The sequence below is a fragment of the Aricia agestis genome, chromosome 3 (genome assembly GCF_905147365.1).
Source record: "Aricia agestis chromosome 3, ilAriAges1.1, whole genome shotgun sequence".
In the NCBI taxonomy this organism is placed as follows: Eukaryota; Metazoa; Arthropoda; class Insecta; order Lepidoptera; family Lycaenidae; genus Aricia; species Aricia agestis.
The window spans coordinates 9,749,406-9,821,494 of record NC_056408.1 but is presented as its reverse complement, the minus strand read 5'-3'; the positions used below and the strand labels follow the sequence as shown (position 1 = coordinate 9,821,494).

The following is a 72,089-nucleotide window of genomic DNA, read 5'->3' as shown; positions in this document are numbered from 1 at the left end:
ACACAAAAATAATACTTTTATTCGAACAAGGACTTCCTGAGATAAGCACGTTCAAACAAACTAACTAACTAACAAACCAACTCTTCAGCTTATCAGCTTATATATAAAATTCTCGTGTCACAATGTTCGTTCCCGTACTCCTCCGAAACAGGTTGACCAATTCTCATGAAATTTTGTGAGCATTTGCTTGGATGGTATACCAAAGTTACTTAAACAATAATTTTTAATTAATTTAAATGTATTTTTATAGTAAACTAGCTGTTGCCCGCAACTTCGTCCGCGTGAATGTATGTTATTAAAATCAAGATTTACAAAATTGAACACCCATCTACGACTATTTTATTTGGATCTACATAACACGAAATTTTTAATGCACCACGAAAATAAACTATAATTATAAAAATTGTAACTGTACTAAGTATAGCTAAATTAATATTGGAATTTGTTGTGTTAGACTGTTGCCAATAATAATTATGACAAAAACGCATGAAGGCACGGATTAATTTCCTGCTGTCCACGATCACCGTAGTATGCGACATCAGATTTACACTGTAGGTTGTCTAGCATTGTAGTTCTTTCGTCTTGGCAGAAAAAACTCTCCCAGAGAACATGATTCAAACATACTGCCTTCGGTCGTACATATTCTACCATTTCTACATATTATGTGCTCGACCGATGCTAGTAACTTAGATCCGTAAAGTTTGACTTTAAAATTTCCATGGCTGGTACCGAATTGAGATACGCAGTGGTCAATATCCATCCAGTGTTTGGATAAGCGTTTACGAATATTAGGAAAAGTTTGGTTGTCGTTGTAAATTCCGAGGAGTTTCTTCAATTCCATTACTTATCAAGTCACCGTTTTTAGGGTTCTGTACCCAAAGGGTAAAAACGGGATCCTATTACTATAAGACTTCGTTGTCTGTCCTTCTGTCTATCTCCAGGCTGTATCGAACCGTTATAGCTAGAGTCCTGAAATTTTTACAGATTGTGTATATCTGTTGCCGCTATAATAAAAAATACTGAAAACAAAATAAAATCAATATTTAATTATTTTTTTGGCCTTTTTTGCTCGATACCAATAATTACAACAGGCAGGCAGTTGAAATTTTTACAGAATCCTTAAATATATGTGTTATTTAATAATTAATAATAAAATTGGAATATAATTAAAATTTAAGGGGGGCTCCCATACAAAAACACAACTTTTGGCCTATTTTTTCTCTATAACGGTACGGAACCCTTCGTGTTGCCACGAACTAATATGGAAGAAAATGTATGTAGATATAAGTTAAACAGCCTACTACTTAATGCTGTAAATAACAATTGTATAGTTATTAATGACCCACAACCACAAAAATGTCAGGTTGTGGATATAAATAACTTAAGTTTTAAATTAATTAACATGTACTTGGATAAGTATTTATTATCCAATTTCTGTAAGCGACATGTAGCTAGTATGCTATTTAATATTTTTACTTTTTCACAGGCCAAGAATTTGGCTTCTACGACTACTGCTTTTATTAAGCAGGATACTTACCATAGTATTAACGAATTGGAACATGTTCCAAATAACCATTTAAATTAGAGAATAAGACAATAGAGAATGCCTCTGGCAGTTTAAATAATTTAAGTTTGAATAAAAAATTTAGAAACTTCAAAGATTTAAGTAACAATAATTGTAATGTAATCAATCTGGTGCATCAAAACCTACAAGGAATGGTAGGTAAGGAACTTGAACCTGAATTATTTTGAAAGTAATTTGACGTTGATATTTTGTGTATTTCTGAACATTGGTTCAAAAAATATGAACTCATTTTCAATTTCAGTCACCACCAGATTGCCAGTTCGTTCAGTAGAGAAAAGGCCATAAGAGGTGCGGCTCTTTAATATTAATCAATAAAAAATAAATTCAAGGAACGTAAAGACATTATTAGTCTCTCCACTGAACGAATTATTGAGGTAGCCTGTATAGAGTTGAGTCATCTTATTATTGTAAGCGTATACAGGCCTCCATCAGGATTATATGATTCATTCGAACAAGTCATGGAACAAATTTTATACAAAATATGTGCATCTAATAAAAAAAATGTAGTCTGTGGTGACTTCATTATAAATTTATTAGACTCGACCCCCACCACTATTAGATTCACATCTTTGTTTAAATCATATAATCTTCTTAATCTATTTTATGAGCCAACTAGAGTATGTGATACAACGACCACTTGTATTGATAATATTTTTACTGACATTAATTAAAAAAAAAAATAAGCTTAGCTGTGATCACTGTGGACAGTTAGCTTCTTTTAATATAAATTGTGATAATAACTTAGAGGAAAAGCTTGTATTTATTCCTGTGAATACTAAACGCATTGAGAAGTTTAGAAATAACCTAAGTTCAAGTATTCAATTACTGAATGGGTCTAATAGCTCAGATGAAGCTTTTAATAAATTATTTAAGATAATAAGAACCCAATTTAACAGTGTGTTTACTTCAGTAACGGTTAGAAACAATAAAAAAATGAAAAATAATTTTACTAAATGGGCGACTGCAGGAATTAAAATAAGCAGGCAAAGATTGTATAATCTGTATGAAGAAAAATGTTTTAATAATAGTATAGCATTTAAAGAATACGTCAAAAACTATTCTAAAACTTTTAGAAAAGTTTGCAAATCTGCTAAGTGTCATCAGCAAAAAGTACTATTTCATTATCATTATCCTTAGCTAGATAAGGTAGATCTTTTTCTTTATTTACTTTATGTACATAAAGAAAAAGATTAAAAATTCCAAAAATAAAATTAAAAATACTTGCAAGGTAATAGCTGGTGAGACTGGAAACGTCACCTTTCGTAGCTCGGATTATCAACTGTATTTTGAAAATAAAATAATTACCAATGATCTAGAAGTTGCGACGGCCTTTGAAAAATTCTTTGCTGACATTCCGGTCTCAACTACGAAAAACTTAAACTCCTCACCTGCAGCTGCCGAAAAACTACTGAAAGATAATGTAAAGAAATATAATGTCAATTTTAAGTTTAGAGAGATTGACCCCAAAGACATTATTGATACTTTTAAATTATTAAACATTAGGAATACCACCGATCTTTGGGGCTTGTCTACAAAAATGATTAAATCAATAATTGACATCATAGCTCCTCATCTAGCAATGATTTTTAATAACTGTATAGAGAGTTTTTCCTGACTTAATGAAGCACAGCAAGGTTATACCTTTATTTAAAGCGGGAATTAAGTCTGATCCGACAAATTATAGACCTATATCGATTTTACCGACTCTTAGCAAAATATTTGAAAAATTAATTTTAAAACAGCTATTAGTACACTTTAATTCAAATAATTTATAACACGAAAATCAATACGGTTTTACTAAGGGTCGTTCCACAACGGATGCTGGTATAAGTCTTCTATGTAGTACATTTGAAGCTTGGGAGGGATCGCAGGATGCCTTAGGTATCTTCTGTGACCTCTCTAAGGCCTTCGACTGTGTCGAGCATGCTACATTGATTAGGAAATTACACCACTATGGCATAAGGGACTCAGCACTCAACCTTTTGACATCTTACCTCAAAAATAGGGCTCAAAGGGTTGAAATCAATAATAAGAGATCCAATGAAACCAAAATAGAATTAGGTGTCCCACTGGAATCTATTTTAGGCCCATTTCTTTTTCTCGTCTACATAAATGACCTACCTTATCTAGTTAAGGATAATGATAATGATATAGTACTTTTTGCTGATGACACTTCACTTATTTTTAAAGTGAAGAGACAACAGTCTAATTACGACGAGGTAAACAGTACTCTTTCAAAAATAGTACATTGGTTTAATGTTAATAATTTACTTTTGAATTCTACGAAAACTAAATGTTTAAAGGTTGCTTTGCCCAATGTACGGCAAGTTCAAACCAATGTACTATTGAATGATGAGAAAATGAATTTGATGGACACTACCGTATTTTTAGGTATTACACTAGATAGTAAATTACAGTGGGGTCCTCATATTGCTAAACTCGCAGATAGACTCAGTTCTGCAGCATATGCAGTCAGAAAGATTAGGGAAATTTTTGACGAAGACCCAGCACGATTAGTATACTTTAGCTATTTTCACAGCAGAATGTCATATGGTATCCTTTTATGGGGAAACGCTGTCGATATTAATACTATCTTGTGCTATCTTTGTGCCGCAGAAGCGAGCTATACGTTCGATTTACAAAATGTCTACATTTGAATCTTTGAGAGAAAAGTTTAAAGAAATTGGTATTCTAACAGTAGCTTCTCAATACATTTTGGATAATGTAATACATGTTAGAAAAAATATATATAAATTCAAAGCTAAAGGTGACATTCATTGTAGAAACACCAGAAATAAGTACAATCTAGATTGCCAGTGATCAGACTTAGTAAAGTCAGTAAATCTTTTAAAGGTCAATGACTACGCCTTTTCAATAAAATCCCAGAAAACGTTCAAAATCTTTCCATTAATAAATTTAAGAAAGTAGTCAAAGAGCGTTTGTGTGCCAAAGCCTATTATAAGGTCAATCTATACTATCTATACTAATATTATAAATGCGAAAGTATCTCTGTCTGTCTGTCTGTCTGTCTGTCTGTCTGTCTGTCTCGCTTTCACGCCAAAACTACTGAACCGATTGCAATGAAATTTTGTACACAGTTATTCTAGAGTCTGAGAAAGGACATAGGCTACATTTTGATGTAGGAAAATATCTTATTTCCATGAAAATATCGATGAAAATTTATTCGCATTGCGCAGGCCAGCGCTCATCCCGGGGGTCCTGGGTTCGAGTCCCGCAGGCGGAACAAGTTTTCAATGTTCCTGGGTCTTGGATGTGTATTAAAATAATATTTCAAAAATCTTAAATATAATTATTTTATGTATAATATTATAAAAAATCCAGAAATATATCGATGCAATTTAGTTCTAATACGATTTAACAGATGGCGTTTTATTTTATTTTAGTTCTAATACGATTCAACAGATGGCGTTTTATTTTTTACTTAAATATATTTTATGTATCTATACTTCTATACTAATCCATACTAATATTATAAATGCGAAAGTATCTCTGTCTGTCTGTCTGTCTGTCTGTCTCACTTTCACGCCAAAAACTAATATTATAAATGCGAAAGTATCTCTGTCTGTCTGTCTGTCTGTCTGTCTCGCTTTCGCGCCAAAACTACTGAACCGATTGCAATGAAATTTTGTACACAGTTATTCTAGAGTCTGAGAAAGGACATAGGCTACATTTTGATGTGGGAAAATACCTATCTTATTTCCATGAAAATATCGATGAAAATGAATTCGCATTGCGCGTGGCCAGCGCTCATCCCGGGGGTCCTGGGTTCGAGTCCCGCAGGCGGAACAAAAATTTTTCAATGTTCCTGGGTCTTGGATGTGTATTAAAATATTATTTCAAAAATCTTAAATATATTTTATGTATAATATTATAAAAAATCCAGAAATATATCGACGCGATGCAATGAACATTTTAGTTCTAATACGATTCAACAGATGGCGCTTTTTTTTACTTCGTTGGAACATAAAACTAATCATACTTATTAGTTATTATGTTTTTGTTTATAGTTTTTAATACGTTAGAATATTATGTTTAATAATATTATCACTTGCTATAATAATAATCAATCTATCTTATCTTATAGAACTCCTACTGCATTTCTAAGGAGTTCGAGTGTGTTGTGTTGGCCTATATTCCATCCAGAAAATATATCAATGCAATCAACATTTTAATTCTAATGTATGAAAACAGATGGCGCTTTATTTTTTACTTCATTATTATAACAGAACTAATCATACGGTACCTACTTTATTATATATTATTGTTTTTATTCATAACTAGCTGTTGCCCGCGACTTCGTCCGCGTGAACTTTAGTTTATAGCGCGCGGTGTCAACAAAATTTGTGTCAAATTTAAAAACTTTTTAAAACCCTGGTAAGTGGTACCCCTCTTAGGGCCGCGCTACACCGGAATGGCAGCGCTGAAAGTGCTCGCCTCGCCGCTGCCATTCCGGTGTAGCGCGGCCCTTAATTAATCAAAATACCCAAAAACAGCTGTGCAGTGTGCACATAATCTGTACTAATATTATGAATGCGAAAGTATCTCTGTCTGTCTGTCTGTCTGTCAGTCTCGCTTTCACGCCAAACGCCAAAACTACCGAACCGATTGTAATGAAATTTTGTATACTGATAGTCTAAAGCCTGAGAAAGGACATAGGCTACTTTTTTACTGGAAAAAAGGGTTGTAAGGGTCGTAAATTTGTTCAAAAAATTCATAATAGATGGCGCCGTGCGTCTTCTACATCGCGCTGACGCTTGCTCAAAAGTCTTTCTATAAGAGGTGGTATCATCCTACATTTAAGTCTCGATTTTTTTCGATTGTTATATCTATTCTACGGTATTAAATAACTCAGTACTTTATCTGTGCAGGCAGTGACGTAACCTTAAGACCAAATTTCACCAACGACTGTTAAAGTTAATGCTCGAATTAGTATCACGTTAGCTGTTTTGTTTTTCATATGAATGAAAGAGAAGACAGGATATTTTAACAAGCTGTTAACACTAACAGACGTTGGTGAAATTGGGGCTAAACCTATCAATGATAAATAGTTTATGGGTAAAGTTGTGTAATTGGGGGGCTAAATAAGCTTTAAAATTTAGCATAATACCTATATAAAGTTTAACATACAAAAATGAAGTACTTATTGTTTGCACACTGCACAGCTGTATTGATTTAAGGGGTACCAGGGTTTTTTTATAAAAGCTTTTGACACCAATTTTGTTGACATCGCGCGCTATAAACTGAAGTCCACGCGGACGAAGTCGCGGGCAACAGCTAGTGATTTCATAAACGATGGCACATCTTGGGAGTAGGATGGCTGCTTACAAGGCTACATACATACATAGTAAGTAAGTCATGTACAATAATGTAGAAACATTATTGTACATGACTTACTTACTATGTATGTATGTTGACATTGTATAATTTTAAGTTACAGCATTGTAAATTTTATTTTAAAAGATTAATTTTTTTTACCTCACTTTTTTTTGGTAAAAAAGTGGGCCCCGCGCGAGTTTCTTACGCCGATTCTTCTCGCCGGGATAGTTCCCGAACCGGTGGTAGGCACCGTAGCTAATATTAACATTCTGAAAGTATTTTCTTAAAATCTACTCAGAAATAAAACATTTTTTATTTTATTTATTTTTATTTTATTAGTGTTGTATTGTATTGTGTCTCTTCTTACATAAGATTGTAAAACATTAGGTATTCTTTCTAGCGCCCAAGTATTTTTAATTACTAAATTCCCATAAAGTCGTGGCATTTTATAGGACATATAAATAATTGAAGTACGGTAGCGGAAGGACACGTTCGTAGTAAAAATAAAATGCTATAACCTCAAGCGATAAAACACGACCGTAAAATGTTTTAGGAGCTTTCTCTTGCATTTTCCAAGTAAACGAGTAAATGAAATGACAATGTAACTTGTATTTCCCAAACTACAATAGCAACAGCCTGAGAAAGGACATAGGCTACTTTTTTACTGGAAAAAGGGGTTGTAATGTTTATGCGTAAATTTAGATGGCGCCAAGAGTCGCCTAGATCGCCTATCGCTTGCTCATACATATTTCTATAAGAGGTGGTACCATGTTGTGTTAAATTTTTCGATTCTTTCGATTGTTATACACGAACTCACCTACTAACATAGATATATAGATATCCCTTTTTTTTTTTTTTTTTTTTTTTTTTTTTTTTTTTTTTTTTTTCGCCGAGAAAATGCTTTTAAGCATCTTGCGGGAGATGGGGTCCTATCCGCAAGTATGTGGGTCTCTGCTGCGTCCGAAGATGGTGGTGGACGCAGCCCCTACCCACTAAAAACTCGGCGGTACTCCACTATGCGCCTTGGGCGGGCCGCGGGATCGCGTGAGCCTACACCACGACTCCGCCGGCGAGCGCCTGCTGCTGCGCAGGCTCTTCTCTGTTGGGGCTTTTTGCCCCGTCGAGGCCAAGAGAGGCCCCAACATAGATATCCCTACCAATAATAAATACTAAACAATTTATGGGTAAAACTAAAGTTGTGTAATGCAGCTAAGTTGTGTAAAGCTAAATAAGCTTTAAAATTAGGTATAAAATCACTTCTTTGCAGTGGTATGGTGGCCATTGGGAATTGTCGGAAAAGTATGGCTAGGTGATTTTTGTAAATGGCTACTCGACTATGATTAGCTACATTGCAAAAATTTGCCTGGTGTAAATGGTTGAATTGTTTTATTGTATTTAAATTAATGTGTTCGCGTTGGTATGGCGGGCTGTAAGCCACACCCGAGGAGTATGGCATTACGCTACCGCCTACTTCTTTATTTTTCGACTATCTGAAAATAAAAGCATTTTTGTGGAACAAATCGTTTGACACTCGTTATTTATCCGACACGCCTACGCGTTTGTACCAAAAACTTCTACATCAGTTTTAATAGAAGTCTTTGGTTTGTACCACCGGTGCGAGGGCTATGACCATCATTTGCCTTTTTGCCTTTACGTAATTAGACCCCTGAAGAACCGCCATACTGGTACAGATGTCCAAGAATTTTGTGGCACCATCTCCCAGTCTAGTAGGTCTAGATTCCATTATAAGCCTAATGTAATTTTTTCGCAAAAGTCGATATTCAAGAAGTAGGTAGGTTATTTACTTAGCACATAGGAACCACTTAGTTATAGGTAATAGGAGAATCACACATTCTCAAAAACCTTTATAAAAATATATTTTTTAAAATAAAAAAACAATCAAAATAAGTCTGGATTCCCCAGAATATTTTTTTATTATTACTATCAAGCTAATTTTCGTGAGAAGCTTCATTTTGTTAAGACGAACAACAATTTTCTCTGCGAAAATTCTCGAAAGTACCACATTCGAGAATTTTCGCGGAGATAACAGAGATCTTCTTCTTAGTCGTATCCTCATGGCTGAGGGACGTGACCAGTGACCACCAACATTTGCTTTCCGGGATAGGACTTTCGATTTGTCTCTGTTTTTGGCCTGATGCAGTGCCTCCTGGAACGTGTAGCCACTATGCCTCTGCCTCTTTTCCCCTCTAATTACCCAGCTAGTATGAGACGCTCAAGTATTCAAGTAAAGAATTTATTTAAGATAAAGACTTACTCTAACATTTTAAAATAAAAAAGAACCAGTTTAATGCGCTAGATTTTTCACAAAAAGCCATGAATTATAAATTTCACAATTCTTTTTCTTAAACTTTGGTTTTTCTTTGTTTAATTCCACGAAATTTATAACATATTGCCTATTGCTATCAAATGAGACCTTTTTTATCTTCATAGGATATTTACATGAGAAGTACTGGTCAGATTAATCAAATCAAATCAAATCAAAATCATTTTATTTGCTTAGGAATATGGTACAATAAGGTGTTAGCTTTTTCATTTTCCACATATTCTACTACAATGAGTGTGCAAATATTATTACCAGATACTAAGGTTAATGTATTACCAAGTCGTATGTATTACCAAGATTTATTATATAGAAATAGAAATGTCGATACTTAATTAATTATTGATTTATTACATTACAATAGATAGGTGCATTTTATAATTTGTCAAATAATTTTTCAGAGATATATATATCACACGTTAATTTTGTTTAAATTAACTCATTCATAATATTTTGTCATCGAAGAATTCATTTACTGAATAATACATTTTGTTTAGAAGCCAGATGTATAGTTTATTTTTATATTGTTTTATGGTCATCTCTTTAAAGCAGTTAGGTAATTTGTTATAGATCCGAACTGCCATACAATACGCGTTTTTACTACAAATGTTGAGTCTTTGGTCAGGTATAACAAGTTTATGTTTATCTCTACTACTTTTTGTTGCTAAGTTAATTTTTTTAGTAAAGAAGCGATCTAGATTGTTCTGCACAAAAACACCAACGTCAAAAATATACTGACAAGGCAGCGGCAGTATTTTAAATTTTTTGAACAACGGCTTACATGTTTCAAAATATTTAGCGCTCGATATACATCTGATACATTTCTTTTGTATTTTGAAGACTCTGTGCATGTCTACGGAGTTGCCCCATATAACGAGACCATAGCGAAGAACAGAGGCAACATGCCCATGATACGCTATGGTTGCTGCTTGAACAGACACTGTGTGTTTTAGATTGAATAGAACGAACATATACTTTTCCAATTTAATACAAATTTTATCGATATGTTCCTTCCATGTGCATAAATAATCCACAGTTAGGCCTAAAAATTCAGTCGATTCTGTCTCTTGTATTAGTGTGAAAACCCGAGAAAAACTAAAATGGCTGCCATTTTACAACCGTGAGAGAGAGAGAAAATTTGAGAGCTAATTTATCGATAAAATATGCCATAGATCATGACATTAAAGGATCGGATACCGGTGTCGGGACACATTGTATAAGATTCTCGCGTCACAATGTTAGTCACCTTACTCCTCCGAAACGGCTTTACTGATTTTAACCAAATTTTATATGCATATTCAGTGGGTTTGAGAATCGGCTACTGGGTACTTTTTATATTGATAAAGTGCATTTTGTTGAATAAATAATAGTAAATTATTACAACTCGAGACTGACGGCGACCATTGTTTGTGGGACGGGATAGCGATGGACGTTGTCATGGTAATCATATTTAGTCACTTCAATAAAATAATATGGGTGAAATTAATTTATATTATGGTAAAGCAACGTTTGCCGGGACAGCTAGTAATAACTAATATACAGTGTGTGACAAAAATAAGTGATAATACTTTAGGGTGTGTACGTGTTCCTTGTAGAGAGTTCACTGTGAAAGTATCAGCTCTGAAAGAGAACATTTTTTTGTCATTTTTGTATAGGCAATGCAAGGGCCCGAGCGTCACGAGTTTCCCCATACAAAAGTGAAAAAATTGTTAGTATTTCAGCGCTGCTACTTTCACAGTGAACTCTCTACAAGGAACACGTACACACCCTAAAGTATTATCACTTATTTTTGTTACATCCTGTATAAATATTGGAAATCAACGCCTCCGTGGTCTAGTGGTTAGAGCATCGCTCTCGACTCCGGAGGTCGTGGGTTCGAATCCCGCGTTGGAAACATGTTATTTCCAAGTTTGGTTAGGACAATGCAGGCTGATCACCTGATTGTCTGACAAGTAAGATGATCCATGCCTCGGATAGGCATGTAAAAAGTCGGTCCTGCACCTGATCTCTCGCCAGTCGTGTCGGTCTTCCGTCCCACTGGGTTATGAGAGTAAAAGGAATAGAGAGTGCTCTTGTGTACTGCGCACACACTTGGGCACTATAAAATTACTCCTGCGTACCTGGCCTGGTTTGAATGAATCCGGCCACCGTCACCGAAACCGGTGTGGGGAGTATTATTAAATATTGGAAAATCCCCCATCCCCATATTGTCTTGGAGTACATGGGGTACATAATATTATGTTTTCCGATCACGCAGGGGCGCTGAAAGTACCGATTTTCTGATTAGTTCCGGTTTACAGACCGTAAAGTGCACCGCTAATTCGAGATTTACGAGATCATAAATAACGATTGTGTAGCTCTGTTGTGGCTGTGGCAGGAATCTATAAAGATATAAATATAAAATATTTATGGCAGTATAGTAGGCGGTATAATATAATCTCCTTACTTAATGTATGTACAATATTTAGAACGAACATTGTTAAGAGAGTGTAGAGCACAATATGGTGAAAACTGAAAACTTCCCATTGTTACTCTAACTTGTAGATAATAATATTATTATGTTTTAGGAATCTTTAGTCACTTTAATTAAAAACTTTTATAATAATACTTCTGTTTACTTGATGAATAGTGCTTTTAGTTCAAGTTAGGTTAACGGTTGCTATGATTTATAATTATAAGGCGTATCGTAATTTGCATTGACCCAAGAACCAGAGAGAGACATACTTTCGTCATTGTTTAAAAGCTAAAAGTTTTACTGTCTATACCAATATTATAAATCTATTTAATATAAAGCTGAAGAGTGTTTTTGTTTGTTTGTTTGAACGCCATAATCTCAGGAACTACTGCTCCGATTTAAAAATTATTTCAGTATTAGGTAGCTCATTTATCGAGGAAGGAAGGCTATAGAGATATATTATCAAGCTAAGACTAACAGGAGCGAAGAAACGACGGCCCGATAGTCAATTCCCCGGGTAAGGCCTAAAGTATTAAATAAACTTTTTCATTAGACTTTGAGGTACCTTTATTCTGTAAGTAGGTGCCATGCTAAAGCTAGGTTCGAATTCTCGCGTGTGTTCTTTCTGATTTTAGGGACAACGTCTCAACTTCAAAAAAGCGACTCTGAATAAAGAGTTGGTACCTATTGAACATTCGGTATTCCTATCCCTACACATTTTATACGTTAAGCTTTATGGCACCACAATAAAAGGAATTCTAAGCAATAATCCAGAATTCTAATTTGATGTGACGTAAAATTTATGGCCCCCATAAACACTAGGCAAAAGTATTATGCAAGGAGTGCAATTTTCTTTCCGCCCGTATTCTTTTTACGGCCGTCTACTTGAGTAATGAAAAAGTATTAAATCGTCCGCGTGGGGATGAAAGAAGGTCGTTGGGACACTTTTATTGTATCCCGGCGAATAGGGTGACTTTTACAGCCACGCCAATTCCATGGGTGAAAATAAAATGGCGGCTGCAGAGTGGGAATTTTTCTACGGAATATAGTAAATACTTACATGTAAAGGTATATTACGCAGTAGGTATATTTTGTTATCGTATGAAACGATCATTATACACCAATTATGGCAAACATTTCGTTTTTACTCTGCTGCAAACAATGTACTGCGTCGGTTCGAATAAAGGAAAGAAGTATAAAAATTAAGACTAAAATTTTATTGTTACAAGTTAGTCCGAGGGAACGATAAAATTTAAAGGTTTTTTAAATCTTCAATTCAAAGATACTTAATATCTTATGCCAGTGACTAATAGTATGTCTGACTGACATGTTTTAAACACCATGTCTTCACATGGTGTTTTAAACATGTCAGTCAGACTGCATTGAAGTCAGACAATGAAGCATCTGACATTAGCCCAGACTAGCCACTTGTCCCACCACGGCTACCGCTGGGCCGGCCTTGATGATTCCATCGCGAATGTGCTGTCCGACATGCTCCTAAAACAATAAAATATAATGAATGGAGATTTCGTAATCCTTACAATATTAGTTCAGGAGTGACTCAGTAGTGGTATATTTAAAGTGAGGTAGGAGAGGAGCGTGAAACTGATGAGTGAAGAAAATACTTATTATTATACAGCCTGTTATCTTAGGTTACATTATACATAGTTTATTGTGTAGTACATAATCAAAGCCTCAACATTTAAAAAGTTAAGTGTCTTCTAAAGTAGGTTCCTACCAAATATACCAAATAAATAAGGACATAACGTGATGACTGATGATATTTTATGGTGTTGTGTGTATATTGTATCCATATACAACCATGTAAGTTGTGACATTGGTGACCCTGACATGGTAGTGATGATGATGATGATGATGAATGTAATTTGCATAGTAGCATATGCTTTCAGTTCTTAAAACAACGCCTAAACCCCCAAACTTGTATCTATAAGGAATCCGGAGTTCTCTTAGTATCTTCGGAACCATAGTATACCTTGGTGCAAAATCTTGCGTTTTGGTAGCATATGCTTAGGATGCTTCTCATAATACCAAAATCACCATATGTTTCCATATAAATTTTGAGGAGTTCCCTCGATTACTCATGGATCCCATCATCATATCACCACTTTTGTGAAAATGGGACCAAATTGGAGTGAAACCTAATATAACAAAACAAAAATTTTGAAAATCGGTTCACAAACGGCGGAGTAGTGATCGAACATACAAAAAAAAATCCACAGCCGAATATATAACCTCCTCGTTTTTTGGAAGTTGGTTAAAAATGGAAAGGGCGTAAGCGACAGAATGGTGTTGGTCGCGTAATTTAAAAACCGTAAATTATACATTTCATACAAGCTATGAGCAAATTAAAGTGCAAGTATGCTTGAAGCCTTGAACCAATTTGTACAAATTTTGGAAGCTTAAATCACTCTCCTCTGTTGGCAAAATAGGAATCCCTTTTTTACAGAGGTCTTTTTGATTGATTATTATGTGTTATAAAAGTTGACCAATCGTGTTATGCTATGGGTAATTCAAAGACAAAGACCATGATGAATACTGACAATGAACTTTAATTTCTTAGCTTTAGTTGGTACAACTAATTTAAGTATTACTTATATTCTGTGGCTTTAGTCATTGCTGAGAAATAGAGGAAAGTGTGAAAAAAACGGGGGAAATTATTTGACAGGGCTTATTTGAACGTACTGGAGCAATTTTTATGTTATTTGGCACACATGAAGAACAGACCACGTGAAAGGACATAGGTTTCTTTTGTGGAAAAATGTATGGTTTCCGTGACATTCCTAAATTATGCGGGCGAAGCCGCGCTGAACATCTAGTTTAAAATACATTGCCCGGGCGTAACCATGCAGAATTTTTGCCGCGTAACTTCGGCCTAGAGTGTTTAGACAATTTAACTATGATGTTGTGTGAAATCAAACATTGATTATGTTTGATGCTGGGCTGCGGTCCCCCGACACACCTTGACAATAATTATGGGCTAAAATATTTTACACTTAGGAAATTGAATTTAATTTTATGCTTTATTGTGTAGGTTATAGTGCAGAATAACTCCTATCAACAGGATCATAATATTATCATCATGATTACCATTTACCATCTATAAAATATAAATGTCCTTTTTGATGAGGCCGTTAATATGACGACCTATATCACCACATATGATGACCTATGTGGCTCAGTTGGTGGGCTGTTGGTAGCTCAAGCCGGGGGTCGCGGATACGAATTCCGCCGACGGAACAAAAAGTTTTCAAAAAGTTCCTGGGTCATGGATGTGTATTAAAATATACCAATAACCAGGCTGAGCAAAGTAAACAAATCTTTCAAAGGTCAATGTATACGCCTATACAATAAAAATCCCAGAAAACGTCCAAAATCTTTCAATTAATAAATTTAAAAAAGTTGTTAAAAAACGTTTGTGTGCTAAGGCTTATTATAAGGTAACTGATTTTCTCAATGACAGCACACCTTGGGAAAAATAAGCTGACAAACCATAGGCCGCTTCTATAATATAATTAATGGCACTCCATTTTTACATACTTAGTGTAATTTAGCTTAAGTTATTATTGTTATTTTCCACCTTTTTGGTAAAAGGTGGCCCCGTGCGAGTTTCTTACGCCGGTTCTTCTCGGCGGGGTAGTTCCCGAACCCGTGGTAGGCCGTAGGCCTCATGTAGTCACGACATTCTATAAGTGTTAACTTTGTTAACCTACTTAGAAATAAATATTTTTCATTTCATATGTGTACTTATCATAATAATATAATAAAAGTCTTAAATATAATATGTATAGTGTAAAAGTAGTAAATATATATTTCCGTTGTCTGGTAAGTATCTGTAACTCAAGTTCTTCAGATACTTAGCACGGGGCCAGACTGACGTGGTGTGAAGCGTCCATAGATATTTTTATATTATTAATTTTTCCATACAAAGATGAAAAAAAGTTACTTTGTCAGCGCTGCACTTTCACAGTGAACTCTATGTAGGCGACCCATACACAGTACACACCCTACAGTATTATCACTAAGGTTGGGTTGCACCAACTAACTTTAACTATACTGTAACTTAACTTTAACTACAATCCGAAATGTCAACTCTATGGTTTAAGTTAAAAATAGACGCCATCAAGACGCCATATTTAATCATAACCATTATAGAGCTAGACAAAGTTTTAAATGCACGTGACGAAAAAAGGAACTAACGCTGTCATCATACAAAAACTTCATTTTTGACAGTTCTCCTTTACCAGCAGCGCCCCGCCCACGTTCATTTATAACCTTGTTGGACCAGCTGTCATCTGTCAATTTCGTCGGTCAAAGTTAAGGTCAAAGTAATTAAAGTTAACGCTAAATTTAGCCTTAACTATAACCATAACTTTAACCTTACCTTTAACTTTAACCACGCCTCTGGTGCAACCCAACCTTAGTTTTACACACTGTATTAATTTTTGTTTCAAGAACTTGCAAGACAATGTAAGTACCTAAGTAATGGGGATTGTCCATTTTTTTTTCATTTTGCTCATTACAAAAACATTTCGAGGAATAAGGTCAGTGATCGTTTTTCTGTATATAAACGAAAAAAAATACCCATTAGTTACTTATATTTTTGAACAAATACGTTTAACCTTTGTTTGACCTTCCATTGAACGTCATCGCGTTAAATTAGCAATAAATTCGACCAACATTACGTTTCCAACTTTTGGTAAGCTTCTCGTGACTCGTATCAGCTTTCACATAATGAGAACTTGCATTTGACGAACCAGCCATTATAAATAAGATTGAAAGGAAATTTAAAACATTTATGCAGAGGTCAATTGGCGGCCGATGATGACGTCAGAGCGAAACTTAAAAAAATATTAAGAAGAAACTATACAATGAATTTCAAAATTATTTAATTTATATTCTTAAAATACCTACCCTATTTTAACGAAAAAAAATATAAAAAGTACAAGCATGTGATTTTTTTTGGACAATGTCCATTATACCAGAATGCCCGGTACCTAAGCTATAAGATTTAGCAGAATTTATAATAATTATAAATTCTTTATAATAATTAAAAATACGGTTAGTAATCCCAAAGACTAATTATTAGTCTTTGGGATTACTAACCGTATTTTTTTTAAAAGTACAACGTGTTTGTCTCACGTGATAGCATTTATTTTAGAAGTGTGTCGAACGAATAAGGGGTAGAGGAGGGTAATTTTTGGTTTATTTACCTTACTTTTTAAAGTTGTTTGGTGGGTTTTTTTTTTAATATTTTAATTTAATTTATTTACATAAAGTAATAAGTACGGTTCTCCGCACACACCATACGGCCTACACTATGCCAGTCTTGAAACAGTACCTACACAGAAACAGTGTTTGCCGTCACAAAATTAAAATAAACGAAAATACTTACAGCTTTTTTCCAAAACTTCCATTTAGGCGAAGGTGCAGCGGCGGCGTAAGTCAGTAAAAGAACAAATGCCAAGGAAAAAAGAAAAATCCTTTTGAAATTCATCGTAAGAAAGAAATTGATACTGATACTTATCTGAAAAAATCCTCGGTTTTTATAATATACCTTAAGTTTCAGTCAAATAGATTGGCTAAGTCCACTTATGAATTATGTATGTAAATATACTTCAGTCCAGTATTATCTATTAGCTCGATAATGATAAAAATATGTAATACTAGATGATGCCCGCAACTCCATTGCGCAGAAATGCACGGGAACCGTGCTTTTTTGGGATGAAAAGTATCCTATGTCCTTTCCCGGGACTTAAAATATCTCCACACAGTAGTTCCTGAGATTAGCGCGTTCAAATATGCCCTTTTAAATAATTTCCCCCCGTTATTTCCACCCTTTCCTCTATTTCTTAGCTCCTATTATAGTATAAGCGTGATAAAATATAGCCTACAGCCTTCCTCGATAAATGGGCTATCTAACACTGAAAGGTTTTTCAAATCGGACCAGTAGTTCCTGAGATTAGCGCGTTCAAACCAGGGCTTCAAATACCGGTATTTTTTCATAACGTTATTGCTTCAAGGGCATAGATAACGGTATGAAAATTTACCCGATACTAGAAATAACGGTAAAAATTGGAATTAATACCGGTAAATGCTGCGAATAATAAAAACTAAGGAAATGTAACTCCTATACTTCAACCGTTTTAAATTTGGCTCCTTTTCGAACACTAAAATATGACAATTCAGATTTTCGCCAAGGTCGTATCCCAGGTAACGTATCATAATATTGCGCGCCCTTATGAAACAATAATTGTCAAAAGCGGATAGTATTATGCAGTATACACCAAGCACATCTACTATCACGAAGAAACGAGCACATAATTATTATTTTAAAATCAAATATTTTCCTCTGATCCTTAAGACATCGATAATAATAATATACATGTAATAATTATGAAAAAACCTTGGTGTACGACTTGCGCGAATCTAAAACTGTCCGAGCACCTAGAAAGACGTTTTGAGATTACAAAATCTATGTGCTAAATTATTACAGAATTGAAATTAAAAACTTACGTAAATTTTGTAAGTTACTCACAGTTTACAATATTAAAGGAAATACTTATTTGTTTTTGTCGATTGAACGTAATTTATTACATTATGTTTTTTGTTTTGTTGTAAAAAAATCCGTAGCAAGAAATATGAGAATACCCATATCATCTTATAACGCATTTAATATAATGTCAGCCAGACCCTAAAATTTCGTTTATGATTAAATTGTTACATCTTGCATAACACTGTCCATGGCGACTTTGTAAAAATTTTGTAATTATGTTATTTTTTTAATATTGCACTTTTAGTTTAGAATAACATGTAAATTTAATAAGACAAACACAAAGAGACCAACTTAATTTTACGCAAATATCCTAACATCCAACTTAAATAAACCATCTTTTTTGGGTCGACAAAAATACAAGCAATTTAAGCATAATTTTAAACAATTCACTTACAGATGAAAGGTTATTTGTGGTTATTCCTATATTAAAAGTCGTATCTGTATGACTTCTGCACCATTTCACAGGGCATTTAGGCATTTTAACAACAATAATATTGTAAAAAGCTACGTAAAAAGGTAAAACGTAAGTAAACAAACCTATGTAAACAAATTGTAAAATAAGTTTGACAAAATTGTCATGTCAACCTGGTTGAATGTCACTCGAGTATACATACACGAAAAATGTGTACCGAACACATGCATAAATATGCATGTATTCGGGTCACATTTTGTAGCCTTCTGGTACACTTTTTTTGACGGAGTTACTCTTCCTTAGTTTTTATTATTCGTAGGGTAAATGTTATAACGGTAAATAGGATTTATAACGGTAAATATATGTTCTTTGATAACGTTACCTTCTGTAAAATAAGTACTTAATTTAATCGGTCAATTCAGTATGCAGTATGCACAAAATTAAACTAGACGTGTCTGGTGACCAGTAGGTATATATTATAGGAAAAATGGCGTCTAATGAGAATGACATGGTCAGTACTCAGTAGTTCAGTGCTTAGTATATTTGTTCAAATATTACTAATTTATGGTTTGTATAGTAAATTATTGTATTGCCAGCACGTGCGCCGTGCGCTGGCTGCCGGGCGGACTCTGTTGTTTTGCAGACGACGGGGCGAGGCGGGCTTTTATGTCCACGAAGGAATAAAGACCGCGTCTGCCCGTCGATGTCTGCAGCTGCCCTCGCTACGTAGGTACACAAAGCACACGACGAGTGGAGGCAGTCAGTTCAAGACGTTCGTTCTAGTGGAGATAAAGAGAATAGAGCTAGCAGCCGCCTCGCGCCGCCGCACCGTCTGCGTTACTGCATGTAAACTGGTTTGTGTGATCCACGGTGGGCAGCCGCGGATATGCCACGCCGCCAGAGCCCGCCGGGGATCTGCGGAGCGGTCTTTTTTCCCTTGGTGTGCGTTGGTAATACATATTGTAGGATTCCCTTTGTGCTATCGTTCACGGCGAAATTGACCGGTCCGCCCAGCCCCATCGTGTGCAAAGCGCCTCTGATCCGACGGGCTACGCTCCTTAAAATATTCTCCGTGTTATAATACCTACATATTTTGTAAATGCTATCATATAATTTTGTGCTTCCTTTTTTAAATGTGTGGATACTTTTAACTATAGTCTACAAAATATATATGTACCTATGTATTAAACTTAGAATTCTAGTAACAAATACTAAGACATACAAATAATTATGCCATATTTTTCCCATTCCCCGCATTCGCCACAATTAAAACAAGTAAATAAATACGGACATAGGTACCTTGCATAATTTTCTGCATTCATTGACTAAACAAATTGCAGCACCATCTTGACTTGTTAAGTCGAAGTTTTTTTTTAAATGAAAATAAGGGGGCGAACGAGCAAACGAGTCACCTCATGGAAAGCAACTTCCGTCGCCCATGGACACTCACAGCATCAGAAGAGCTGCAGGTGCGGTGCCGGCCTTTTAAGAGGGAATAGGGTAATAGGGGAGGGTAGGGAAGAGAGAGGAAGGGAATAGGGGAGGGGACACCTCCGGTAAACTCACTCACTCGGCGAAACACAGCGCAAGCGCTGTTTCACGCCGGTTTTCTTTGAGAACGTGGTATTTCTCCGGTCGAGCCGGCCCATTCGTGCCGAAGCATGGCTTTCCCACGTATGTAAAAACTGGTGCTCGGAAGTCGGAAGTTGGGCTGCTAGTGAGATTTGGTGCACGATGCATACCGCATACCTGATACCAGAAAATATCGTTATATTTACCGGTATTTTATAACGATATTTTTTGGTTATGTTACTAGATATCGATAAAAAAATACCGTTATCTGGCTACCATTATGAAAATACCGGTACGTAACGATATTTTTTCGTGTTTTCGATAACGTTATGAAGCCCTGGTTCAAACAAACTCTTCCGCTTTATCATAATATTAATACGCAAACAAAAAACTTTGTAACCCTTTTTACGAAAAATGGGTAACGTAGGCGCATGAAATTTTGCACAGTTATAGTTTATATGGTGAAGGAGTGCATCGAGCTAATATTATTTTGAAATGATGCTTTTATCATAATTTTTTTTAATAAATAAAACATTACACACACTACAACACACACACATGAGAAATGACAGATTTTTGAGTGACAAGCCTATACATACGAATTATACTCTTTTATTTATGGTTGAAGTCTGTTGACAACAAGTTGACAAATTTAAAATGGATTATAGTTTTTTTTATTGAATCTAAGATACTATTAGACAATGCTTACACAGCCAGTCTGAAATCAGCGGAGTCCCAAAGACAAGAGTTGAAAAAAAATAATGATAAAGTCAATATTTTTTACAAAATATAGGTAGTAGTCCTAATGTCGTTGAAGCTAAGGTCGAATTTCGACCATGGGGTGATCTCTAGTAATATTAATATAGCCTTCCTCGATAAATGGGCTATATAACACTGAAAGATTTTTTCAAATCGGACTAGGGGGGTGAGTCAAAATCGAATCGCCGATGAAAATGTATGGAATTGACATAAGCGTTCGTTATTATGACGTTGACGTTCTACTCGTCTTATGTCAATTCCATACATTTTGATCCGCGATTCTATAACAAAGCGAAAACGAAAAGATTTTGGCTCACCCCCCAGTAGTTCCTGAGATTAGCGCGTTCAAACAAACCAACAAGCAATCAAACTAACAAACTCTTCCACTTTAACTTATAATATAGTGAAGCTATAATATGTAATTGATTGTACTGTCAGTTCTTGGTCTTGATGGAAATTCATTTTAACCACAAATAAACTTTACGTACACTTTTTCCACTATATTCATTGATTATTAAAAATGTTAGCTAAAATATAATCCTTCCTGGCAGTCGACAGTCGGGTAAAAACACGACCGGTTTCGAAATGACCCGGCCGGACGATGATGAATTATTTCGAAACCAGTCGTGTTTTTAGCAATGATATTCTATGTTACTTATTTTAGAAACTCATTGGTTTTTAGTAAACATTTTTATAATCAATGAATATAGTGGAAAAAGTAAAATTTTGTTTTATTTGTGTTTGTATCATCAATGCACAACAATCACTCATTCAAGTGCGTTATTGAGTCATCAGGTATCAGGTGTTACGGACTCTGATAAACGCACAAAAAGGAAATAAAATCTTTCCGGGCCGTATAAGGTCTGAAAGACCCGATACATTTTTTTGTGTGTAATTGTGTATACCATACCATATATAAAAAGGTAATTTTTTTTCGCCGAGAAAATGTTTTTAGGCATCTTGCGGGGGATGGGGGTCCTGCCCGCAAGTATGTGGGTCCCATATCGCACTGAAGGTATTAAAAGTAACTTGAAAGGGAACGGATTTCAAAACACCAATCAGCGTTCAGTGGACAGTGACGTCACACATGCTGTCCCCGCGTCCCGTTTAACATTAAAATCGATCAAAATGCCTCCATTTTGAGTGCTTTAAACGTTTTTAACGCTAAATGGAACGCGGGGCATGATAACTTTTTAAGAGACGTACTGTCTACGATCAGGTGGATTCATTGAGATATCTTATAACTTTAAACGATCAATTCTTTTTTTTTGTTTTTCGAAATGGTCTAAGCTACTGGTCTGGTTAAGACCATGGTAGTTTAATCGTGGCTATAACTAGTCTGTTGCTAGTTGGTTTGGAGATAAAGAATGAGGGGGGTCTGCCCCCCCCCCCCCCCCCCCCGCCCCCCTAAAGTCACTATATATATATATATATATAAATATATATATATATATATATATATATATATATATATATATATATATATATATATATATATATATATATATATATATATATATATATATATATATATATATATAGGGGGTTTCGGGGGCGATAAATCGATCTAGCTAGGAATCATTTTTAGAAAATGTCATTTTCATCGAATACCGAGCGAAGCTCGGTCAAATAGCTAGTATACTTTATTAGATACTTTATCTATAGGTTTGTCAAAAATAGTAGTGCCGTCAAAATTTCGAGTGATATCGATACGTGAATTTTAAGGAAAATATCGGTAAAATTAAAATAGCACTATACACTATGCATTCCCTACTCCCTATCTTCTGTGGTTAGAGTCTGGCCAACGAAAGCTGAACCAAGCGAACCGCGGCAAATTTAAAAATTATTTATATGGTATCACATAATGTAGTAGGAAAAAAAGATTTAGATCATTTTCTGCTGATGCTAGATATTATATTACTCCAATGTGCAAAAAATTATGCACCTATAAAAAAAAAGTCTAATATAAATTATAGCCTATACTGACTTAGAAAATATATTGCTAACTAAGCCTAAAACTAAGCCTAGTAGAATTGTTTCGAAACCGGTCGTGTTTTTAGCTAATTTTTAGCTAATTAGTAATAATAATAAATGAATATAGTGGAAAAAGTGCACGTAAAATAATTGTGTTTTATTTGTGTTTTTATCTAATCGGTATTAACGGGAGAGTAGAATATTCGATGGGTAATTAAGTCACAATGGTATGGTGGAAACTTTCCTGTTTCTCATACGAATCTTCGTGAAGATTTTCAATAAAATACCATTTATTAAAATAAATAACATGTCTAGTATGAAAAATTAAAAGATCTTATGAGTATAAAATAATAATTATGACCAAGTATCAAGATCATGAAATCGTGCAACCACAAACCATCGACTGGCAGAATAGTGTTGCCGGTCAAAATAAATGCTTGGTTCAGCTTTCGTTGGCCAGACTCTAGGTTATAACAACAAGGTTATAAGTTATAACAACAAACAACGTAGTCTATGGTACTGAAACATAGAAATGGCTGGCCGTGTTCGTCGGCGTAATTTTTAGCGCATTCGTTGCAAAACCTAGTTATTGCGCATGTCCCAATCATGTCATGCCATGGCAACGACAATTGTTTACGACTTGACATTTAACCATTTAAATAATATTAATACCTCGATAATTTCCTCCACTAAATTTTTCAAGTGATCCATAACCATATTTTCCATTCTAAAATAATCAAACACTATTATAGTGTTAAATAAATTATTTTAGACGATTTAGGCTTATGTTTTTATATTTAGTTTTTATTATTTTAATCATGTATTTAAACAATTAATACGTTGTTTACGACTTGACCAGCAACTTGTTATGGCGTTGCCATGACATCTTTTGACATCTTTTGGACATGCGCAATAAAAGGTTTGTCCAAAAATACGCCGACGACCACGGCCGCTGTATGGAAAACGCTCATTGACTTTTATAGAGTGGACTTGGCATAATGGTCTCTACCAAATCAAAATACTGTGGCCGGTCCGCCATTTTATGTTCCGGTTCTCCGAGGTACATAAACTGTCAAAGTGTCGTATTAAAGGGATGTCGAAATTCAAAGAAAATATCGATATATCGATACATCGATATTTGTAAAAATATCAATATCGGTCTCGATATATCGCGAAAAAAAAATCGATATATCGGTCAAATTATTCGACCAATTTACTTTTTTTTAAATTAATTTATAGTCCGTCAAAAAAGTAAAGAAATTAAAAAAAAATTGTCCTTGGATCGGAAGGTATGTTTATATTTTTACTTTTGTTATTTTACCGATGGCTTGACTTCGTATGTGCAAATTTAGTTAATAATTAGACAATAAATAAGATTTGTGATAGAATAGAATATAACATGGCTTGATTTAAATACTTAAAACAAAATAAATTAAATATTTAAGGGAGCCCCAAAACAAACGTGATTTTATGCTATTTTTTGCTTGATATCAATAATAGCAAAAGGCACTTGAAATGTTTACAAAATACTCAGTTGTATACATACTTTAATAATAATAATAATTGATGGTAAAATTAAAATAAACTGTAAACCCTTCGTGCGCGAGTACAAAAAATACCAAAAATTCGGACAAATACGAGTTTGTCCGAATTTTTGGTATTTTTTGCCCGATATCAATAATGGCAACTTAAATAATAATTAATAAACTTAAAATAAATTAAATAGTTTTATTAAAATTAATGAGGCTCCTATATATAAAAAAAAAAAAACATATTTGCCTATTTTGTCTCTATGTACTATAATACATAGAGACAAAATAGGCAAAAATGATTTTTTTATATAATATAAAAAAAATCGTTTTTGATATCAATATAATATATAATATAACAGGAGAGCGTCCTTATAACATCTTAGTTTATTGATATCCTCGACAAATATCAACCGAGTGTCCCATCACTATAGACCGCCATGTTTAGTTCTTGGCACTATGGCGCCGGCCACACTTTTTTGTAGTTATGTCACTTCCATCACCCTTTGCCTGTCCCGACCGGGACGAATTAAAAAAAAAAAGTCTATGGTACTGTCTACGGTGCCCTTGTAGTATCCCTAAGTAGTCTGTGGTGCCCTTTTTGCCTATTGGTCACTTCTTGATTATTTCTCCTTGTTTTGCTTTACCAATATGGCGCTGCTGGTGTTGTGAGATGACAACATCGCAGTTTGTATTCAATTTGTCATCATTATTGTTTGACTCAACATTTACCATCTACCTCAAAATTTCAAAGAAGTGTAAATGTGATGTAAATTGTTACAAATCAAAGTGTGTTTCTTTGGACGTTCGTAAACGAGCGAATACATTCGAATGCGTCCGTGGGAAAAGTACATTGCTCTGTAAAAATGGCGGGTGTGTTATCTTTAGGGGTTGTGTTTTTGTCGAATTAGGAGAAAGTTTGACGGAAAAAGTTATATCAAGATAAATTGTACATTTTCATCATTAATTCCATGTGCGAGAACGGCATGTGGTGCTCGATTCTTTGACATTTGTAGCGGCAATTGATCCGCTCAAACGGCGCAGGTGTCATATAAATTGATGAAATTATCAGCATGTCTCGCTGGGGAAGAGGCAGAAGCGGCAGCGTTGCTGTGCCGCTGGACAGCGCTCTATTCAGAGAAAACAGTAACTGCCCATCGGCGGCGCGTTCCGCGGGAACAGTGGGCAAATGGGGAATCACTAGCTTTACGTCCATCAGAAGTGCTCCTTACGGTTAGTGGAAACATTTAACTTTTTACCCTGTTCTTCAAATAAGGTTGTTTACAATTAAAAATATTGACCAATTATTGTTATTCGACATGTCATTTGGTTTTATATTTTGATTCTAGACTGTTGTAATGTTATGAATAACTTATTCATAGCATTTTACTGAGTACTATATGTGTTTGTTACAGCATATCAAGCCAGTGCACATAAGAAACCTGTGCAGGATCAAAACAGCCCTTTAACTGTTCCTGCTGTAGAAACTGAACAACCACCTCCTAAACCTAAGAAATTTTTTAAATCTCGAAATGCCGAACCATATCCACCAGTACCGCAGATCATCTACGCCCCACCGGTACCCGCTGCACCACTCTCACCTGAACACCACTCATCCACCAAGGAAAAGAAAACAAATAAAAGGTCAAGGTACAATCGAGATTCTTCTTCACCAGAGTTACCAAGGCGTAGTTTTGATAAGAGTAAAACAAAAAAGGGTGTAGCTACAAAGGCATCGAAAAAGGAGGAGGGGCAGGATAATTCTCAACCACCAAACAAGCGTTATTTGGTGAGGAACAGGGACAAAGTGATCAATTATGCCGAAGACGGTAGCAATAGTCCAATACCAGAATTTACCAGATATGAATCTTTACCTAAATCGTCTTCACCCAAAGCGAGCCCATTAGTTTCTAGCCCGGCACCTGCAAAAACAGATATTGCGAGTCCTTCTACAAGTAAGGAGAAAGAAAAGAAGGAGGAAATTAAAGAAAATAGTGAGGAGAAGAAACCACCACCTATAGTACTCAGAATATCTAAGGGAACATCCAGAATTGTAAGTACTGATTCAAATGAAGGATTCACATCTCCAGGCTCAGATAGACATTCGTCAATGGATACACACTCTGACTATGGAACACTAGATCACAAAAAGAGTCCATCAGTTGAAACTATCTGTTCACCGAAACATGAGGGGCTCAAGATCACTATTAAATGTGCTGGTCTACTTCAAGAAACAAAGAAAGAAAAGAAAAAAGACAAAAAAGATCACAAATCTCACAAGCGTCACCATAAAAATAATGATGAAGAAAATCATAAAAAAGCTGCATCACCTCAACCTGGTTCAGATGCTTATGATCTGTATAAAACCCTAGCTTCACCAATGCAGGAAACTGAAAAGGATCCCAAAAGCAAATTAGTTGACAATATTGAATCAGAGTTAGCTACTCTTGATTCTACAACAAGCATATCTCGCACACCTGAATCAGAAAAGCAATCTATAGAACCTCAGCCTGAACCTAAACCACCAGAAGGTGGAAGGTCCAGGAGAAATAGACCAAACATCAATTATCGTGAGAATGATGATGACCTCGATTCTGTAGTGAAAGGGTTAACCAGCAGTAAATATACAAAGACAGTAGGAGAAATCAAGAGGGAGACTAGAAGAACGAGGAAAAAGCAGGATGCACCAGTAGACACTCCATCCCTTGCCAGTGCTTCCTCTCCCAGAGTGGAGCCAGAAGTAGAAAATCAACCAGAATCTCTTGAGCATAATGACTTGATTGATATATTATCTGGTGACGCAGAGAAAGAAAAACCAGAACCTTTACAGAAATTGAAATTACCTAAAAAATTAAAAGTTAAACACAATAAGAGTCCTCCTACTGACAAAGTTCCTGAGAATATTGAAAGTAATGAGCAGGCTGCAAACATAGAACATCAAAATTCCGAACCTATAGACACTGTTCAAACACAAGATGTCAATGAGGCACAATTACAGACACAATCATCGGACTCCGCTTACAACAGTTGTCCAAATGAGCTGTCCGAGGAGGAATCACAAAAGTGTCAACAAGAAGAAGTTTTCAAATCCCCCCGAGGCTTAGACGCTGAGGAAACCTCTGAAGAGAAACCTAGTGTTAAATTAGTTATTACAAAGAAAAAGGGTTCCATATTCAAAAGCAAATCCTTGGTCAATGACAACCAATCATCACCTTTGCCAGCTCGAAAACGGCGGCATCTATACCGACATGAGTGGGCGAACGATGTAAGTTACTTTTACTTGTAAAGTTAGACTCTTGTAGTAACATCTAGTTAAAAATCAGATTAATTCATTTATACAGTAATTGATATGCAGATAATATATGTTTTGTTCTTTTTTTTTTCTATTTCACTATGTAATTTTGAATTGTTAAGTATGCATGTCACTAATACCATTATCAGTTCATAAAATATAAGAAGTAGGTAAGCACCTAAAATAATATCAAAAATATCCAAAATTATTAACATATTCTTATACTCTTATTTTATATTAAAGTAAAAGTTATGTGTGTTACTTTCACTTTCGTTATGTTACCAAACATAATATGTGTCAGTGGCCTAAGGGCCACTCACTTTAGATGAATGTTTTTTTAATGATCTTATTATAAATTTGCATTGCTATAAAAATTGTAATAATGTACTCAGTATAACATAATATTATTATCAAATAGTCTCAGTAAAATCTACATTTTATTTTTATAAAATAAAGCAATACTAGCTATTTGACCGAGCTTTGCTCAGTATTCGATGAAAATGACATTTTCTAAAAATGATTCCTAGCTAGATCGATTTATCGCCCTGAAACCCCCTATGTACTATTATATATATATATATATATATATATATATATATATATATATATATATATACAAGAATTGCTCGTTTAAAGATTAAAGATTATTGATGTAATTTATACCATGACAGAAAGGTAATGAGACACCAAGACCAGAGCAAACGGGGACACCAGAAACAGGAAATGCTGTCACTCAAAATTCCGAGGAACTCACGAGGGTCACCAGATTTAGACCTGATCCAATCATCGCAGATCCAATAAGTGAACCTGTCAAACCATACACAAGTGTGCGGTGTAATAAAGAAGTTAAAGAGGTATTTATAATTCAAACATAATTTTTTATAACAATAATATTGCAGTAAGACCATTTTGCTTCTCATGTCTGTAAATCATCATTTTTAATGCACTGTCATTCTCATGTTGGTTGGTCATTTTTTTCTTCTATGAAAATTACTAGTTATAGCAGGGCTTCCCAAACTTATTTGTACTGTGACACCCTTGGGACTTTGCCATTTCTTTTCTCAAGTCCTCAACCCAGCCCTCAAAAATACTTTTCAATTTTAGAACCAGCCTACATAGGTTATCAATTTAAAAGATATATATTTTATTAAAGATATTAAGCCAGCAAGACTGGCTAATGTGAAGGATCCGATTGCTTTTCTTAGCATCTGAAACCGGGGATATAGACTGCCCGGGATGTATGAATGACATTGAATATTTGATTGTGTTAAAATGTGATGCCCCTGGTATAATGTCGTGACGCCCCGGGGCGTCGCGACGCACAGTTTGGGAAGCCCTAAGATATAGTGATTATAGTAATTTTTTATCAAATCAGTGGTAGCTGGTGATCCAATCATGTCACAGTTAACTGTACTATATTTTATTTTCATACAATAATATTATGTTTGGAGATATTAAATTTATGCTTACAACAATGAGGAGGCAGATAAGAAGTGTTACAATACTGTTATTGCACAATAAGTTGCTAAATAGATAGCAATAGATACATAATATTAATGTAACTCCTTTTTCAGTTCTACACTGTGGTACGTAACGTGAAGAAGGCTCATCAGATACAAGAAATTGGAGAGTTCCAAGAGTTTAATGATGATGTTGAATATCTATTGGATGCATGTCAGGTGAATATTTGATTTTTATTTACAATTTAGGAGCTGGCGAACGAAGGACAACCGGATTAGTCTACAAAAAAAAATTTTACGCAGTGGCTAAAAATAGTGTCAACTACTACTTTTACTGAACTATTCAGGGTTTGTTTGAAAATGTACTTTTTAAAGCCTTATTAACCGGTTTTGAATAAAAATATTAACAAGGATTGACGCAGATAGGTCAAAAGAAGACGATTTGAAAAAAAAAATACTTGCACACTCTGGTGGACTTATCCGGTTTTGTTCGCCAGCTCTTCAATTACTCATATTCACACACAGTAGGTACAACTCTGATCAAGCAGTGTGGGAATTTTAGTAGATTTAATGATGTTGATGACTGATGAGTAACACCCAAATGTTGTAGCAGTTACATGATCAATTAAAATAATAAGAAACTAGCTGTTGCCCGCGACTTCGTCCGCGTGGACTTCAGTTTATAGCGCGCGATGTCAACAAAATTGGTGTCAAAAGCTATTATAAAAAATACCCTGGTACCCCTTAAATCAAAACAGCTGTGCAGTGTGTACATAATATTTCATTTTTTTAAAATTAAACTTTATATATTATGTCAAATTTTAAAGCTTATTTAGCCCCCCAATTACACAACTTTACCCATAAACTATTTATCATTGATAGGTTTAAGGTTACGTCACCCTATGTAATATAATGTAAAATATATAAGGCTTATTAAATAACGCAAAGAAATAACAATCGAAAAAAACCGAAATTTAAGTGCGATGTAAAAGACGCACGGCGCCATCTAGTATGAATTTTTGGAACTAACTTAATTTAAACAAATTTTCGTATTTTCACCCCCTTACAACCCTTTTTCCAGTAAAAAAGTAGCCTATGTCCTTTCTCAGGCTTTAGACTATCTGTATACAAAATTTCATTACAATCGGTTCGGTAGTTTTGGCGTGAAAGCGAGACAGACAGACAGACAGACAGACAGACAGACAGACAGACAGAGATACTTTCGCATTTATAATATTAGTATAGATATAGATTAGTATAGAACGTGTATAACGTGGGAGAGCCATGCTTCGGCACGAACGGGCCGGCTCGACCGGAGAAATACCACGTTCTCACAGAAAACCGGCGTGAAACAGCGCTTGCGCTGTGTTTCGCCGAGTGAGTGAGTTTACCGGAGGCCCAATCCCCTACCCTATTTCCTTCCCTACCCTCCCATATTCCCTTCCCTTCCCATCCCTACCCTCCCCTATTACCTTATTTCCTCTTAAAAGGCCGGCAACGCACCTGCAGCTCTTCTGGTGCTGCGAGTGTCCATGGGCGACGGAAGTTGCTTTCCATCAGGTGACCCGTTTGCTCGTTTGCCCCCTTATTTCATATTAAAAAAAAAAAAAATAACAATCGAAAGAATCGAAAACCCATGTTTAACATGGTACAACCTCTTATAGAAATACGCATGAGCAAGCAATAGCGCGATCTAGGGGACTCTTGGCGCCATCTATTTTGAGTTTTTGGAACTAACTTAATTTGACCAAATTTACGCATTTTCACCCCCTTACAACCCCCTTTTCCAGTTAAAAAGTAGCCTATGTCCTTTCTCAGGCTTTAGACTATCTGTGTACAAAATTTCATTACAATCGGTTCAGTAGTTTTGGCGTGAAAGCGAGACAGACAGACAGACAGACAGAGATACTTTCGCATTTATAATATTAGTATAGATAATATTCTAACGTATTAAAAACTATAAACAAAAACATACTAACTAATAAGTATGATTAGTTCTATGTTACAATAAAGTAAAAAATAAAACGCCATCTGTTGAATCGTATTAGAACTAAAATGTTCATTCCATCGATATATTTCTGGATTTTTTATAATATTATACATAAAATATGTTTAAGATTTTTGAAATTTTATTTTAATACACATCCAAGACCCAGGAACATTGAAAACTTTTTGTTCCGCCTGCGGGACTCGAACCCAGGACCCCCGGGATGAGCGCTGGCCACGCGCAATGCGAATTCATTTTCATCGAAATTTTCATGGAAATAAGATATTTTCCCACATCAAAATGTAGCCTATGTCCTTTCTCAGACTCTAGAATAACTGTATACAAAATTTCATTGCAATCGGTTCAGTAGTTTTGGCGTGAAAGCAAGACAGACAGACAGACAGACAGACAGAGATACTTTCGCATTTATAATATTAGTATGGATAAAATATATTTAAGTAAAAAATAAAACGCCATCTGTTGAATCGTATTAGAAGTAAAATAAAATAAAACGCCATCTGTTGAATCGTATTAGAACTAAATTGCATCGATATATTTCTGGATTTTTTATAATATTATACATAAAATATATTTAAGATTTTTGAAATATTATTTTAATACACATCCAAGACCCAGGAACATTGAAAACTTGTTCCGCCTGCGGGACTCGAACCCAGGACCCCCGGGATGAGCGCTGGCCTGCGCAATGCGAATAAATTTTCATCGATATTTTCATGGAAATAAGATATTTTCCCACATCAAAATGTAGCCTATGTCCTTTCTCAGACTCTAGAATAACTGTGTACAAAATTTCATTGCAATCGGTTCAGTAGTTTTGGCGTGAAAGCAAGACAGACAGACAGACAGACAGACAGAGATACTTTCGCATTTATAATATTAGTATGGATAATAGGTAAAAACACTCGTCATACACACACACACATAATATGAAATTTATAAAATGCCTTTATATTTGTCTGGGTAACAAGTTTCTCTAAAAAAAGATGTATGAAACCATTTTCAAATGTATTTATTTGCATTCAAGGACAATAATCCAATATCAACGCGATGTCTGTCAGCTATAACGCTGGCCAGCAAGTGCACAGCGCCGGCGTTCAGGATGCATCTCCGAGCACACGGCACTGTTCAGAAATTCTTCAGTGCTTTACACGACGCTACGAATGATCAGGCAAGTATTAAACTGGCAATATTTTAAATCTATATATTATATAAAACTAAAAGGTGACTGACTGATTGACATAGTGATCTATCAACGCACAGCCCAAACCTTTGGACGGATCGGGCTGAAATTTGGTATGCAGGTAGATGTTATAACATAGGCATCCGCTAAGAAAGGATTTTGATAAATTCCAACCCCAAGGGGTTCAAATAGGGGATGAAAGTTTATATATAATAATACTTCTTAACGCGAGCAAAGCCGCGGGCAAAAGCTCGTTCTTGATATAAAGCTAATTAAATTTAGTATCTATCGGAATTAGACAGTTTTATGATTTTGTAATGCAATGCTGTGGCATTGTATACTGGCTGAAATAAATCCCTGTCTTATTTTTTTTCAATTTAGACCTTTATTTATTTGTTCCATTGCTATTAAATACTCATCAAATTGTAATTTTCAGAGCCTGGGCTTGTGTACTGCTACAGTGATGTTTGTGTTGTCTCAAGATCGACTCAACATGGACTTGGATCGGGAGTCACTTGAGCTTATGTTGAATCTACTTGAATCTGATGTGTCACACAAGTAAGTCAATGTTCTCACTTACTTAATTACTTAATCAGGAAAAAACATTGATCATATGTTAGCAAAAATTATGAAAAACAGAGATATAACTGGCTAACAACATTTTTGTTTCTGTAAATATTGAGAATGGCCAATGGGGATTGTCCATTTTTTTTTAAATTTTGCTCATTACAAAAACATTTCGAGGAATAAGGTCAGTGATCGTTTTTCTGTATATAAACGAAAAAAATACCCATTAGTTACTTATATTTTTGAACAAATATGTTTAACCTTTGTTTGACCTTCAATGGCGTTAAATTAGCAATAAATTCGACCAACATAAAGCTTCTCGTATCAGCTTTCACATAATGAGAACTTGCATTTGACGAACCAGTCATTATAAATAAGATTGAAAGGAAAAAAACATACTGCAGAGGTCAATTATTGGCCGCCGATGATGACGTCAGAGCGAAACTTTAAAAATTTATTGAGAAAAAACTAGCCAATGAATTTCAAAATTATTTAATTTATATTCTTAAAATACCCTATTTTAACTAAAAAAATATAAAAAGTGCATGTGATTTTTTTTTGGACAATGCCCATTTTTTTTTTATATTCCTGATCACTGCATATAATATTTTAATGTAATGACAGGTTAGTTGGCATAGTAAACTTGCATAATAAGTTGCAAATTAACTAAAACTGCTTTTACATACTTCATATAAAAATGTATTATGTAATAAACTATTTTTCCTTAGGAATGCACTCGATGACTGTGGCTTGACTTCTGCTCAACTCACGAAAACGCAAGAGAGAGTACGGGAACTGTGTGCAGAAATAAAGAGTCAAGGCAACACTAACCATTTAGACTTGGACAACATTACTGTGAGTATAAATCAAGCTCTTTTCAATCCACTTTTAGCTTCAATTAAAAAGCTAACAGTTAAAGTTAGTGCTTCTGGAAACTGGAGTTGGCAATCAACTTATGTGTACAATATCTACCTACATGTGCCTATAATGTGTCATTGCGGGCGGATCCGCCCCGCTTACTCCTCCCCCCACCAAGAGGGACCTAAATATCGATAATTGGGCCTAGTCCCCCTTTTTTTAACTTTTGTTAAGCAATATAAAAGTTTTTTCAACATATAAAGGGAAAGTTAGCTTATTATTGATACAATTGTGACCTGAGAGTATTTTAAAGGCAGGGACATTGTAGTTCAGGGCAGTGAATAACTACTCAATGATATATGTATGTATGTATAGATGCGATATTTATGGAACGATATTTTATTACAGGTGGGCCACCTAGCGATGGAGACGCTACTCTCCCTCACATCGAAGCGTGCAGGCGAATGGTTCAAGGAGGAGTTACGTAACCTCGGTGGAGTTGACCACATAGTCCGCACGATACAGGACTGCGCCGCGAGGCTCGAATCGCCCGCGGCGGAGTGGGGTAGCGCGCAGCTAGATGTGCTACGTAAAGCGGACCGATGCATGCGTGTGCTAGAAAATGTGAGTTTACTATGTATTTAATTCCCTTTCTAATAGAGATACATCTTAAATGCAGAGATACACAAAGTTTTTTTCTAAGTATGTTGAATACCATCAAAATCACTCGATAGAGTTATTCACTGTGTAAGTATCTTTATTTCTCTTTCCTATTGTATATTATGCAATATGATATGTGTATAATTAATAATTATGTATATTTGTTTCATTACAATTTAATATGAAAAATGCTATAACTAACTCTAATATGAATAAACGACTATTGAGATTAGTGTTGTAGCTACATTGCGTATGTCCTCTTCACCTACAACTTTTGCAGTCTTTTTTTTCATACCGTAATGTATATACTCAGGGAAGTTGATTTCTAGGCAGATGGGGGGACCTACGTAGTTTGGTCGCGTTACGTCAAACCCAGCCGACGGATCACAGCTACAATTGAATTGACATAGGTGGACCACATGACGTAGGTCCATCAACTGCTTATGAGTAATTTCCTCGATGGTACATATACTTGTAGGGGTACTCACAATTCGCCTAACATTCCTGCATCGCGCTATCGAAGTTTTCTAAGCGCGTCGGTATATACAGGACAGCTGAAATGTATCACGTGGGCTCCGGCCTGACCGAGCATACCACCTCGCTCGGTCGGAAGATCTTCCTTTGCAGCCTCCACACATATCCCACATACTTAACTATCATAATACTTAAATAATATATTTTCTACAGGTGACTCAACAGAACGAAGCTAACCAGCAACACTTGGTGAGCGGTTCCCTAGGCGCGGCGACTACGCTATGCGACTTGCTGCGGCGCTGCATCACGGAGGCGCGCGTGACGACAGCGGACGTGACGTTACACGACGCGTTGCTGCACGCAGCGCTGCCAGCGCTCAAAGTGCTAGTGAACCTCTCGCACTGTTTCTCACCTAATTGTAAGTTTTATCCTCTATACCCCCAGTAGATAAGCTGTACGTGTAATTGTTCTTGTCTGACGTTGAATAAATCTCAAGACAGACAAGAACAAAATATGGTATGTATAGCTTATACAAGCCAGTTTATAGTAATGGTCAAGCATTACAATTGTGATATAGAAAAGAAGTTGAATAAAAGTAGTGTTACATTTTTGTCGTGTTACATGGTTAAATAGGATGACGTAGGTAAATAGGATTACCATTCAGAAACTGTATAAAATAAGATTTATTTGGTTTTGTTTACTGAAAAGAAAAAACAAAATTACACAAATCAAAATATTATGAAATTTTCAGCGTCAGCACTCGGAGCACAAGTTGTCGGCGAGCAACCGTCGATTATGGAGATCTGCCTGATTGTTCTGAACAACCAAGAAAACTTCATACCTGACAACTTGAATTTCGACTTCAATGTTTGTGTAAGTGATAACCGATAAGCAAGCTAAGTTGCAGCTATTCTGCCCCTGTAGAAGAACTTAACATTTAGTTACTTATGCTTCTCATTTATTTGCGCACCACGCTGTCATCAATAGAAACGAGACAGCAAAATGTTCGTATACCAGTAAAAGAGCTGATATAAAATGGAATTATGAGTAAATTCCTAATTTTCTATATACTCTGTGGCCATGTTTGAAGAAATGGCCCTGGTTTGGTATTTACTAGCTGACCCCGATCCATAAAATCTGTGATTAGATTATTAGTAGCAAATATTATTTACTTAATGGAAATCATAATGTTTAATAATAATTATAACGACACAAAAGTGTCGTTACAACCTCAGTCGTGCGGTAGCGCGTGTTTCTCTCTCTGTCTTGTACATAAAAAAAATCTTTTTTGTACATAAGAAATAATAAACTATGTTCGATCCGGGTGTCCCTTGACACCTCTCGACTTTTTTTATTACCAAAACAAATAATAACAGGTGCTGATGCTACTCATGAACCTGGTACAAAACAACGAGGTCAACACGCAGCGGCTGCTCGGCACGCGCATCCGTGTGGACAGCGCACGTGACGTCATCAGCCGCAGTGTCGCCGCGCTAGACCTCATTGTAGACTTGTTCTACACGAGAGAGGAGCTCGCCAGGTACTGTCGGGGGGATAACAAAGTAATTTAACATACATTTTCCACTAGAAATCTTCCTACCTCTGAGATGATGATAGCATTGAAATTGGTCGTGAAATTAGTTGTTTGTTGTAAAAGTAATTGTAAGATATGTAATAAAGTAAATCAGGCAATCTGAGTAAAATTGCTGTAAAACATAAATTTTCATCAAGAACCTACAGCACTATAACTTGTAACAGACAAGATCTTTTAAGTTTGTTATGATCAAGAACTCCCGTGGACTGAATATTTTGTATGTTTTTACATACAAAACAGTGGCAATTACCATTCTCTATGAAATTGTGCAATTTTGTTCATATACCAAGTTATTTGCTGCTGCATTATGGCAACTACATAACTGTGCCACTGTCCTGCTTTAACAGTGCTCAAGGTGGCTGGTATTGTAGACCATAGTTAATACGAAGTTTACAAATAAAGTGGCGTCTATCGCGACAATGTACTCGATGCGATGTTACAGGGCCGATGACTGACGCAACAATAATCTCTTTACCAGTAACAACAATGCATATTTATTTGATGCCCATATAAATTGATGTGATGTCTGTATTATATAGGATATCAAATTATTTTAGAATGTGATAAATCTTAAAACACTTTAGTTAAGGAAACCAAATGTTACAATTTTCAGGAAAGTAGAAGAAAACACAGATGCACTGCTCGATGGCAAGAAAGATGAAGACAGTGAAAAGGGTGAAAAAGACAACAAAAAGCAATCTCAAGATGATATAGATGAAACAGTTACCAAATGTAAGAACTATTTGAAATAATAAAAAAAATGTTCTGCGCACATTTGTCAGCACTGCAGTACTGTGCGGACGAATTTGCGAGGTTTTACATCATTTCATACAGCGAATTCTAAAATGCGGTGCGTTTGGCGCGTTGCTGATAAATGTACGATCACCTTTAGGTGGACAATTGTAAATGACATCCGCTTAGCCAACGACATGAATATAATCGAGGTGAATCTCTTATATTTTTGTTGTGTGCTTAACTATAATATAGAAATAAACAGCAGAATGTGTTGCTAAGCGCTAATCTTGAACAGCTGAACCAACTTCGGTATTTCTTTTTTGTTGTATTTGCTAAGAAAGGTTCTTATGAAAGAAAAATTTAAGAAAACAACATGGAAAATTCAAGGTACCGAGCAAATTAAAATATAATCGAGGAAATTGATTCCTAGGCAGTTGAAAGACCAACATTGTTTGGTCAGATCATGACAATTCAATGTTAGCTGTGATCTAACGCGACCAAACTACGTAGGTGCCCCGTCTGCAAAGTGCAGCAAGGTGTACTATCAGAGAAGTTGATTCCTATATCAACTTCTCTGATAGTACACCCTGCTAGTAGTCCTAGTTTATCTTTAGTTTTGAAATCACCAATCAGCGCTATTTATTCCAGTGTTAGCTCGAGCGGGCGCGCACATGGAGCACACGATGGTGGGCGCGTACGTGGCCCTAGTGCTGGGTCAAGCGGCGGTGGCGGTCGGCGTGGACGCGCTACGCCCGCGCCTGCCCGCCTTCGCGCCGCTGCTGCCCACCTTGAGGAAGTACTACAACTTCCTGTCCCTCACCGCCAGTGTAAGTATAACTTTATTATATTCAACATGCGAAAGTGTGTCTGTCCATCTGTCTGGACCAAGTCTGGACGGACAGATGGACGGACTGACAGACATACCTCTGTCTGTCTACCAGGACCCGATCTAGCCATTTAGCTGCTCCAGGCAAAGATCATTTTGCCTGGAGCGGCTTAATGTAATTAGGGGAAAATGAGAGAAATATTTAAGTAAAATACTCAAATATTTTCACTAGCAAACTTAAGGTAGGTTAGCTGGTAAAATTCTCAAACTTAAGTGGTGGATGGCTAGGTTGGAAGATAGGAATAAGTCAATTTCGCCGCCCATTTATCATACTTTACGGATATTGCTTTGATAATTTATCATACTTTACGGATATTGATTTGTGCTTTAACATAGTAATTTTTATTTATATGATAATGTGTTATCATCAGTCAGTCAAGGTTTTTTATATGTAAATGTGTCATCATCAGTCAGTAAAGGTTTGACGACGCGAGATTTCACAAAGCTCTGCTTTATAGCCTGTCAAGAAAGTCATGACAGACGGGAAAATTTTCTAAACGTAATCACGCTTAAAATGTGTATTTTTTTCTTTGTATCTCCACAGAGAACGCTTATTACATTTTAAATATTGTCACCTTGCACATTTTTATCTCGAATTAATAAAGTTTTCATATTTTTTAATTCATTTAAAAAATTTCCCGCCTGGCATGACTTTCTTGACAGACTATAGCTAGTAATATGTATAGGTAAACATCGTCAAAATGTTAATGTATCTTCGATTACATCATTCTTAAAATTCGACATGCGTTTGCAGGCGGAAGCGGGTATTGTAGCGCACGTGAAGTCGACGCAGCGCATCATTCAGTTCATGGAGGCCAGCGACAAGGAGAACGCAGCGCACGTGCCCGCCGCGCCCTACAGCGCCGACTCGTACGCCGCACGGTACGAGGCGCCGCATGCCCCGCCCACCGCACGCTACGAGGCCACGCCTACAGCCCGCTACGAGGCCCCGTCCACCGCTCGCTACGAAGCCCCGCACGCGCGATACGAGGCGCCGCACGCCTCCCGCTACGAGGCCCCGCATGCGGCGCGGTACGAGGCCCCGCTAGCACGGTATGAGGCCCCGCCCGCGCTCGACGTGCCCCAGGACATGTCGCTGGCGCACCTCGCCAGCCCCATGCATCCCGCGCACGCTCATCTACACCCCTACCATTAGGGCTGTCTCGCTTGACGCTTCGATAACTTGTGGAAGAAAGACAAATTATTTGTGGAAAGTGCAAAGAACGATAACAAAGCTCTCGAAAGAGCTGTTCACTTAGCGAAAAGCGTCGTCCGCGTGTAGGTTAGTGAAAGATTATAAGGAATTTAGAGTCGGCTTTTAATTTGTAGGTGAGCAATATGGATTTAGCTAAAGTTATTATAGGAGGCGACGACATTAAAAAAGGAGCTGCTATATCATTTGTGTTTAAGTCATAAGACACTTTTTGATACCTTTCCAAAACAAGAGATAAATAAAATAGTACAGTTACAATAAATTTTAAATCAAATCCATAACACAATTTTTGTCATGATTCTAAAGTTTAGAACATTCTAATATTTTGAAACCTAAATGTCTTTTAACTTTACCATAACAAACAAATAAAAATAGTCACCATCATGTTATTCAGATCCAGCTGAATAAAATGCTTTGAATACATCAAAGCATTTTATTCAGCAGTGTCAATATTGTTTAATATTTGCCTTATGTAGTGCGAATCTAAAATAAATAATAGGCGACTGATCACTATGTGTTGTATGTGTCCTTATTAGTAAATTTGTGGCGTCTTTGTGTCCGTTTCTTTGATGTTCATTCTTTCGACTACTTAAATGTTAGATAGTAAATTCTGTAGTTTGTTGGACGAACAAATGAAAAGTCCTGTATGAAATATTTTGTTAGTGACAAAATCTCTAATAAAAGGTGACCGCAGATCTGGCCGCACGAGCCACAATATTTGCGAGTTTGCCTTTATTTATAAATTCGTAAATAGCGACTCCGCCAGATGTACGCTCACCTTAAAATACCGTAACCAATGTTTAGTGTACCTGAGAGTATTCATTGAATGTTGTATTCGATGGACAAAGTGAAGCCCTAAGTCGAAATGTATAAATTCCACAAGCGAGTGCTCGGCCCCTTTGTAATAACGTCTCCCCTCCCTTGAAACTTGTAAATATACTCTGGTAAGATGTTAGTCGTTGGTCGCGGGTGTTATAAAATCTTAATAAAATTGAGATATTTCCGAGTTTAAGCCACTCGCGTGGCAATATAAAAGTGCAAAAATAGCGTAAGTGTATGATAGATTTGTATTGTTCTATGTGAATATTGTGTTGGCACTTGTATTATAGACGAGAGTTATAATTTATCGAGTTGGCACAATCTTTATTGTAAATAAAAAATTAGTTACTAGATACTGTTGAGTTGGTTAGGTCAATTTGAGGTTACTTGAGATTCTGTGCGTATAGGTGCATATCGACACTACAAAATTTGTTTATGCATAATATACGAAAGTCTGACATTGTTTTTATGGTACATTATTTTTTAGATTTTTTACCCGGTTTAGCAAAACCTGTTATCGTTCTAAAACTATTATGTGACAGTATAATATGTCTTGGTTAAACATACACGTTTATATTAGCGTAGGACATTGACTGATTTGTGTTTACTTTTTCTTTCTGCACATATTATACTATTTGATAGTAAAATTCTTTTAAAGACAACATTGTTGTTTTTAAGACAGTTTTACTTGCACTATGCTTCTTATTTAGCAAAAAAAAAAAAACTACATCACAATGGGTGTAGCTACGAATAATAAAAACTAGTGTAGTTTATTCAACATGTTGTTCATATTGGTATGATTACTGAATACAGGGAATAAAAATTGACATGATCTTCGCCTAATTCTAGGCGAATATCAACTGCTCAAATTCCCTCTACTCAGGGACTGTACCGATGCATATTATATTCCAAGATACCCAACTTCGATGCTATGAAAATAATTTGTATATTTACTGTTCAATTTGTAGCCACGACAAGACAAGAAACACGCGCAAAAATAAGATTGAAATTGCAGCTACAAAAATCTCACTAATACTGTTCAATAAAAATCTTTGTCGGCTTTCGGATCGCTATGAAAATGCTACCCTTATTTATTAAACTTTAGATGGTATTTATTTGTCGATAGAAAAATTATAGTAATCTTACAATGAATTTTGAAGTTAAATTTAAGTGCCATTTATTTTGGCACATTATGTGACTAGAGCCAGTTAGGTATAGTTTTATTCTCCGATTTTTATTTATATGTCAGCGGGGCCTCGATTCAAGGCTCCTACCTTTTTTATGTTATGTATCATGTGGAACGTGGAAAAATTGCTGCGACAGCTTTAGTTATTTTTAAGGTTTTTTTTGTAAGTGGCAGGTCTTTTGCGAGGTGTACTCGACTAACTTAAGAATTTTATTTATAGACTGGGAAATTATTGTACAGTTTTATCGTTTCTTAAACGCCTAAATTATATTTACGTAATTTATTGACTTAAAGGTGTATCGATAAGCGTAGCTTCTAATGCATTTCGTTGAAAGAAATCACTTTTTTATCACACTACATTTTAAGTAATATTATATGTTGTTTTTAGATGATCGAGAGTTTGATATCTTAAAATTATTATTGTAAATGTATCGTGTAATTATGTTATAAAGTATTACATGTAATTATTAAAAGAAGGACGATTTAAATACGTGATGCGTTTTTGTTGTAACACTCCATAGATTGTATTATATTATTAACGACCTTACTTTCAGCTACAGTTTTCTATTTTTCATAGTTTTTCCATAAATATTTGTTTTCGCGAATCGCGAATTATGCTTTGTAAACTTTCGAATACTTTGTCGCGGAGCACTGTACCATACTGTACTAATACTCCCGACGTTTCGGCTACATTCGAGTGGGTAATGCGTAGACTATTGTCTACGTGTTACCCACTCGAATGTAGCCGATTATTTTATATATAATATATATTTTAAGGCTCCCATATAGCTCCCATACAACAAACGTGATTTTTTTGGCCGTTTTTTCTCCTAATCAATAATAGCAACAGAGAGGCACTTGAATTATTTACAAAATCCTTAATTATATTTGTACTTTAATAATTAATAATAAAATAAAATAAATATTTAAGGGGGCTCCCATAAAAAAAAAAAACACATTTTTTTTAATAATTCGGTTCTATCGGTACAAAACCGTTCGTGCGCGAGTCTGACTCGCACATGACCAATTATTTTTAGTGGAGCTAAGTTAACTCTTGTTATTGTTATCCCGTATTTAACTTAGTATTTTTAGCATGACATCATAATGTTTCCTAGTTAAAAATCTATAAATTCAAGACTTACTTAACAGTTTATTTTGGTATATTTTGTTAAAAGTAAAATTATTGCATTGTTCTAATATGATTTAATATACTTTCTAAGGGTGGGTTCCACTAGAGCCTGGAGGCGTGGTTAAAGTTAAAGTTATGGTTAAGTTAAGGCTAATTATTTAACTTTAACCTTAACTTTGACCACACAATTTCACAGAAGACGTTGCTGGTCCAACAAGGCTTTAAATGAACGTGGCCGGGGGCGCTGCTGGTAAAGGAGAACTGTCAAAAATGGCATTTTGTATGATGACAGCGTTAGTTCCTTTTTTCGCTATATGCATTTAAAGCCTTGTCGAGCTCTATGGTTATGGTTAAATATGGCGATTGGCGTCCATTTTTGACTTTAACCAAAGATTTGACATTTTGCATTGTAGTTAAAGTTATAGATAAAGTAAGTAGGTGCAATCCACCCTAACACGGCTCGTAAATAATCAATCATAAATCGTATCTAACACGGCTCAACAGCGTCTACCCTGTCAGTGGCAGCGGCGCGGACGTTATGCCAATCTCCAGACTCCGTAAACCGCCGGTTCACTGAGATCAGCTGTTCGAAGGTTCCCTTGGCTAGTTTATGCTTGTTCACCACTTTTCTGATCAACTCGTCGTCATACACTAGCTCAGGATTCACCAGTTTTACGTGCGCTTTCATCTCCTGGGTGGTTATCAGGAAACAGTTCCAAGGTGACCAGTCTTCTTTCACGCGCCATCGGCACAGACGCAGCTGAGTCATGTCGTCGCACTCGCTGATCGCCGAACGCGAATGCCAAATCTTATCCACGATGTAAAATATGTCCTTCTCCTGTAGGACGAACGCAAGAGAACCCCAGCACTTCCGTTTCCTTTCGTCCCTTTGAGTCGCCCTCAGAATGAACTTGTAAGGCGTCATGTCGATCCAACTTTTCTCAGCCACGTCCCTCCATGAGCATGACGTACAAACTAGATATCCGCTCATTCTGGTGTTCAATGGAAAATCCGTGTACGATTTAACCTGGTGGCACATTTCGCAGAAATACAGCTTGCTGTTCTCCATCTTTCTGTAGTCCCTTATATCTTTGCATTTGGTTACGCCCGAATTCAGTTCGGACGTTTTGATGAGTTGGAATATACATGCCGCTGTGCGTCGCCTCAAAAATTCCAGCTGATGATCGTTACAGCCTCTAATGAGAAGATCGCACTCTCTCTCCAAAAGTTCTATTATTTCCTCGGTTAAGTCGTGGTTGAACTCTTGTAAAGAGAATTTCATTTCGACTAGCAGTTCGATTCTTTCATTCACTCTCATATCGCAGCGAAGGTACGAATTATAAAATTCCTTGAACTCCCTTGCCTTTTGTATTTCAATGGTCTCCATTGTGATCACCTTGCCGTCGCGTCCGTACCAAGCAATAGGTTTAGATATTTCTTCCAAGAATTGTTTTTCCTTTATTTTACGACTGTCCTCTTTGACTTTAATTCTGTAACTTTCAATGCACCGCAACAATTCTACTTCTTTGTCGAGTAGAAGACTAAATTCAGCAATTTTAGGCCCCTTGGAGTGTAGCTGAGATATTCGGGTTATTTCAGCATGTTTCCATCTGTCGACCATGGCATACAGTTGGTCAAAATCTTCTCGATTCCTTGGAAAAGTTTTGGTTATTAAATCTTTCCTAAGTCGTCTTTCGTTTGCCTCCTGTTCTAATCTTTCCTCTTCTCTAATCCTTCTTAATCTATCTCTGAAAAAAAAATCTTTTATAAGAATGATTAGATATTATTATTATAATTCAATGTTTGTCTATGAAAATCCATAAAATAATACTTACAAACACTCCTCAAGCCATTCTTTTACTTTTTGCCTAAATCTGTGTCGCCTAAAGGCCCTTTGGATGACCGTAGCGTAATGTTTGAGATTGAGGTGTGCCATTTTCTCGTCGTAGGGCTCGTAGGGTCTTGGCACGAGGATTCTGTCGGTTACGTTGGGTATGTACGCGTGCACACAGTCCATTTGTATCGCGCGACTGTAGCTTGTGTCCTGAAAATGTGTATGTATTAATGTAGGTCTACGAACTGCTACGAATGGTCTACGACAGTCAGCAATGCTTACAATCTGAGATGGAGCGCATACAAATTTTTGAAGTTTTTATAATTAAATAATAGTAACCTGGGGCACAAAATATGGAAAGCAAAAAAGCGCGTTCAGACGTGCGCATATTTTACGCGTATTCTGCTGTAGCATTTGGAAAAACGCCAGCGGCACGTGCTAAATTCGCGTTGAATCCTCGTCACGCTACATCAGAACAACGCGCCCTTAAGGCGCTGTGGTTGTAGCAACTACGTAAAATGGGTTTTTTAAAATACGTTTTTAGTAAAGGAAATGTCATTATTTAAGTATAAAATAAGTACCGTTTTAAAATTGAGAAAATTAAAAAATCTCAAAGATGACTGTTATAACGCTGTTTTTTTATAATTAAATCATTTTATGGCTAAATTACACACTTTCTAGAAAAACCAAAAAATGTAGTATATATGTCGTAACCTAACGTAAACGATTTGATATATTTGATTTTTTGTAATACTAAAAACAAAAGGTTTTTACTCCTATTAGTAATATATTTCTATTATCAAGGCACGCGGCGAGCGCGTAACAGCCACTGTACAAGGCGCGCTGATATGAATGTTATTTTAATGTCCTTAACGTCGATATTCGTACTGACAGACATCGACCTGCTTATTTCAGGGACTACTGGGCCTTAAGCAGAAATTTCTACTATTTTTAACCGAAATCCAAAAAGGAGGAGGTTATGAAGCGAGTGTCACAGGTTTATCGTAAAGCTATCTTCATGATTTGAACCAACTTACGTAATATTTGTCGCGCGTTTCAGCTGTCTGTGTGTCCCGGCAGTTTTTGTTCTCGGGCTGCACTCTGTCGGGCCTTTGTGGGGTCTGCGAGAAGGCGTGGTGGTAAATAACACCTGAAAATAAAATACTCTTATTACACTTCATATCTTTTTATTAACACCTATCTACAGTGTGTAACAAAAATAAGTGATAATACTTAAGGGTGTTTACGTGTTCCTTCCTTAAAGACGAAACATTTTTTTCACTTTTGTGTGGGCAAGGGCCCGAGCGTCACGAGTTTCCCCATACAAAAGTGAAAAAAAAAATCATCTTTCAGCGCTGCTACTTTCACAGTGAACTCTCTACAAGGAACACGTACACACCTTAAAGTATTATCACTTATTTTTGTTACACCCTGTATAGATTTAACTTTTTTAGTCATAATGAAAAATGATATTATTATTATTATTGGCAACTACATTTTTTCTTAATTTAGATTTACTCAAAAGTAGAGAGATTTCGACGTACTTAAGTACCTACTAAGTAAAACCTTTCGTGTTTCAGCCGAGGTATTAAGTCAGAATCCATTATTTACTAAGCATAATTCCTAGCAACGCATAGGAGTAACAAATTCTAAGCTTTACAAAGCTACTTACAGCTTAAAACACCAAAACTTTATTTGAAATTCAGGGTATCTGAAATGTTTTAGCATCTATATTCTATTATTAGATACGTCTTATACGTCGTATTATAAATTGAACAAAGCTGTTTGAATAAAAAATAACAAACATTATGTAGGTACACTATTGATACAAAACATAATTATTACTAGAGATCGCCCAATGGTCTAAATTCGACTTTAGTTTCAATGACATTAGGAGTACTACCTATATTTTGTAAAAAAAATATTGACTTTATCATTTTTTTTTCAACTCTTGTCTCTGGGACTCAGATGATCTCAGACTGGCCGTGTAAGCATTGTCTAACGGCCGTTCCCAATATTTGATATATCTCTGGTTTTGCCCTACTAGAGATAGGAATAACTCACATAAGACATTAGAGACATATATTTTATGTCAATTGTGAGCTTTTCCTATCTCTAGTAGGGCAAAACCAGAGATAGATCAAATATTAACGGCCGTTCCCAATATTTGATCTATCTCTGGTTTTGCCCTACTAGAGATAGGAATAGCTCACATTAGACATTAGAGACATATATTTTATGTCAATTGTGAGCTATTTCTATCTCTAGTAGGGATAAACCAGAGATAGATCAAATATTGGGAATGGCCGTAAATCATCAATCATCAAATCAAACAAAAAATCTATAATCCATTTTCAATTTGTCACCTTGTTGTCAACCATAGTATATATTAAGTCTATGTTGTCAACAGACTTCAACCATAAATAAAAGAGTATAATTCGTATGTATAGGCTTGTCACTCAAAAATCTGTAATTTTTCCTAGATCGTGTGTTGTAGTGTGTGTAATGTTTTATTTGTTAAAAAAATGTATGATAAAAGCATAATTTCAAAATAATATTAGCTCGATGCACTCCTTCACCATATAAACTATAACTGTGCAAAATTTCATTCATCTACGTTTCCCCATTTTTCATCAAAAGGGATACAAAATTTTTGGCTCACGTATTAATATATAGATAAGTTGTTGCCCGCATTCCGTAATTTCATTCGTTTGGAAATTTTTAATTATGCCCTAGTTAAGCTTAGGTATGGCTTTTCCCAAGAATATAGTCACTTCCATACCAAATTTCATCAAAATCGATTAAGCAGTTTAGGCGTGAAGTAATAATCAAACAGAAACATTTTTACATTGACAATAATAATTATAAAAGTCAGTGCTGATAGATCTTACCTGTGTGAATATTCCTATAACCGCCCAGAAACGGCTTCTTTATAGTTTCGGAGTAAACTTCAACGTTAACATTTTTAATCGCATTGTCTAACGGAACTACAACTTGTATTATATCGTTCAGTGGCACTTCTTTGTACAAGTTGTTTAAGTTTAAATATGTATTGTCGGTAGTAAATAGCTCGACGTCAACGATTCCGTATCTATCGTAGTCGAGGTTACACAGGGCGACGTCGTTTTCCAAAGTGTCTCCCCCACGCAAAATCACCAAGTTGTCGGGACGCGTTTGAAAAATACCACCCAAGTTCTTCTTGATCTCTTGTATCGTCATATTCGAATGGTAGGAACGGGTGAACACACCATTTTGGCATTTGACTTTAAATTTAATGGCGATAAACGGTAAAAATTTCTTTGGGACCATCGCGTAGAAAATATCGTGAACGTAGGAGTCCTTCGGTATGGCCGACAGGGAGAATTCCTCGGAGTTCTTCGTGAATACATCAATGACTACATTGCCGTACGCGTCCGATTTTAAATCTGATAGCAGAGTCGCCTCTTTTAGAACGTGCCTATTTTTGGTCAGTAAAATATTGTTGTTTGATACTGCGATTAGTTTCGACAGCTTTCGTTTCACCTGTTTAATAGGAGTGGTCGCTGGGAACACTTTGGTGTAGGTTTCGTTTGGCTTCAATGGGGATTTAAAGGTTATAATTATATGACTAATGGGGCATCTGTTCTGTTGCAAGTCTCTGGCACAGGGGGCAGTTTGTAAGCGGGAATTTACACTCTCGTTATCTGGAATCGACACCTGCTTGTAGGGCGGAGCTGTAAGTAACTTCTCTCGTCCCAGTTCACACTGACAACTCGCTGTACCTTTGACACTTTGAGAACTCGTTCTAATCGTGTCTACAACGTCCATATTAGTGTAATTTTGAAAGTTCCATAAAAATACTATAAAAAGTCACTAAAATAATAATTGTAATAACTGTTGTATAACTTTGAAAGGCACTTACGTCATAATAGGTTTTTTGCTAGGAAACCGTTGCTAGGCAATACGTAACGTGCAGGTCCGGGTTTAGCACTGCAAACCGCGCGGCGGGTCGCACCCCTCGTAGCATGTAGTGATTGGGTCTTTTAAATTGGGCGCATTCACCCAACAATAACATTATTAAAAGGGCAATGCGACAATCGACTGGAAATTGTTACAAATTAGTCCTAATTGGGAGGTGTAATACAAAAACTTTGATCTCATAGCCTACAGCAACACGCGTAGCACTTACGTAGAACGCTCGTAGCACGTAGCAAAGTTCAATGAAAAGGTACAAGTTACAGATTACTTTAACGATTAGCTAGTCTGTGATCATAAAGGAAAAACAGAACCGCCCTGGGGCATACCGGGAAATTATAACGGACAGCGGAGAAACAAGGTGCTCTACGAAGAAAGAATTAACTGCTAAGCTTTAAAAACTGTAAAACTCCTTTGAACAGCTTAAACAGATGTAGTGATTTTTAAACTGCTTTTTAAAACATGTTAGGAAACATGGTTTTGACTGCCAAAGACGGTTTTGTATTTTTAACCTCCGACAAAAACAGAGGGGTGTTACGTTTTGTGTGTCTGCTATCCAAACGGGTGGACCGATTTTAATATAGTTTTGTTTATTGATAGCTATATACGTGGGAGAGCCATGCTTCGGCACGAATGGGCCGGCTCGACCGGATAAATACCACGTTCTCACAGAAAACCGGCGTAAAACAGCGCTCGCGCTGTGTTTCGCCGAGTGAGTGAGTTTACCGGAGGCCCAATCCCCTACCCTATTCCCTTTCCTACCCTCCCCTATTGCCTCCCCTTCCCTACCCTCCCCTATTACCCCATTCCCTCTTAAAAGGCCGGCAACGCACATGCAGCTCTTCTGATGCTGCGAGTGTCCATGGGCGACGGAAGTTGCTTTCCATCAGGTGACCCGTTTGCTCGTTTGCCCCCTTATTTCATAAAAATAAAAATAAAAAAACCTAAGCGAGAATGTTCTTATAGATTCATTATCAGTAGCAGCTATGAAATTCGTTTTTTTCTTTAATTTACATTTGACAAGCTTTTGCCCGCGGCTTCGCTCGCGTTAAAAAGATAAAATTATATAGAAATTTTCGTCCCCTATTTTTACCCTTTAGAGGTAGAATTGATGAAAATCCTTTCTTAGCAGATGCGTCATATCATCTACCTGCATGCCAAATTTCAGCCCGATCGGTCCAGTGGTTTGGGCTGTGCGTTGATAGATCACCATGTCAGTCAGTCACCTTTGAGTTTTATATATATAGATAGATTTAGTTTGTACTTAGGTGCTTATAATTGTTTACTTCGGATAGGTACCATTCATCTAAACTATTAAAACTATTAAATATGTGTATCATATAATAAAAATCTTAAATATATGTATAGTATAAAAGTATTAAATATATTTCCGTTGTCTGGTACCCGTAACACAAGTCCTTCAGGTGCTTAGCACGGGGCCAGACTGACGTGGTGTGAAGCGTCCATAGATATTATATTATATTATATCTAAACAATGTTTTAACATTATAAATCGCACTATATTCTTTACCAACAAAAAAGGACGAACATATTATTTTTGGTACCTGTAGAGTATAGTTTACTATTTTTTACAATACCAATACCTTAAATGTACTTAATATAGTTACCCCTTGCCTGCATCTAAAATACTCACCCAATAATTTAAAGTTATAATATAAAAATTTACGGATACTGAGCCATCGATTTTCAGTATAACAGGAACGTAGTAGTTGATAGTTAATAAAAATTGAGAAAACAATAAAATTACAGCGCAATAAAAGTGGGTTTGTGCCGAGCATGGCGGGCTTCATATTAAATTCCACCGAAAACATAAAAATGATTTTCGATCGTAAAACTATAATTTACAGACGTAAAACGTGCTGACATACAGTAAAGCTGATAGATTAAGAGGATTAACGTAATGTAAAGTCTACGGAATTGTGCTGATTGCGGGTGTGCTGTTCTAGTGGAAATCGCCGGGTAGGCGGCGCCAAGGTGATAGGAAATCTCTCTGTTTATCCGTAATTATCGCTAGGTTTAATAGCTAGGGTAGCTTCCTTCATAGGTATTTGCAATGTGCATACTGTATGTGAAGTTAATGATTCATTTAGTAGGAGATGAGTCGGTGCATATCGACATAATATTATTGGCTCATAATTGTATTATTATACAGGCTGTAACAAAAACAAGTGATAATACTTTAGGGTGTGTACGTGTTCCCTGTAGAGATTTCACTGTGAAAGTAGCAGCGCTGAAAGACCAAAATTTTTTTTCACTTTTGTATGGGCAAGGGCCCGAGCGTCACGAGTTTCCCCATACAAAAGTGAAAAAAATTTTTGGTCTTTCAGCGCTGCTACTTTCACAGTGAACTCTCTACAGGGAACACATACACACCCTAAATTATTATCACTTGTTTTTGTTACACCCTGTATATTGGAAATTTTTGCTAACCCATCTTCCAACAGTTGCATTTTACACAGTGTGTACTTAATGATATGATTCTCTGCATAGCTAACGATCATAATACGAGTAGGTATCTATCAATATTCCTTCAGTTAAAATAATCGGCCAAGTGCGAGTCGGACTCGCGCACGAAGGGCTCCGTACCGTTATAGAGCAAAAAATAGGCCAAAAATTGTATTTTTTGTATAGGAGCCACCTTATTTTTTTTAATTTAAATATTATTATTAATTATTAAATTACATATTACATAATTAAGGCCTTTGTGAAAATTTCAACATTTTTTGCTCGGTATCAATGATGACAACAGGTACCTAGGCTGTTGTCATCATTGATACCGAGCAAAAAATGTTTGAAAAATCACGTTTGTTGTATGGGAGCTCCCTTAAATATTTAATCTGTTTTGTTTTGTTTTTAGCATTTGTTGTTATAGCGGCAACAGAAATACAGTATCTGTGAAATTTTCATTTCTCTAGCTATTACCGTTCTTGAGTTACAGCCGGACAGACGGACAGACATCGAAGTCTCAGTAATAGGGTCCCGTTTTTACCCTTTAGGTACGGAACCCTAATAATAAAACTAATTTCCGTCAGACCATCACAAAAGAGTAAACTTTACGCTAGCTATTATGTTTATAAATCGCATCGTACAGGCAGTAGGGCAGCGTCGGAGCTAGATTGGAGCGGACCGTATTATTGCGTTTAAGCGAGTCCGTGCGTTCTGTAAACACGTGTTTTAATCAAGCCTGTTGCTTCAGTTCCGCCGCGGCGGCCACTCCGCTCGGCAAAGAAAAACTTTGCATCTGTTTTATTACGACATATGCAGATCCGCCCCGGGGCTTAATTTTGAAGCCGTGCCCCGTTTTAATTGTTTCGTCTTTCGATTTAACCTTTGGCGATAGTTGATTTCGGGTATGGATGCTAGTGATAATGGATGCGAATTTCGGCGTGCCGCAGGGTGCGGGCACGAGGTTCATTCGATTAAAGCCCGTTGTCCGGGAATTATCAAACGGTCCGGACGCCGGTTCAGCGGGCCGCGAGAGCCTCTACATTTAATAGTTTTTGTTACCCGCCCGTTTGTTTCGGAAAAGTAAAGTTCGCTTCGGAGTTTTTCTTTGTGCGGACCGTTCTCTGTCACCTCACTCGTTTGGAACGTTTCGGGATTCGTACGTTTAAAAATGATATTCGAAAAGAGTTTTAAATTCCATAGCGAGTTATTAGTTGGCTCTTAACAAAGTTTCATGTTTTACGACTTCATTTTGATATTTTTTATCGCCGTCTGTCGCATTATCCGATACTCGATTCCGGACATTGTTTCGTGTCGTTTTCGTTTGAACTCACTTAACTTGTCGAGTGTTTTGTTTATCGTTATCCAAAACAGATAATAAAAGGCTCTCGCTGTGCGAATTCCACATCTACATCTATGAATATATGGACATTCACTGCTTTTGTATCCTATTTGACTCTCATCTACTTTGGTTATAGAAATTTATTATGCCTTCCATGTTTACTCCACTTGACTGTGAAAGTAAAGAAGAATGAGTGTGAGAATACTCTATATAAAGTTATAACAGTGTCGAAATTAAAACAAAATATTATAATACTCTATTAATTAGTAGAGTAGACGTGTGCTACTGATGTTTGCCTTTACCTATTGGCCTCTACCATGAATTTAAATTAGCTGCTTAATTCAAGTGTTGATTCATATTAATCTATCGATTTAAGGCTTCATTGTCAATATTGGCTTTGTGTCTAGAGGGCATGTCGATACATCGCTTATTAGAAATTAATATGGAGTTGGTGTTTGTGAAATGTCAAATTTCATATATTACTAGTTAATGCGGACGCAATATATGGGAGGTTGATTAGTCGCGCAAATTATACGGCGCTGTAAATTATACTGTGCCATTGATTATGAAAGCTAATTCGTTAAGACATGAGCCACATTCCTGGTATTAGTAGCTTTAAGCTTGAGTGTTATTTTACGGAAGAGCAGCACACTTTATTTTTTCCATTCTTCAAAACAACCAAACGATTTCCTATATTATGGTCACGAATATCACCATCACATATCAGAACGTCTAGCATTACTACCATAATCTGACCTTTATAAATTATAAAGAGTTTCTTTTTAATAAAAAGAGCGATATAGGTAATAATATGTCAGCTTGCCCTGAAAATTTACGTACATTCTATTCTATTTTTTACATTTCTACAGTACTTAGATTTTTTTTATTTTATCAAGGCTAAACTTAGGTACATTAACTGTTCCTAAGCTTAGCCTTGATAAAATAAGAATGCGTCAATAAGAAACTTAGATCATTCTGGAAATATCAAACACTAAAAAAATGCAGTAAAACACATAAACAAAAATGTAACTTTATGGCCTTTAGTAAAACGTTTAATTTTTTTTCATGAACACAATCAGCGCTGAATGGCGCGGGTCGCGTAGAGGGGTGGGGGGATTCGATAATTAGCAGGTATTTAGTCTTCCCCGGTGCGGTTTTTAGTCAATTTGCCGATTGCATTTTCATCTGCCCGGCTCTTTGATATACTTTATTAATTATTTATGATATTAATGGCAAAAAGTCCGCGTATGAGTCCGCAATCTTTATTGAATTAGCGTGTCGGATCGGCTCGTTTATAATGCATACGCGCGTTTTAGCCGAAATTGCGTAACCGCTCTCTAGTTTCAATTTATTTTCGACAAAAATGTTAATGGTCCAATTTTGAATGTTTGCTAGATAGAAATGGTTAGTTTTACCATCTATTTATTTACTTTTACAGGGCATATCCATTTCGCCTGTTTAAATAGTTAGCCGCCAAAAAACGTTCAAACCTCGTTCAAACAAATGTTTGAAACGCAAGCGATTTAGTTTTTTAAAATGTTTCATACTGTGTCAATCTAGTCTCCTAATGAGAAGTAAAACGAGCATCGCAATACAATTCGATAGGTTAATGTTTTATTTTCGTGGCTGCATCGCGTATCTTAGAATAAAGTGAAATTAGTTATTATATTATACTATACAAGATGTTAGTGTAAACACCGTCATCCTTGAAAATCCGTCTCCATACCCATACAAATTGCCGATCCGGGCTTCCGTATGGGTATGAAGACGGCGTTTTTTTTGAGTTCTGGGAACTCAAAAAATTGTTCCCATAGAAAAAGTAGTTCATTTTGACGGTCTCGTTTGATGATTTCAAGGATAATGGTGTTTACACTAACACACTGTATAATAACAAAATAATAAAAAAATAAAATGTGTTTTTCCCAAAGCACACTCGAATTCTCATCACATTGAAATGATTAATGACACCGGTAATTTTTTTCTACGTAATGATATTTATAGACAACAGTTGCCGACAGGTATTGAGATCGCGGTTTATACATATTATCAAAGTTATATAAGTAACACAACAGCTATAGCAATCAAAGTTAATGCAATTGGCATTCAACATCAAAGCATTTTTGAATAAAAACCCACACTCGGCGCGAGTACAAGTTTTAATAAAGTTTTATTAAAGTGTGCTTACGTCAAAGTGATTCGCTAACTTTTGAGTCTCGTATGAATATTATGACACAACTAGACGGATTTATTGCCGTGGGGACAGCGGGGATTAGAACCTGCGAATGGCTGGCAAATCTTTTACCGCACTTATACGACTTACGAGATTATTAAAACTTCAAATTCCATCGTCTTCCGGCAGTAAAGTTACGCTTAGTCATTTTATTTATGGAATTGCAATATTTTGAATCTTCTATCTATATATTAATATGTGAGAGAAAAACTTTGTAACCCTTTTTACGAAACATGGGGAAACGTAGGTGCATGAAATTTCGCACAGTTATAGTTTATATGGTGAAGGAGTGCATCGAGCTAATATTATTTTAGAATTATGCTTTTATCACATATTTTTAACAAATAAAACATTACACACACTACGACACTACTACTAGGAAAAATGACTGATTTTTGAGTGACAGACCTATACATACGAATTATACTCTTTTATTTATGGTTGAAGTCTGTTGACAACAAGTTGACAAATTGAAAATAATTATTGTTTTTTTTTTCATTTAATTTTAGATACTAATAATCAGACAATGCTTAAACGGCCAGTCTGAGATCAGCTGAGTCCCAGAGACAAGAATTGAAAAAAACTATGGTGAAGTCAATATTTTTTACAAAATATAGGTAGTAGTCCTAATTTCGTCGCAAGTAAGGTCGAATTTCGACCATTGGGCGAACTCTAGTATACAGGGTGTAACAAAAATAAGTGATAATACTTTAGGGTGTGTACGTGTTCCTTGTAGAGAGTTAACTGTGAAAGTAGCAGCTCTGAAAGACGAAAAAAATTTTTCCCTTTTGTATGGGCAAGGGCCCGAGCGTCACGAGTTTCCCCATACAAAAGTGAAAAAAAAATTTGGTCTTTCAGCGCTGCTACTTTTACAGTGAACTCTCTACAAGGAACACGTACACACCCTAAATTATTATCACTTATTTTTGTTACACCTGTATATAGGTACACAAAAATTACGTACGCATCGAATATGAAAACGTTCCTAGCAACCCGTACCACATTGCTACGAATTCGAAGCTAGGGTGCTATGGCATCGTAGCATTATATTATAAAGAACTTAACAGATTTTTTGTTCCATTATTATCTATATTATGTTTACTAGAAATTACGTCGATGATAATATAAACAGAATCTAAAATCTTTCAAGATGTTCATCTATGTAAATCTTTATTGTACCTACTATCAGAAATATTGAGATGGCAGACTTACGTGATTTAGACGGGATATATCAAACCAATGTTAGTCATGAATGCTGTTTGGGATTGCCATAATCTGAAAAATATGTATGTCGGCCATAACACTAATCATTTTCTGTGAAAATACCTAAATTACCAATAGTCATACTTTCTCCGTCCTGTGTTGCACACAAAATAATTAAAATATACAGCGCTTATGAAAAATCTAAAGTATTCTATGTGAACACAAATGTTTTAAATAAAAAGAAAATTTAAAAATGTCACAATAGGTCGGTCGTGCAAGAAATTAGCTGCCAATTGCATCGAACACACTATTATAAGTTGGCCCATTGTTTTGCCTACTGTTTTTAGAACTCGTATAAAGTTGGATTAGCTCTGTTGTTAGTAATACACTTTTTGAGCTCGATATTCATATTTCATGGAGTTTTGTTAATTTTACTTTTTGTACGTACGGAATTGACTGGACTTAGCAAATAGTAATTTTAATATGTCGGCAGGCAATGTTCGCTTTAAAGTGACTTTGGACATAAAATGACCCACATACTTGCGGATAGGACCCCAGCCCCCGCAAGATGCTTAAAAGCATTTTCTCGGCGCAAAAAAAAAAAAAAAAAAAAGGTTGTCGAGTTTTGAGTTTAGTTTTTTTGAATAATTAATATTGTCTACTAAGAGTAGACTCTTTTATTGTGTAGGAGCTTTTACTCTTTTATTGTGAACGAACTTTGTTACTATTTTGTTGTCTATAAATTATGAAAATGTAATTAAACGGTTAAAACATTTTAAGACTATAGTAACGACATTTATATTATTGATCTTAATAAATGTATCTTACCACAATCAAAACACTTGCAAATCAAATCAAAATTACCATGTTATTGACAACGAAAATCTTAATACCATAGCGATTGTTGACAGAGGCGCGGACGGAGACGCACAAACATATTAGTATAGGTCGGTAAACCCTAGTCAAACGGAGCGGGCTGTGCGTGCTCGCGGGCGAGAGGCCGGGATATACGCGTGCAGTTGCCACCTCCCAGCACTCCCACAGGCCGCCCCAAACAATCCCTTGGACATTCAGATGGACAACGATGCATAAAACAATGCTCCTTTGCGACGACCTCTGTGGCTTAGTGGTTGAGCGCGTGGACAGCGCTCATGCCGGGGGTCACGGGTTCGAATCCCGCCGACGGAACAAAAAGTTTGCAATGTTCTTGGGTCATGGATGTGTATTGAGTATGTGTATCATATAAAAAAATATAATATGTAAGTAAAGTATTAAATATATTTCCGTTATCTGGTACCTGTAACACAAGTATTTCAGGTACTTAGCACGGGGCCAGACTGACGTGTGAAGTGTCAATTTGCTAAAAAATTTTCAAACGTGGAAATCGAACTCACGACCACCACCACGACGGAGGCGAAAACCACGATGGAGGCGTTGACGGACAGATCGGATTACTGCTATAGGTCTGTGCACACTGCATGGCACATACATGATACAGTTGTATACCTCTAAATGCACATAATATAATATACATGATACAGTAAACAGTTGTATACCTTTATAATATAATAATATGTAGGCACATATTGCTGCAGCATTAAATGCCTACCTGCTACTACTTTAGATTGTATATTTTTCTTTTAGCTTAACATGGTTAACTTGTGATACTCATACAACCATTGAAGACAGCATTTTTATATTCGTAACGTAAAAATATCTAATTAGGTTAGTACATACTACAGATCAGTGGCTGTTAAGCTATCTGGGGTGTTCTTAATAAAAATATTAATTTTAAAACTTCAAGCCCTATTTGTATCTATAGACGTGTAAGTAGGTCAGTATGTAAATGTCCGACATATTACGGCATAAAAAGCGCTCGTGTTAATGAGGCCTTATTGGTAAAAAGTACTATCAGAGAAGTCGATTAGTAGGTAGAATATGACCGACCTAATTTGGTCGCGTTATGTGAAACCTAGCTGACAAATTATAACTAATGGCCGGTGTACATTATTCCAATCCAGTAATCCAATGTAACGCGCGAGATTGCAACTGGGATAATGTAAAGGATAATGTAATGGGCGACGGAAGTTGCTTTCCATCAGGTGACCCGTTTGCTCGTCGTTAAAAAAAACAGCACTGGAATGCAATTCAGTGCATTCAGTACCTGTTTACATTACTCCAGTTCTTTCGGTATCGAATTGTTCGGCAATCGACAAAGTGTATGTATGGCACCCGGTTAATGCTGTATATAAACATGTGTTTACGGACCTGGGGCCAATATCCTACGGACTGATTGCTTCTTTACTGTTACACGATAAAAATTTTATTAGATGCTCATAAAATGTACTCATACGAGCTCGCCTGCTCGAAATATATTTCGAGAATTTCTAACTAGCGGTGAAATATATGGAAACAATGAAACTATATTTTTGATTTATGTTTTACAATAAAGGTGGGCTCGTTGTTTTAAATAACAATAGTTCTTTCAGGGCTAGTTAGTTGTTACTAGGCTCGACAGAAAAATGCTTTACAAAAAAAGTACTTGTTATTAAAACTCATAATAGCTATTGCTTTATTATTTACAAGAGTTTTAATATATATTTTTAAATAAATACTAATTATTAACATTAAATGATCTTGATGATGATGAATGATCAAAATATTAGTTTACGCGTTGATGTGGTACATTACTAAGTTTTCGGCATAAACGCATATCTATCAACGGACAGCCAAAATGACGCAGAAAAAATAATTTCATCAAAGCCAATACGAAAAACACGCGCTCGGCTGCATAAATCGTCGAACTGTTCAAATCGTTTAGTAAAACCCGAATAGGTTGTGTACAAGTGAGGTACAACGATTTTAATCGAATGGAAACGGAACAAAGTGAAAATGTACACCTCAATTATTCCAGCAGTTGCGTGTGGACAAATAGCCACGTCCGTGATCGTAATATCGTCCCTGTCCCCGCTCCGGGCACACCGGACAGGCCGGACCGGACGGATTCATTTACAGCTTTTTAATTAAGCTTTCGGAATTGACAGTTATCAAACCGAAACAAGGATTTTGGGTGTTTCGTAAATGTACTATCAGAGAAGTTGATTCCTAGGCAGATGGCGGACCTAAGTAATTTGGTCGCGTAAGCCAAACCCATCCGACCGATCTCAGCTAACATTGAATTGACATAAGCCGACCACATGACGTAGGTCCGTCAACTGTCTAGAAATCAATTTCCTCAATGGTATATTTTCATGATGTTTAGTAAATCTTAATTTCAACTTTGTATTAAAATTAAATAAGGCTATGTCTTTCCGGAGAGTCGAAAGTATTTCTTTATTTCATAATTCATAGTACCTATTCAGTTCAGCAGTTTAGGCGTGAGGGGAGTTCCACTAACTAAGTTTGATAATACAGTACTTACCCTTATAATTGGAACTTATTTAATTGATTTGCCTATGTCAATGGAACATGGAAATGTTTAATTGTAAAGCGGACCCATGCACCTTACACGCGACGTGGAGTCAGCAAACAACTTTCCTATTACCCGTATATAAATATCGGCGATAAAAAATGCGGCAAGGAAATGAGACAGGCACTAATTAAACAGCTCCGTTTCTGCTAATATCCAACTCTATCATCGACTAAGACTCATAAAAAGAACTCAATAAAACATAAAGCTTTGGCCTGACTCCGGTCTCCAATAAAATACAAATAGAGCCGATTGAAATGCAGGACGAAGCCAGCTGTTTACTTGCTGCTCCGTTGCCGCGCGCGTCGCCGACCCAACTATAACCAAGATTGCTTTTTTCAGTTCGATCGCTTGTAAAATGGCCGTGCGTAAATTAGCAAGGTGCTATCATGATGGACAGTTTTTGGTGTGTCCTAGTTAAATACTGCCTAATGCCTAATATTGTGACTGCTTATGAGAGTAGTCATAATAATCTAATTAATATAAGTAATAAAATATTGTCACATCTCCACAATAACTGATAGGTGATTTAATTCTTCTTCTTTTATAAAAAGCCAGCCCTGGTTGGTTGTTATATTTTGTCTGCTTTACGTACCGCCTAAATTACTGATACACTTTTAATTGAGATGATATAGTTAAAAATATTATATTAGCGTAGCACCATTTTGATAGTGAACGTAAAACAAAAGAATACTGGGAAATAATTTTTGTATAATAATAGTAAATGTATAAATGAATTTCAAACTTCAAAATTATAAATTATGAAAATATAACTTTTTTAGATTTCCGTTAACCTTTTTGGGAGTCTTTTGTTATTTAGGCTGCCTTCACATTGAGTCGCGAGTAGTGCGAGCCTTACTCAGGTTGTGTACTAAAACGGAAAGTTCACATTTCAAAAACTATTGAAATCTAGTTAGGAAATGTTAATTAGGTCATTCTGTGTTTTATGGAGCTAGTTAGTGTTTAGAGTTTAAAATACAAAGAACCTGCGAAGCTGTACTAACTAGTCTGAAAATACGATCAAGTCAGAGTTAGTTGTTAGTCGCAGATATGGTTCAAATGCATGCCACTCGGTCGGTAGTTTGAATTGATCAGTTGAAAATTGGCACAGATATAATTATTATTGGTGGTTCCGTAACAATATCAATCCTGGTACAGTGTATCTTTTGTCTTAAGATGCATATTTTAGAAGTGTTAGATCCTGATGTAGGTATATAGACAGCCAAAAAAAATAAACTTACTTCATAGCATCTTTCTAAAATAAATTAGGTATTTCTACATAATATATAGCTGCAAGTAGCTGAGAACGACTAAAAAATGTTAATTTATTATATATCATGAAATTATAAGTTATAAAAGGATGCCTTTCTTTCTGTCAGGAATGACTGTTAACAACCAACCATTAAATTTTCCTACCGTCCATCAACTATGTCTAATACTCCTATGGTTGTCATTATATTATGTTCGAATAAAAGATAAAACGGGCATTAAATTGTACAAAAATAGTGAAGTTTATCTTTGATCAGCCGCTCTATCTCGTCACAGATGTTCTTGAGTTATGGATAGACAAAACGGTAGCTTTAATAAAACGTGTTAACTGCGTTTCTAGTTTCTGTATTAGTCAAGACAAAAGTAATAAAGCATTTTTATAAGGAGTACAACTTAAATATAATAAAAATTTAAGATCATGAGATACATGATTAGTATAATGTTTTTTTTTAGTAACGCCTCCGTGGTCTAGTGGTATAGAGCGCGGCTCTTGACTCGGAGGTGTCGTGGGTTCGATTACTGCGTTGGAAACATGTTATTTTCAAGTTTGGTTTGGACGATGCAGGTTGATCACCTGATTGTCTGACAAGTAAGATGATCCATGCGTCGGATAGGCATGTAAAAAGTCGGTCCTGCGCCTGATCTCTCGCCGGTCGTGTCGGTCTTCCGTCCCACTGGGTTATGAGAGTAAAGGAATAGAGGGTGCTCGGTGTACTGCGCACACACTTGGGCACTATAAAATTACTCCTGCGTAGCTGGCCTGGTTTCAATGAAACCGGCCACCGTCACCGAAACCGGTGTGGGAGCAATTATTATAATGTTTTAACGTCATTGTACACTTTTTGGGCTTTGTCTTCTTCTCCTGAAGTAATAACCGTACGAATAGAAATACAGGGTGCAATTAAACCTTCCTGCCAAATTTTGATATATTGATCCTTGTTAAAAATAAAAATACACGTATTTTTTCTTTTATAATCACTCAGTACTAAAATGTTGAGAAATAGCTTCCGAAAGTTATCCTAAAAAACACTACAATTAATGGACACGACGCGTCGCCCGCGCGTGATGTGACCCCGCGCGCGCGCTTCCCCCCGCGTTACCCCCTCTCATTCCCCCGCGCCGCGAGTGACAGTTCTACAACGATTTTAAATAGGATGAAATATGTCATTGAAAAACCAATTTTTTTTGGTTATTTGGACTCTCCTAGGCCCTGGAAAAAATTTGGCAGGAAGGTTTAATTGCACCCTATATATAAATTGTACATTAGACAAAAACTGTACCACGTTTTCACGTTGTTAGTAAACGCATATGCGCTTTTTCAACTTCACTTATTATCAGCAACAAACTCCATGTTCCGTCGGTAATAACACGATACGAGTAATCCTTGAGCGTGTATGGAGGTGTTAATCTCTCTCAATAGCCTTAGAGAAAAGTTTCGGTGAATTTCAAACTTCGTTCGCTTAAAGTTGCTATGTTAATGTATTTGCCTCTTTGTATCTGAAAATGTCTGCTCGCCTAATAAACTATCTAAGCTACAAACGATTTCATTTTATTCGTTTTTGTTTGTTATAACTTTATTAAATAATTTTAATACATGTTCGCGTGGCTTGGTTCTAATATACCTAGCTACGTTTGTTATTTTGATTAAGGTATCAACTATCAAAGCGTTAAAAACATGTTCCGTTTTTCCCTTAGAAACCTTCCATGTTATTTCCTTGTTACAATAGAATTCATTTTATTGTTAGTTCATGAATAGTTTAAATCAATTTTAAAATTCCAAAGTAAGCAAGAAACCATATTAAAATTTAATTTAATTTTCCCTCTAATATTTTTTATTAAAAACATTTAAAGTAAATAACATTTTCCATCTATTTTCTATTTTTTCTACTAGCTAACTGCTAAAGTAATATTACCTATATTATGATTTATGAATTATTATAGTTCTTAAGCATTCATAAATATATAAAGTACGCTGTTCGCTTGTTTTTGGACCGAGGTGTGAATAATAACGGAACCACTAATCCTTGCGGGAAACAAAGTAAATATTGCCTTATGTAGCCTAAGATACTCATACAAATCCAATTTATTTTCCATTTCCTCACTTCATGAAAACTTAAATATGTTCGCCAGGTAAACCACTTTGAAAGCAATCCTTTGATCGTGCTTATATGTTTATGCAAAATTATATCAAAATGTGTACATTTTTATTGTTTAGTGAAAAGGGATTTGAGTAAGAAATAATATTCGTTATCGTCATATATTTTATACGTTTCAAAGAAAAATAGTTACATAAATAATCGGCCCAGTGCGAGTCGGACTCGCGCACGAAGGGTTCCATACCATTATAGAGCAAAATTAGGCCAAAATTTGTGTTTTTTATATGGGAGCCTCTCTTAATGTTTTATTAAATACTAGCGACCCGCCTCGGCTTCGCATCGGGTATAAAACATATTATTATAGCCACTGAAAAAAGATTAAAATTGATTCAGCAGTTTTGACTTGTATTCATTATTACTACCCGTGGCCCGCATTGGTCGGTACCGTCGCAAAAGCTAGTTCCCGCAATTTTTTAAATCTGTAATATCTTCGAAAATATTCATTTAAATCGTATGCTGTAAAGGGCCATATAGATCTACATTAAATCAAGAATGCATTTAAGTTATTTAATTGGATAAGGATTAATGTTGTATTTATTAAAATTGCTTCGAAAATTAGCCATTATTTGTCTTAAAAAGAAAATGACAAAAAATGTTTTTGTGGGATATCCATAAGAGATAGACATATACCATCGTGGAGTTTTCTGTAGAACTTTTCAATGTGTACAATACTTGATACATTATTTTGATAAATCTCGTAGGGTTCAGCCTGCGTTTGCAATGTAAGCGGAAAAAAATGTAATTATTTACGACATCACATTAGAAACCCCAACAATAACAGTATTTCTCCACTATTTAATTAAGGTTATTATACCTATAACCTTCCTCTTGAAATACTCTATCTATTAAAGAAAACCGCATCAAAATTCGTTGCGTAGTTTTAAAGATTAAAGGGAACAAAGGACATGAGGGAAAAAAAGCAACTTTGTTTATGTATAGATTAATATTATTATTAAATATTAAAGTGCACATAAAACTAAGGACTGTGTGAAAAATTTAAGTACCTACCTGTTGCTATTATTGATATGGAGCAAAAAAGGCCAAAAAATCACGTTTGTTGTATGGGAGCCCCTCTTAAATATTTATTTTATTTTGTTTTTAGTATTTGTTGTTATAGCGGCAATAGATATACAGAATCTGTGAATTACAGTTCTTGAGTTACAGCCTGGAGACATACAGTCGGACAGACGGACAGACAACGAAGTCTTAGTAATGTTTATTTTTAGGGTTCCGTACCCAAAGGGTTAAAACGCAAACGAAACGGGACCCCCGTTTTAACCCTTTGGGTACGGAACCCTAAAATAAACATTTTAAGTGCCTCTATTTGTATCAGTTGTGAAGAAAAAGTTAAATATTTTCTAAGATTAGGAAGTAAAAATTATATCAAAAAGTATAACTCTAGTATGTTATTTGACAGGTTTCCTAGAAGTCGTGTACAAGAGCGCAGATACAGGAAATTGTTCTCTTATCTCCTCAACCGGTATTGAGCAGTTTAGTTAATAAGAATACAAATGGCGGAACAGGTTACAGACTTGAGATAATCTAGACTAGCTCGCGAGTTAAATAATATGTAAAACAAGAGAACAAAGAGTACTCTTTGTCATAGGAATCAATTTACTACTTGTGTTTGTTTAAGGAAGTTCTTAATTAAAACATATTGTTTAGGTTTAATAAAAAAATTATCATGATCCTATTTTCATAAGAATGGTACGAAGTAATCATTTCTTCAATCATTATTGATATAATTAGGCACTTGTTTTTCTATAACTAGCCTACCTATATTTTTATGCTGTCTGGCTGTCTGGCTCTATAAAAATGTATTACTACCACCTATTTTTGAACTGTTACCTCTAACTCAACTCTTCATAATCCACTGCAACCTTTTCAGTAGATCTTTAAGAGACGTCGTTTCAGCAGTTTGAGAAAAAAATCATACAGGAAGGTAAGTGGAAATTCATTATTTTTTATTCACGAGCACTCAAAAGTTAGTGGATTGTACGAGACAGGAATTAACTCAAGAAAGTGTTCAATACGCAGCGTACATGCAGAGCGAAATCACAGGAGCAAAATATTAACACGGACTAGTTACTTATTTGAAAAGATATTGCAAAGTTTCCCGGCGTTTCGTATGCCAGCGATTCCCCAACTTTATCATTCCGGGCTACGCTCGAAACGTGTGTATTGTTTTTTTAACACTTTAAGATTTCAAGAATTTATGACGCGTCTTTAGCGTCTAGTTGTTTCTTTCTCCTACTCGCAGACTGTAAAATACGTTCAATAAAGACACGGAACGTATTCGAAACTGAAACTAATATCCATAACATGAGGCGCATAATTTGATCCATTAAAGCGGTAAATAAAGCCGAGATGCTTATATTTAAAGAGCTCGGTTTGCGGGGAACACGAGTTACGCTTGTTTTACAACACTTTAAAACAAGGCACTTACGGCTTGCGGGAACGGCAAAGAATGCATACAGGTTTATGTGAGCGGTCTACGGACTATTTCCACCGAAATAATTAAAAGTTTTTACGATCGCCTCCTCTAGTGCCGTGTAAAGGTTCCGAGGCGTCGTAACACCGTGAATATCGACTCAGCACTAAACTCTACTTATATTAGCCGCCTCAAATGGCGCTTAAACTTATTCTTATCTGTACTGTTTTAATAGCGGCAACCGGCCCCGATATAATAGAGATTCTTCTTTTTGATCGATTTTAGCATAAACTGTAATCAGAGATTCCTCTAGGATTCAGATCACAAAGTTAAAAAGCGTAACGGAACTACGATTATGTCCACTGAAAACGAATAAAATAATATTTGAAAAAAGAATCAACTTAAGATAGTCATTAAAAAAACTTATAACACTCGTTATTGCCCTAAAGGTGTTAGCGTAAAGGGAGAGATCGCATATTGGGGACGCGGTCACTGGTCAGCGGTTATCACCGCACATAAACGACCGAAGCTCTCGAAGCTTCTATAAGGTTGCGGCTGTAAAAAACAAATCAAACAAACGACAGCTTTCATTGGGCGCTGACAAGTGAGGGAAGCGTTGGAACTGTACCCTGATTCTAGTACTTTGTGCTGCTTCGTTTTTTGTTCGATAAATACCGTTTCCTATAAATCAGAAAGACCAAAGACGTTTAAACCTAGACAGTATTTTCATAAATAAATTCATAATATTATTATTTATTATGTTGGTTTGACATTTCATGAGAACGAATATTTTCAGGGAACGAATCTATGTTGCATAAAATACTTGAATTAATAAAGCGACACAGTTCTACTAATAAAGTAAAATCTAGTCGTTTATCTTAATTTTTTTTTAAACGTTACTTAAGAACATAATATTATGGGTATACGGTACACTAATTTGGGCGATGTAATAATATACTATGAAGATGGTCTTCTGTTTGCAAATTATACTAAGGTTTTAGATTGTTCGACATTGTTAAATTACTGCTAAATGCTAATAAAGTATCACATAATTGAATACAGCATCAACTGGTTATTAATTAAACATTTACATTATTTCAATAGAATTTGAAATATTCAAAGTGTTTCGAACTAAAATATTTCAAGCGACACGTATACTTCGCATAACGCATTCACAGCATTTGAACACATAAGCCGATTAAACAGTGTCACAACCCACACCGAAACAATAACATGTACTGTAGAAAACGTATTTATAAATATTCCTTGAATATTATGTTTATATATTTCATGGAACCATTGTTTAGGTTCCAGCGAAAAGCTCGGTGGAGTTTTTCATAAAGCTGTTGCTCGTTAAAATATATTTTGTATTTGAGCATTAATGTAGGTCTACCTACAATGTTCAATAAATGAATTGACCAGACACTTAGGCAAAAAATCAAATATGGTTTAAAATTTAAATCAATGCATTTTTTAATCAATACTTATCGACAAACTGATATCATTTTCTGTATAACTTCGTCCCAATCTCAATCAAATCAATCAAAAGACTTGCAGCCCGACTATACGTTGAAAAATTCCAACGGTAAACAAAGCGCGAATTGGCGATGCATAGAAGCAATACAAAATTAAGATGTCAAATAGTATGAGTGCCACTTCATTTTCATTTTTGTATCGCTTCATTGCTTAAACATACCCCATAGGAGTCTATTTGTCATGAATTTATTCAACACAGTATTAACTTCTCCAATTATTTAATTGCACAAGTTAACCTTAAACTGTTAATTCAATGAATTTTGTATAAATTAAATAAATGGAGTAACTAAAAGTAGGTACCTCATACTTACTATTATGAGGTACCCTCATAATATTAAGTTTGAGGTAGGTACCTAGATCTACTTGTAGTTACTTTAACTACAAGTTTATTACTTTAACTTGGTACCTCATAAAATTAAGTTCAAAGCCCATATAATGACGAATAACAAAATGGCCAAGCCACCGATTTTGACGAATGTGTAGAGTTTTTAGATTCTTCTCGTGTGGCTGACACATTATATCAAGTATTTTGCCACGATTTAAGTCTAAATTAAGGTTTTTAAATTTGGGGCTGAGTATGTACAATATATAAGGTAAGAAACTTGGCTCTACATGAGATCTCACTACTTTTTGACACCACGAAGTGTACGTTCTCGTCTTGGCAACATTTTTATATGAAAATGTTATTGGTGGGATAAAATAATTAAGTTGTAGAGTAAACATAATATGGAGTGCTGGTTAGTAATATGGCGATACATGCCATATCACTAACCAACACTCCTAATTCTCTTTCATATAAATTGCATTACATAATTTGTAAGACTATAAATAAAACTTAATTGCGAGCAGCACACATGCGCTAAATTCTTCAAGAGAATTCAATTAAAATACGCCAAGTCTAATTAGAAGGCAACGTTTACAGGACTCGTTTACAGCTGCAGGTTCAGTTACTTATGAAGTTTTAATTGCGAGTCCTGCTGCCGGACGGGGGACGTGTCTCGGGGCTCGGGCTATGTCGCCGTGATTACGTCACAATTGGATATACGCTCTAAACAGGACGTAAATGACCTGAATTTTGAAATCTGTAGTTTGTAGTATAATAAAGAGAAAGTATGTCTGTATGTTTGTCAGTTACTTCTTCCTAGGCGATCACGGACTATTAGAGAGAGAAAAGGAGAAGTATGTATTATAATTTGATCGACGTTGAAGTAAATCACAGGGGGTCACGACCCATAGGTTGAAAAACACTGTGTTATAGTATAGACTATAGACATTAGACAATCATGGTTATCCATGTCCTAACGCGCAGACCTCATGAATAAAAAATGCAAATGATAAAATTATTATACTATTAGCTGTCCCGGCAAACGTTGTTTTGCCATATAAAGTAATAAGTATTTTGCCCAATTTTAATAAAAATTAAATTCCACCGAATTTTCGTCCAAAAATTAAAAGAAAATTTAAGGGTGAACAACCCTTATTACTTAGGGGTATGAAAAATAGATTTGCCGATTCTCAGACCTACTCAATATGCCCATAAAATTTTATGAGAATCGGTCAAGCCGTTTCGGAGGAGTACGGGAATGAACATTGTGACACGAGAATTTTATATATAAGACTAGCTGTCCCGGCAACGTTGTTTTGCCATATAACGTAATAAGTATTTTGCCTAATTTTAATAAAAATTAAATTCCACCGAATTTTCGTCCAAAAATTTAAAAAAAAATTAAGGGTGAACAACCCTTATTACTTAGGGGTATGAAAAATAGATTTGCCGATTCTCAGACCTACTCAATATGCTCACAAAATTTCATGAGAATCGGTCAAGCCGTTTCGGAGGAGTACGGAAACGAACATTGTGACACGAGAATTTTATACAAGGTGTAACAAAAATAAGTGATAATACTTAAGGGTGTGTATGTGTTCCTTATAGAGAGTTCACTGTGAAAGTAGCAGCGCTGAAAGACCAATTTTTTTTTGTCACTTTTGTATGGGGAAACTCGTGACGTTGGGGCGCTTGGCCATACAAAAGTGAAAAAATTTTTTGGTCTTTCAGTGTTGCTACTTTCACAGTGAACTCTCTATAAGGGACACATACACACCCTAAAATATTATCACTTGTTTTTGTTACACCCTGTATATTATAAGATAAACATTACTGACGTAGGTACAAAGGTCTCTTGCCTTTATACATCAATATTTCATTAACTGGGAATTTTTCAACGCCTTTGGTCGTTCCCATGTAGGTATAATCACATCTACATACATAGTGAAAGTATTAAAAACTGCTCGTCGCGCTATTTGCATACAAGACCTCTATTATTGAATGCGGAAAACGCCCGCGGCGGGCAGATAAAGCATCATTTATCGGAGCTAATAATTTAAAACATTTCGCTCTCCATAGTGTTGTAACGAAAATATTGTGACAATGTAATAAATACGTTTAGATAATAAGTACGTAATGTATTCTGATAATTATAGTGATTTATATATTCGTTTGGGAGATTCGTTTTAAAAATATTATGTTGTTAATGAAAACAAAATGCTATCCATACATTTATAGTTCGCATATTTGCTTTACGATTCGCTGACTAGTAGTAGTAGTACTACTACCATCGTTTTTAAAGATTTAGAAATAACTTATTTATTTTTTTAACTTATATCAACAAACTACAATAAAATCTTTAAAGTACTAGTATCACGAATATCTTTGTTTTGTTCGTAGTTGTAATGTTTTTAGACTCAGACTGAGTTTTTGCGGAGCATTTCTGACGTTTCGGCCGCTGGTAAATCATAAAAACTATTATGAATCTATACAAAACACAAATTAGAATACTAGATAAACGTTACACTAGAATAAACACATTACATACGCACATAGTCTGTTAACAACCCATCCTTGTGTAAAAATCCGCTTTCATATATCAGCAATCGATGTTGCGGAAGGGCCTGGTGACAGTCGTCATTGTCCCCCGCTTGGGGCCAAGGGGCCACGGGGACAAGTAAAGTGCGTAACTCCGGCCGGAAAGTAGGCCAAGAGCCCGCGACCCTCTCGATGCTCGCATAATTGTGACTTATTTCAGAAACTGTTTATGTTTCAATATTTCTATATTATTAATGTCGAGCACCGGTATTAATTACTAGGCAAAATAAAAATATTTGTATTTCCGCTTGTACAATTTAGGCACGGAGCAATTGAATTTCTCTGCGAAAATATAATTGCAATTCCGCTGTACTTATTTACTTTATTTGTGAAGAATATTTAATAATACTCAGTAATCATTATGACGCGGTTTTTTGTAAACACAAAAAATTATTGAAAACTCTGTTATCAGCTGTCTAGCTGATAACAGAGTTTTCAATAATTTTTTGTCTAGGTTTCCATATTATGGTGACAGTTATATTTTAGTTTGATGCCTTTCAGCTACTATTATATTATCCTAATTTAACTTTTAAAGTTTATTTAAAAAATATTGAAACAAATAGTTTATTTTAAATTAACATACACTTATACAGATTAAAATTAGAAAGAAGAGTCAATATGTTACAAGTGTCTCCTTGGCCTCAAGGTCTCGTTAATTAGAAAATGCAATTCTATTCTCGTACACCGTATTAACTAGGCGCTGATTTTGTAAGCATGTTACTTAGAAACTTTATACTGAGAAGCCCGAGCTTAGAAACCAAGGACAGTCATGCTCCATCGACTTTTATCCTGAGAAATAGTTTTGTCTTGATCTAGATAAGATTATAAAATATAATTTATCATATTGAAATTAGGAGATTTATTTTTTAACGTTACTAACTTTTTTGCTTTAACGATATCCGTAACTAATATTATAAATGCGAAAGTGTGTCTGTCTGTCTGTCAGTCTGTTCATCTGTTACCTTTTCCCACCCAAACCGCTGAACCCATTTTGCTGAAATTTGGCATGGAGATACTTTGTGAAGGGACATATTTATTTAAAAAAATGTTCGGTACCCGCGCAATAAACGAATTGCTATGCAACGGAGTTGCGGGCGTCATCTAGTTAATTTTAAAAGACCCTGATATAAAAACGCCACATTCAAAAGACATCCAAAAACTTCACCACCAAATCAGTTTCCTGCTTATTGGTAATCTGGTATTCAAAAAGTTTTGTACGCGACCTTTGTAAGGCAAAATTTGGAATATTAATTATGAAAAAGAATGCAAGTCATAACGGACACGAGCGCGCCGTATAAAACAACTTTTTAATTGTCTCACCATTGGCTCTGGATAATAAACTCTTACAACCCTATTACACGTAATCATGGATTTTTAATTAACTTTTTATAGCTATTAGGTGACTGTGTGAACTAACACTAACCACTGTTAGTTGACTCAGTCCAGTCGAATATTGCACGTTACTGTAGGCGAGATTATTCCCAAGGGGAGTATTTAAAGCCAAAATTGTTGTCACTTTCTATTAAATTTTTTAAATGTTTTTTTCGTCCATAAGAATAATAATTAAAATTTGGTTAAAAGCTGTCTTAAATTTAAATCTTTTCGTTACGATCTACGTAAACGTGTGTTTTAAATTTTAATCGAGGTGCGGAGGTAACAAAGACTGACGCAGATAAAAGACCTTTAACAGGTTTCCGGAAGCTCCATCATGTAATTTCTTTGTATGCTGTGATTATAAAATGTTTTCTAAAAGTATGTCCATTGTCCATGCTAAATGTGAAAACTCTCTTTCAGCGCCTTCTGAAAAAAATAATTCTATGTCAATCGGATAAAATGTATTTTGAATAAAAAATATGCAAAAGGTTGCTAAAGTCTGAAAATTAAAGTGTAAATTAAGATTTTAAAAAAACTTTTTATATGTAGCTACGTGGCTTTCATTAGGTTATACTCCACTCGGGCTAACTTGGCGCTAGCGGTCATTGACTCCCTGTCAAAAACTTGTCATTTTCCATATATAAAACCACGATAAACAATAACTGACACTTCATTGTCAATCGCGGTTTATATGGAAAATGACAAGTTTTTGACAGGGAGTCAATGACCGCTAGCGACAAGTTAGCCCGAGTGGAGTATAGTTAATAGATCGCCCAATGGTCAAACCGACCTCAAATAAAAAATTAAATTCTAAGTTTCAAATTTCAACGCTTTTCTTTTATTCTATTGTCAAAATATTGACTTTATTATTTTTTAGACATTCCTGCGACAGTCTCACATTAATAAAGTCAAATGATGTCAGACTGACCGTGTATGTATGATAAAAGCATAATTTCAAAATAGTATTTGGTCCAGTCAACTCAGGCTTAAATTAGGTATGAACCTCGGAATTCCGAGGTGAACTTACTATATTAATTGGACTTATTAGCTCGATGCACTCCTTCACCATATATAAACTATAACTGTGCAAAATTTCAATCACCTACGTTTCCGCATTTTTCGTCAAAAGGGATCCAAAGTTTTTCGCTCGGTTATTAATATATAGATGAATACTCACATTACTTTTTCGTGGTTTTATATTCTTATAAATAAATATAAATTCTGTGATCGAAATACGAAACCCAACTCGCATCGATATTAAAACGCGTCACGGAAATTAACATGAATACAAAATAGAAGAATT

The 72,089-nt window shown here is 35.7% G+C and overlaps 2 protein-coding genes and 1 long non-coding RNA gene across 3 annotated transcripts; 2 read left to right on the top strand and 1 right to left on the bottom strand.

Moving 5' to 3' along the window:
- Positions 1–2,564: 2,564 nt before the first annotated feature.
- LOC121740598 lies at positions 2,565–20,874 on the top strand. Its single transcript, XR_006037657.1, has 3 exons — positions 2,565–2,679; positions 4,520–4,522; positions 20,865–20,874. It is a non-coding gene; the product is annotated as an uncharacterized LOC121740598 (long non-coding RNA).
- A 4,318-nt stretch (positions 20,875–25,192) lies between these two features.
- On the top strand, positions 25,193–41,960 carry LOC121740246 (protein wings apart-like). Its single transcript, XM_042132885.1, has 14 exons — positions 25,193–25,771; positions 25,954–27,803; positions 28,502–28,684; positions 29,405–29,509; positions 32,323–32,466; positions 32,915–33,036; positions 33,774–33,900; positions 34,312–34,527; positions 35,251–35,455; positions 35,789–35,910; positions 36,414–36,577; positions 37,245–37,363; positions 38,015–38,193; positions 39,007–41,960. Exons 1-14 carry the CDS (start codon positions 25,612–25,614, stop codon positions 39,406–39,408), a joined length of 4,098 nt encoding a protein of 1,365 aa, XP_041988819.1. The 5' UTR covers positions 25,193–25,611; the 3' UTR covers positions 39,409–41,960.
- A 1,018-nt stretch (positions 41,961–42,978) lies between these two features.
- On the bottom strand, positions 42,979–48,298 carry LOC121740248 (IQ and ubiquitin-like domain-containing protein). Its single transcript, XM_042132886.1, has 4 exons — positions 47,325–48,298; positions 45,471–45,583; positions 44,435–44,643; positions 42,979–44,347 (listed from the first exon to the last, which is right to left on the bottom strand). The coding sequence occupies exons 1-4, from the start codon at positions 48,238–48,240 to the stop codon at positions 43,087–43,089; spliced, it is 2,499 nt and encodes an 832-aa protein (XP_041988820.1). The 5' UTR covers positions 48,241–48,298; the 3' UTR covers positions 42,979–43,086.
- Positions 48,299–72,089: the final 23,791 nt, after the last annotated feature.

Coding starts and splice junctions, on each gene's coding strand:
- LOC121740246 (XM_042132885.1), top strand. CDS start 25,612: ATGTCTCGCTGGGGAAGAGGCAGAAGCGGCAGCGTTGCTGTGCCGCTG. Junction 27,804..28,501: donor GACATGAGTGGGCGAACGAT/GTAAGTTACTTT, acceptor ATACCATGACAG/AAAGGTAATGAGACACCAAG. Junction 35,456..35,788: donor GCACTGTTTCTCACCTAATT/GTAAGTTTTATC, acceptor TGAAATTTTCAG/CGTCAGCACTCGGAGCACAA.
- LOC121740248 (XM_042132886.1), bottom strand. CDS start 48,240: ATGGACGTTGTAGACACGATTAGAACGAGTTCTCAAAGTGTCAAAGGT. Junction 45,584..47,324: donor TTATAGGAATATTCACACAG/GTAAGATCTATC, acceptor TTTTATTTTCAG/GTGTTATTTACCACCACGCC. Junction 44,644..45,470: donor AAACGCGCGACAAATATTAC/GTAAGTTGGTTC, acceptor ACACATTTTCAG/GACACAAGCTACAGTCGCGC.